At 43.8% G+C, this 72,083-nt stretch overlaps 1 protein-coding gene across 1 annotated transcript; it reads right to left on the minus strand.

The window, feature by feature from the left end:
* Positions 1 to 571: 571 nt before the first annotated feature.
* RIOK1 (RIO kinase 1) lies at positions 572 to 37,708 on the minus strand. Its single transcript, XM_054985584.1, has 18 exons — positions 37,583 to 37,708; positions 29,125 to 29,249; positions 27,957 to 28,152; positions 26,925 to 27,015; positions 24,532 to 24,601; positions 22,700 to 22,742; positions 21,973 to 22,065; positions 16,660 to 16,772; positions 16,435 to 16,515; positions 15,236 to 15,322; positions 11,994 to 12,131; positions 10,820 to 10,923; positions 10,100 to 10,206; positions 8,599 to 8,664; positions 6,544 to 6,663; positions 6,050 to 6,103; positions 3,935 to 4,081; positions 572 to 1,775 (listed from the first exon to the last, which is right to left on the minus strand). The coding sequence occupies exons 2-18, from the start codon at positions 29,193 to 29,195 to the stop codon at positions 1,665 to 1,667; spliced, it is 1,692 nt and encodes a 563-aa protein (XP_054841559.1). The 5' UTR covers positions 29,196 to 29,249; positions 37,583 to 37,708; the 3' UTR covers positions 572 to 1,664.
* Between the last annotated feature and the right edge of the window lie 34,375 nt (positions 37,709 to 72,083).

Below are 72,083 nucleotides of genomic sequence, written 5' to 3' on the forward strand. Positions count from 1 at the left end.
ACAGCTTCAGTCCAGTCTCAGTGTCAAATTTTGCATTAAGATCCAGTACCTTGTTTCCGTGCGCACTCCTCATTGTCCATTACAGAAGCAGCACTCCACCATAAAGTGCATTCCTTTTGTGCTAGCCACTTTTTGATTCCTTGAAAGGCTATATGGTCTTATGTAAGCCAAAGGAGCATGTAATCCACAGCAGAAGACTTCCCCCATAACAGACAAAGGGAACACAAATGGCAACAAGATGCAGGATTCAAGTCAACAGTTTATAATTCTGATTTACTTCCCAAAACCAAGACGACTAGAAACTTGTGATTTTAAAAATGAAACACAAGCTTAGTGATTCCGTTCAAGCTGCTAAAATCTACAGCCCGGTTGTTTATCATACGATTTCCAAAACTCCTGAATGTTGTCTGTTGAAATAAATAACTGTATAAAGTGCCCCTAATAGGAGGCACAATACAATGTACGTGTGCATGTAAAAAAAATGATCCTCTCTACATCAAGAAGCATAATGGAACCTCACATAATTAAAGAAAAACCCTCTTAATGAAATTCTCAGTATCCACACAAAGCACAATGTAAAATGTATTCAGGTTTATTTCAAAACAGAGGGGCACCTTCAGTAATGGATATAAATTATTGCTCTGCAAAGCTGTTAGAAGACCACGGTTCCTTAAATGAATGTGCCATATTGTTAGCTTTTTGCATTGCATTTGCTGACACCCAACACTGCTTACAAATTTGAATAAAAGATACTTGCAGGAGTGCCCCAAACAAGGCAGCCTCTTGAGCCTCAGAACCCAATTTCAGTCTTCAAGAGTCTATTCCCGTCAAAAAATGAGAAGAACTGTCCTTCAACAGTTATCCTTTAAGTAAACACTCAGACAATGAAGATGGCAAAATTGGTGGCAGTGAGGCAGACAGATTGTGAGCAGCTAGCATGAAAAGGTGAATTTAAAAAAAAAACTTTCCCTTGGGGGAAAATCCTGCAGCACTTCAATGTAGTTGATGGTTTAAATGCATGAGATCAAATTATATATCCCTATACATATATATTTACATACATATATGTAAATAATTATGAGTACCTTTTGAGCATGGAAAATAAAGGACGTTATTGCACCATACATCATCACTAGAGATGTCCACTCTACTACATAACTGTTAAGCATGAGTTGTTAAACAATTTCTCTGGCCAAGAATTTTAAAATGTCTCAATGAGAATATATTGGGTTGGATCCAGCAGTAGTTTCCACAGACAGAAGGGATTTCTATCAACAGAATGAAACTTTATCGTCTCCTTTCTTTCCACTGCAGCCCAAAATACTCCCTTGAGTGCTGCTCCTGGGTGAATAAGAGACCCTAAGGAAAAATACAAGGGGCAAATGGCGGCTCTTGCAGTGGGAGGGGTAAATGGTAAAAATCACTCCCATTCTTTCCATTCGCAGAAATTTACCACAGAGTCCAACCCATTGTCAGTGAGAGCTATTGACTACTATATGTACAAAACCATGAGGCCCATCTTTCCCACCATCAGGATGCCCTGCCACAACGGTCATGAGCGATTCATCAAGGTGAATGGGGTGCAGCCAGAATACTCTGCTACCAAAACACTGACCCATAAAGTCGTAAGTGGCTAACGCTGCACTAAGAGGCCAACTAGGATTTTATTTGCCCTTTTTCGTTTTTGCAGTCTTCTCTTTTCGTTTCTTTATGTGCTTTGGGATCTTATGTTTCCTCTTCTCTCGCTGAGCCTCTTTAGCCATTTTCTTCTTTTCCTGGACAAGGAGAAAGAAAGGGTGGGGGGAAATCAATGAAAACAGTAGCAAATGGGGTTGATCTACAACATCTGAGTCACATTATAGAAGAGTGAGGATAACTGGGTCAACATTTATTATTCACTCAACTCAGGTCACTCCCCCAAAGAACCATAAATTACTTGACTCCACCTTTTCATCATGTCCACATTAAGAATCTCCTGGTTCCTCCACCTCCACCACTCATGCTTACTGTAGACAGCTGAGAGCTTATTTTGTGTGTATATGTGAACTGTGACATTCAAGTCCTCAGCCTACTCACAAACTCACTGGCTGACCTAAGGCAAACCCCTGACTTTCAGCCTCAGCTCCTTATCGTACTGTTCTACCCTTACAGGGTTATCATAACAATCACTGAGATAACATACCTAAAGAGCACTCTGAATCCTCAGCTTAAGGTCTAGACAGACATTACAAAAAGCATTATATCTGGAATTGAAAAAGGCTATGATCAAAGGCATCCATCTCTGGACACTTTATTCACTGGCAAATGCAACCTCACCCAAAACACGTCAACATAAGCGTCAACATGATCTTTCAGCAGTGTTCGGAATGGTCGACCATGAGTTGTTGGCCCACCGCCTTGTCAATGTGGGGATCCGTGGGACTGCTTTGCAGTGGCTTGTCTCTTTCCTCCATGGTCGGGGACAGAGGGTAGCACTGGGGGAGAGACTGTCTGCATGCCATCCTTTGAAGTGCGAAATCCCACAAGGGGCGATATTCTCTCCCCTGTTGTTCAATCTTTATATGCGCCCCCTTGCCCACTTGGTGCGGAGTTTCGGACTGGGTTGGCATCAATATGCAGATGACACCCAGTTGTGTCTGTTGATGGGTGGCCGACCTGACTCTGCCCCTGACACCCTGTTGAAAGCTTTGGAGGCTGTGTCTGGGTGGGAAGAACAGAGCAGGCTGAAGTTGAATCCCGTGAAGATGGAGATCCTGTACTTGGGCTGTGGACTATCGGAGGTGGGGATCCATCTCCTGACCTTTGGAGGGCACCACTTATGCCCATACCATCGGTTAGGAGTTTGGGCGTGATTCTGGACTCCTCGTCTATGGAGGGCCAGACCTTCGGCAGGCCTGGCAACTGGCACCCTACCTCTCGGCCCAAGACCTAACGATAGTGATCTATGCAACAGTCACCTCCAGGTTGGACTACTGTAACTCGCTCTACACAGGGCTGCCCTTGGGCTTGATCCAGAGACTTCAACGGGTTCAGAAAGCTGCTGCTCGTGTCCTGACTTGAGCGTCGTGTGGAACACACATTACGCCTATCTTGCAGCAGCTTCACTGGCTCCCAGTAGAATTCCAGATCCGGTTCAAGGTGTTGGTTCTGACCTATAAAGCCCTAAATGAACTGGGACCAGCATACCTAAGGGACCATCTCTCCCCGTACGTGCCCCAGAGAGCGCTTCGTTTGGTTGTAGTTTTGTTTCCCATCTTACCTTTTGGGGAAAGGTGGTTGAACTGGAGGCATATGTGAACAATACTTTTCCCATGACTTATTTCAACTCGACTTCAGGTTGGGTACAGAGACAGCTTTGACTGCTCTGTTGGCTTATCTCCATTTGTAAATGAAGCCCTTGGAACTGCTCATTCTATCTTGTTAGAGTGTTGGGGAAAGGGGAGGGGATCCTGGGATCCGCTCTCTGATGGCTTCTACCTTTTCTATTCAATTGGGACAATTTGTAATTCAACTGGACTTCGGGAATTTCCACTGTAGATGCCAAATCATCTATATGGGACCTGAATTATGAAGGCTTAAAGGTTCTGTAATTTTTGCTGATGATTAATTTTTTAGATTATTTCTGCTCTGCCTTGCCAGAGTCTGCTTGAGGTGTCTATGATGATGATACAGTGGCGTTTTCATTTGGTGCATGGCGCAAAGGCTCTGGTGGCAAGAGGTTTATGATAAAGTCCCATTGCCACTAGTGGAAACACTGGTGGCAATTAGTTCTGCTGAATATGAAAAAGTTAATTCCTGTGCTAGATTAAGTTAATTTTCATAAGTAGATAGGACATTCCTCGGGGGGGGGGGGGAAATCACATCTTATTTTCCTCAGAAATATCACTGCCATCATGACAGAAAATCCTTGGCTGAGGAAAGGTGGTTGACTAACCTTTTTATCCACGGCAGTCTCGGCAGGCTGATCTTTAGGGTGCACAGATTCTTCCTGTTCTTTACAGGCCGATTCAGAGTTGTCAGAACTACAATCATCCTCTGAATCAGATTCTGTTTCTTCTTTATCATCAAGGAGAGCAGGCACCTAAGATGACAACACAATATTGTTATTCTGCATCTGAATTTTAAAACTTCAAGAACAGGTAAGCTCCGCCGTGGCTCAGCGTCTTTGCGTAAGAAGGTCCCAAGGTTGAATCCCTTCTGCCAAGCTGGATCCGATCACTTTCCTCTGACAGAGCAGGATCCAACCCAATGCTCTTCTATAGTCAGTTAAAAGATTCGGCCAAGTCTCATCATGAAACAAAGATGTATGCACAAGCCAGCCCTTCGTTGACCTTTACAAGGTCACGTTCTTCAAGCCCTTATGTGAGAAGAATCAGAAAAACCAAATACGCTCCAGTCTGACATTAATGGAGGTGAAGGTTAGGCACTTTCAAGCACGTAAAAAGGCTACTGTGAAAAGAGGAAGAATGGCTTACTGGAACTCTTGAGAGTCCCGTGATCCCCAGCACAACCTTCCCCTCCTTTCTTCTTGAACCTAATAATAATTTTTCTTTTCTCCCCCCAGTTAACTGAAGAAACAAAGTTACACCAGTGTAAGTTCGTTGAAGTCAATGGACTTAGAAAGATGCAACTTAAAAAAAAAATTAAGAGTGGCAAGAAGAATACCCTTTTTTGGCATCTTATTTACTTCCAGCACAAAATTGAGCAGAAGCCCAAAAACAATCTCTCCACCCTGCCATGCTGTACTGCAGCTAGGGGTAGTTGAATGCCATCCATCTCCAAGGCAACACCCATCCCATGCCCTGCTGGCCACACAGTCAATTAAGCATAGCCTTTTTGATGGTCAAAGGGAGAGCCTTCCTCCCCTTTTCACCAGTGGAAAAGTTAGTTGGATTCCACATAATTTAAATAGTGATAAAGCTGAGTTACAAATGGCTTCCCTGCTATCCAGCCTGTAAGAACAAATGGTTGCCTGAAGAAGTTGGAGATTAAGCAGAACAGATCAGCTATGGATCTGTCATGTCTAGGGAATGTTGCTTCTGCAAGTGTAGTATCCTAAAAAATTCAGACATTCTGATGAAATGTGGTTAAAGAAGATTAACAATATGGATTGGTGTGATGTATTGGTTTCCAATGGGCCTGCAAACCAGAACTGAAACTATAACCTGAAGCGGGGTTTACAAATTGTGTTTTGTATTCAATTATGGTTTGGTGAGATGTTTAAATCATAGCAACCATCTTCACTTTGCCTCTAGAAATGCCACACCATAACGATGGTAGAGAATTTACAGCACGGAGAAAAAGGAAAAAAGCAAAGACCACCAACTCTAAGCCACAATTTGACATGTGATTGATATAAACCAAGATTTGTCATAATGTCTGAATTAAGAATATGAGTCCACAACATAAAATAATTAAGCAATGAAATTAAATATATGCAATATGAACAGCATTTTTGAGAGATGTTCCAGCCAGGTGATCTTAAACGCATGTGCAAGGGGCTGCTCCTCGCACATCAGCTGAGATCAACACAGGGTCACCTACCGGTGATTCCAACTTTTTGTGAACATGGTTTAAGCCTCCATAAGATCCACAACTGTTTTACCCCACTGTGTGGAATGATCTGCCAGAGAAGATGCATACAGCGCTTTCTTGGGCAACATATGGCAGTTTTTAAGCCTGTATGCTTTGGGGTATCGAATGGAACGATCCACTTGATAACTGATAAAAGCTGGGCATGCTGTGTGTCTGGTTCCAAAGCAAAGGATTCTTATTTGATAGATGGTTCAATATTCAGATTTGAGTCGGTCAGACATTGCTGTGCTGTTGTGGTTTTAAGAAGGGGATTTTCACAACACTGGGGGACTTTCAATTTTAATATGGTTATATTTTTAAAAAATTGTTGGTTGCTTCATGCCTTAAAAAAACAAACTATACATTTTAAAACACTCCCTCCCTAAACTTTAAGCTTTTGTATGTACTGTCAGTGAAGAATACAGTTCCAGAGGTACTGGGCTGAATCCCACATATCTAACCCATCACATCTTACCTTTTGAACACCTGATAAATCCTTCTTTAATCCTGTAACTGTTTGGTAGAGAATCTGTGCAAAAACGAGCAAACAAAAAAATTTCCCAAATTAAAGTGTATATAGCATATTTCAAAGTGATTCTCACAGCAATTTTATAAAGAAGGTGGTACTATTTATTTTATGTACTTATTTTAAAGATTTTCTATGCTGTCCTTCCCAGGCTTAGGGCAACTTGGAAAAACACAAGTAATATAGTACTCAGAGACAAAAAACAATAAAATAAAGACGACAATAAAATACAGCACCCTGTCACTAAACATACTTCAGAGCACCACTGAGGATCCTGACAGCAGTGAATCATTTACAAAACAAACCATAATTCTGCTTTCACTGCCAGCATCCTCAGTTATAAAAGGATACAAGATAAATGAAACATAAACAGTATTTCTCAGTACCACAAATCTCAAACTAATGTCCTGTCTTGGGTGTCCACACAATTCCTGGTTACTTACATTATCTTGCTGCACATTTAAGGCAGCATCTTCTTCTTTCAGCTTCATCATGATGTCCACATCCCTCTCATAGTTTTTAACGTCAGTAAGCGTTCTAGGGATATAGGCTTTCTTAAACACCTAACAAGATGAAATCAACAGACAGCAAATTGTTTCTTCAGTTTTCCATTTTCTTTACCACTTGAACACACACACACACACCTACAAATACCACAGCTGATATAAAGCAAACATACACAATCCACAATTACTGTCTGTTTTAAACACAAGCACTCAGCAAATCTGCGTGGCTTAAGTTTGGCATGAGCTGTTAAGAGTATCATCCTTTTTACATTCTCATAGAAAAAAGGAAGTACATTGTCACTCAACAAAGAACTAACTAACGTAATTCAATGTCACAAGGGATACTGATGGCCAGTAGCTTAGAGGGCATTAAATTAATGGAGAAGAGGCCTAAGAATGGATATTAGTCACAAACCCACTAGGATGCCTTGTTTCTCTCTGTTCAGGGACAGAGTGCCTCTGAACTGGTGGTGGTGGAGAGTGCCATAGCTGACTTATGGTGACCCTTGGTAGAGTTTTCATGGCAAGAAACTAACAGAGGTGGACCATGTCACAATTTACAAAAATGTGTTCTGGAGTTCCATGCCTCTCACTCTGGCCCAGTCTGGATCAGGGGCATGGCACACAGGGAGAAGGTACTGAAGTTTCCCTTTCTTGATCTGCTCTGTTGGAGAAGCTTACATGTACTGATGGCTATACATAAATGAACTGCTTGCATGCCCTTCAAGGGGCTGTCTTGGATGAGCCCTTTAAGCCGTGAAAATGGAGCCCTCTGAGTTTTCAAGAAATGGGGCAGGGACTCTTTGCATCAGGAGAAGCGGACCATATTGGCAAGGCCGGATCAACAGGGGGGCGGGGGGGGTAGTCTGCCCCCGGTGCCGCCAAAGAGGGGGTGCTGGGCGCAGTTGCCAGCCCCAGCAACATTGGAATTTTTCCCAGGCTCCTTCCCATGCATGTTCAACTGACCTCTATCGAGAAGGTATTAGAACATAAGAACACAAGGAAAGCCATGTTGGATCAGGCCAATGGCCCATCCAGTCCAACACTCTATGTCACACAGTGGCCAAAAACCAGGTGTCATAACCAGGTGCCAGTGGGGAAGGGACACTAGAAGCCCTTTCACTGATTGCTCCCCCCCAAACACCAAGAATACAGAGCACCACTGCCCTAGACAGAGAGTTCCATCTATACCTTGGGGCTAATAGCCACTGATGGACCTCTGCTCCATATGTTTATCCAATCCCCTCTTGAAGCTGTCTATGCTTGAAGCTGCCACCACCTCCTGAGGCAGTGAATTCCATATGTTAATCACCCTTTGGGTGAAGAAGTACTTCCTTTTATCTGTTCTAACCCGACTGCTCAGCAATTTCATTGAGTGCCCACGACTTCTTATATTGTGAGAAAGGGAGAAAAATACTTCTCTCTCTACCTTCTCTATCCCATGCATAATCTTGTAAACCTCTATCATGTCACCCCTCAGTCGTCGTTTCTCCAAGCTAAAGAGCCCCAAGCACTTTAACCTTTGAGGAAGTGTTTCATCCAACCAATTTTATTAAACAATTAAAAAAGTTTCTTGCTGTCTCCAGTTCAAAGTCCCATTCAATTAAGGGTGTAACTGATTAGAACTCGGGTCAGGGCCTTTTGAACTGTGCTGTATAGAATCAGCTACCCTCTAAGACCTGCTTTGTAGGCCATGTACAGACAATTAAAACATTTTGTCTTGAACTTGCTTGTCACCATATTGTCTTGAGGATAGAAGCCTTCCTTGGCACACATGGCTCACTGCACAGGGATGTGTGCCAGCAAAGAAGCATAGAGAGAGGACCAGAAAATGTTTTAGAATTAAACTGGGGATCTTCAGGCTGCTAAATCTCAGGTTTATTTGACAGTAAAGACAGAACACAGTGTGGTCAAAGTACTGAGAAATGTTTTTAGAATCTCTTTCAAAAGAGACATGATACATTCAGGGGAAAATTAGAATCAATGGCATACCTCTTCATCCACATTATCTTGATTAGATCTTTCTTCTTCTGTTCTCTGGGATGCTATTTCCATGGCCTAAAGGACATAATGTAAATAGTGATAATCAATAGACCAATGGTATCAGAAACGGCAATCTAGCAATCTAGTTCAAAGCAACTAAAAGCTCTTTTCTGTCAACAGTCCCTTTTCCACACCAAAAGTTGAATCATCAAATTTTCATTTGCATGTTCTCTGCCAGTGTTTCCTTATAGGTCCTTGATTCTCTACTGGTGATTTATAAGCTGTCTGAAGCCTGCCGCACTTCTCTAATCTGCCCTCAGAAGTGTCCTTTCCCATAGCTCCTTGCCACTGTTCTAACTCCAGAATGTGAAGTATTCATGAGGAAATACAGCAGTTACAAATGGAAAGCCAGAAGCCATATGCTTAGTGAGCAGCAGGTGAGCACAAGACATGATGCCCTCTGAAATGGCAGCTCAAGAACGTCATGCCAACAAGGTGTAAGATGCCCTGAATTATACCCATGGGACTCAAATCTCTGGGAGAACACTCTTTCACAGGGAAGTATAAACTGCATAAACAGCATTAATTGCCAGCTAACAGAGATGAGTCTCTTGCAAGGAGATATCAATTTGCCCAACTGCCAAGAAGGGGCAAGATGGATGACTAGTTGGATAACTTAAGTGAGGCAATAAAGGAGGGAGACGTGCCTTCAAGAAAAAAAGGGTGCCAAGAGTCCCACAAAGTGTATTTCTTCCAACACTCAGGACTGGGTAAAAAGAAATCCACCCATCTGGTACAGGAGGGGCTAAAAGATTTGGATACTATTTCCTAAGATAAAACAAGTTTGTGTCCATTCCCAGCAGGGGATGCAAAGGCAACATCTGTATCTCTAAGTGTAGCCTAGCATCAAGACTTCTTTCTTAGGGCTGCAATAGTCCTTTAGCACTGTGATATCCTTTTCCCCCATGCATATGTGCTCTATAGTGTAAACGGTGTTGTAGTGAATAAATTATTTCTAGTTTAAGAAATCTGTGTTCAAAAGGTCTTACTCCACATGTTTAACCAACTCACACATGTACTGCAAACGCCTGGAGAAAGGAGTGGGACTAGGAGCAGGTGGCAGCTTAGGTGGTGGCAGATCTGAAGTATGTGGTGGGAAGAGGGGAGGAGGAATGGGGAGTGCCCTTCCTGGCACATGCACACATGTAGCCCGCCTGCCTACTGTAACAAGGAGATGAGAATGGGATGTCTTATCCCACATTACGGAATTTAGTTCTTCCATTCAGTAAAAGGCAAATTTAAAGAGAGAATGACTTGGAAAAACAGTGTAGCAAGTACTTGGTCAAAAGTGCAGATGACCAACTGAAGGGTTAAGGAGCTAAAACAAATATTTGCTTCCTGTATTACATGCATTTTATGTTGGGATGATCATATCACAGTACTGAAGGTCTTGTAACAGCAGACTCGATAAATACTTTTGTTTTCTTTATGGAATCAAACCCAAACTCACTTTTTCAAGATAAGCATCCATGTTCACACTTGTAATAGACGGATCTGTGACAAACTCAAAGAGCTCTCTTACAGTCATCACCGCAACACTGTATTTCCGGAAAAAGTCTGCCAGGAAGGACAGGAGGAGTAAGAAACTGCAGTTTTGAATTACTATTGCCACCTGGGTAAAGCATGTTGGCAACAAACCCAGATTGTGGGTTCCGAACACCTGTGAAAGCTACTAGAAGGCTTGTGGAATATTCTTGTTTGGCAGAACTCAGGACAGCATTATTGAGCGTTCTCCTGGATTGGCCATATTTAAACTAATGATCTTTCACATACAACTTGAACTGAAACAGCATTTGATTTCATTCCAAAATATTCAGTTCTAAATTTCAGCTCTGACTTGGCCAGGTCTATATTTGGCCAGCTCTACTAAAGACCCTCAGAGAGACAGAACAGAGATTTCGAAGCAACTAAAAGCTCTTTTCTGCCAACAGTCCCTTTTCTGTACCAAAAGTTGACTCATCAAATTTTGTGAGAGAATCCCTTAACCTAACTGATATGCTCAGGGCACACAAACTTGTTGACTGCACCTTTAAATTGTCCTGTTTGTTTTACTTCAGGCACTTGCCTGCTGGTAACCATTCCAAACCATTCTCCAAAGTAGAACCTAGCGGAGCTCTAACCTTATTAACATGAATTATTGCAAAATGAAGGCAAATTACCTTTCACTTACCATTAACATTGGCACAGTCTTTCCTCAGGAATTCTAAAGCATGGGGGTGGTCATGTTCCACAGACTGGGACACATCTATGATATACACCTCTCCACTGTGATACCTGAATAAGAAGGGAGGAGAAAGCAAAATCCTTTCATTAGTATTATTTCTAAAGTGCCTTAAATTTACTGGACACTTTTTAAAGATCTTCCTACCATTTTATTTGGGGGGGAGGGGGAATCTGGAGGGCCAAGGGCTGAAAACCTGAAGCTATTGCAAAACAATTCCCTTTATGATGCAAACTTGAAGCAATTGCAAACAGTTCCCTTTATGATGCAAGTTTCAAGTGCACTAGCAAGGGACAGGTTAAGGGGAAAGAATATCAACAGCAAAAGGCCCATTTAAAAGTTGGTACATAAATTTTAGGCATTGTCTTCATCTCTTATTCTCCAGTTACTCTAGCGCTATAAAAGAAATGGGGGTGGAGACATAGCCTAGATCAGCAGGTGACTCCGAAACCCACAGACAGCTGAAGGATTGTGTTTAAAAGTGAAAGTTGTGGTACAATCATGCTTGCCACCCATTTGGACTGATCACTTGAAGAAGGATGGATTCACAGGAATTATGTTTCATCTGAGAGCTACTGTCACACAGCCAGAGCTGAGAAACACTTAGTTCAAATCTGAAAATGATGAGCAACCCTATGCAACCCACCAAACTCTGCCACCATCTGGCCTATCTTACAGGGCTGTTTTAAGCCATGCTCAAATGATGGAAGATAATGAATCATCCAAACTCTGCTCCCCCTCCTGGTAATTTAAGCACTGGTTTTAAAAGTCTGCTAAAATAATACAAGAGAAGCTCTCTGAACAAGCTAACAAATAGATGTTTGCTCAACGGATCTCATTCCTAATTCCAATTGCACACTGCAGAAAACTTGCCAACTCTCAGTGAACCCCAAAAGAGATTTGGGGAAACCGACAGTAGAAGCTAATTTATCATTTACTCATTTTTAAAAATTAATTAATCTCTGCTGTTTTTGAGAGCTGCACTAAATGCTTGAAGATGTCTTTAGTAGTGGCATATGTTCACAAGTTTACAACACCCAGAAAAAAACACCCAGCCAGAGTTGTACACCACAGCTTCTATACATTATTCAGAGGTATCAATATGAGGGTCCCGAAAACATACAGCATATTAAATTCACTGAGATCTGCATGAACAAGTCTTGCATCCTGGTACATTCTCCTCATATACTGTATGACTTGCAGGTATGATTCCCGAGCTTTTGTGTCTGATAACTGAGCATTTTTCAACAAAGGAGCAGGCCTTGGATAAAAGACAAAGAAAAGGAGAAACAGAATAATTTTTTTGCATATATCATCAATTATCCTTCAGTGCTGTACCATGTATGATTCAGTCCAGAGCAGTAAACAGGTTAGAACAAAATCCTCACCCAATACAAGTCAGCATCTGTCTACAAAACAAGATTCCTACCCTCATTACTAATCCAGCTAAACAAGTAAACTGTGCTTTTATGTCAGGGCTTACAAACTGTGTGATTGGGAGCCCAGTCATGAGCTTTAGCTTGGAAACGATCACCAGAGATCTCAGTGGTTCAAGAAAACAATGATTATATTGTACAAATCAAAGGCACTTCTGACATGCCTTAGATTCAAGTCTAGTAGCACCTTAGAAACCAATTAGATTTCCAGGATGTAAACCTTCGAGAGTCAAAGCTCCCTTCGTCAGACACATGGAGTGGAAGAGGGAACCCACATAGCCTCCTATAATTTTGGAACTAGGTTTATTTTGAAATGTAAACCTTCTCCTCACTTGCTAGATGTTCTTATGTAGTGAGTGTAAAGGCTTTGTGTTTGCTATTGTGAGGTAATTTTTGTATTGTGCCTGAGAAGTACAGAGATCACTACAGAAGGAGATTCAACAGAACAAAGATTTATTTATGTACAGGTGATTTTGACTGTGGGGATCTCCCAACAGTCAAAGGAGAAGCCTGGCTGAGGCACATAAAATTGAAGCTAGTGATGTCTCCAGATTGTGATTTTAATTCCCTTGAATGCTTTCAAGTACAAACAGGCTTTCACTGAGTAGCTCCCAGGTTAGGACTTTTAACACATGTACAGGATTCCACCCTCACCAGCCTGCCCTTTCCCAAGAGTCAGACTAAAGGGTACGAGGGCTGCTCATCACCAGAGACATTCCTCACAACTCTGTCCTCTCCCAGACGGAGAGTTAAACCACTCTGTGGAGCCACCCTTGATATCTTGTGCTCTTTTGCTGAGGCAGACGCCAACTGAACTGCTGCTGCGTTTCCCTCCAACGTTCCATCCCTCCTCTGAAAGGTGATTGGATGCTGGAGCAGCACTCCCATAGGCTCAGGGATGCAACAGCTGAGTGGCTATTTTACCTTTCAGGGGCAGGGCACCCTCATGTATGTCACAATACTCAACTGCTGGAGTTCATTTTTAAGAAAGTACCTATATTGGGCCTGTCTTTTTTTCCCTTCTGGGGGCTTAAAGCAGCCTGGAGAGGAGCCATTTCCAATTGGATAAATGGCATTTATTGGATTAAGAGAAAGGAAAAAAGCCTCCCATAGGTGCATTTTGCATCTGGAGATATGATCCCCAGCATCACATGCCATTTGGCCCCTCGCCACAAAGAGATCAATGGGAAAGAGTATGAATGGGCTACAAAGGCCCTCAAGAAATCTAAAGTTTTTTAAATGTTTGCCATCCATCCCCGTCTCCTAGAGTAGCCAAATCTCAATAGGAAAGGATCGAGTTGGAATCTCTTTGCTCCTGGCAACTTTTCATACCTCATTTCAAGCAACATCACACCAAGAGACAATTTCTCTTTCTTTACACATAAAACCAGGACACTTTTGTACTGATCTAGTTAAATGTCAAGAGTAAGTAGTGTGCTTGGCATTAAAAGACAACCCAGAAACACGGGCTACGGCAGGGAGCATTCAGAATGCTTTGGAGGTACTTCCGAACTAATATTCATACAAGTAATGAATTTCGCAATCACTGAATGACCATTCTATACTTCAGGGACAGCAGTGGGATCTAAATATGTATGATTCTGGCTTGGGAGCATTCCATTTCCAACAAACACCTTCTGGAATACAGAAAGTCAAGAATCTCTTCTTACCTGTTGAGGGCTACACCTCATGCTACATTTCTTTCAATGATTTCTTAACAATTGTATAAGGAATTATCTGGACGATGCATGCATTTGTAACAGGAAACATACAGACATGGAGTTCAGACACAGAGAGTCAGTGCAATGCAACGGATAAACTGGTGGACTCTGGACCGAGGAGAGCCGGGTTCATGAAGCCCACCAGTTAGTCACTGTTTCTCAGTTTAGCCTATTTCACAGGGCTGTTTTGAAAATATTGACACCGTTTTACTTAAAATACTATATTACCCACAATCATAACAACATCACACAAAAATATGCAGTATGATATTAAAACTGCACCACAATATAAATGGGCCGGTTAAATGGGCCCACAATTCTGCTTTACCCCTTCATAAACAGACATTCAAACATACATTTTTTGAAAAGGCATTCCCAAGGAGTTTTCTGAAATAGCTTTGCAGAATTTCATCTGTAGATCTGGCGAGGGTGGGACTGCGGCTCAGCAGTACAATACCTGCTTTGCACACAGAAGGTCCTAGGTTCAATCTCCAGTTAAAAGGAGCAGCTCGTAGATGATGCGAAAGACCTCGACCTGAGACCCTCGAGAGCTGCTGCCAGTCACAAAAGACCAATGGTCTAACTCGGAGGCAGCTTCAGGTGATTCACATAGAAATCATCCTTCAGAAACATATGGAACTTGATCGGTTTTGAAAAGAAAGCTATTTGAAGTAAGTGTAAGATTTAAAGAGAGAGAAAGAAATTCAGCAACCCTCTTGTAATCTTGGCTGAGGAACACGATTCCATCCCTAATCAACTAACACATTAGAAATAAGTAAATCTTTCCAGCAGCTTCCTGCCAAGTAGGTATCTTAGGGGTCGGCTTTGAGCTTCTCTAATGAAGTTGTATTTTAATTTCATTAGGAAGTGTCACATGAGAAAGAGTTTTTATTCTTTCAGCCAGCTGAGGTGGCCAAGAGCGTAACTAAATCACATATAAAAACCAACAGAATGCTCTTCTGAATGAAGAAGACCTCAGGAAAGCATAACAAATTCCCCGTCCTCCAGTGTATTTAACAACCCCATGAGGAAGATTATGCTGAGAGCTGGTGATTGGGCCAAGTTCAACCAGTGAGGATTTTAACCCATGTTTCCTCCACTGGAGTCCAAGACTAATCACTGCACCACACAGGCTTTTCTCTTCCTCTAAACAAGATCTTTAAAAATATCTATATATACACACACACAGACTTTCTGGGGATACTTACATGTCGTTTTTTCCAATAAAGCCCATAACAAGTACATGACTTCTTAGCATAATGGGTTCTGGGCATGGAATTTGTGCTATATGTAATCTAAAAGATAAAGCCAAAAACTATTGTTATCCAACAAGGTAAGGGAGGGAAAGTTACACATTAAGTTACACATTTAACACAGCTGGAGAAACTGCCTTAAAAGTAACAAGTACAACTCAATCCATTTGGAGTTTTTTTTCTTCTTATAGGATTTCTTTAATATGACAATATTTGTTTAGGACAAGCATTGTAAATATCTAATGCATAATCTCAAAGTAAATACAAGAAGTTGTTAATTTCTCTGAAATACCAGGCACAGGAGAAACCTCCTCCTTTTTGAACTGTAATACAACTAGAAACAGTATGTTAGAGGGAGGGCCATGGAAGATTCTTTGCCTTCTTTACAGTTTATAGATTGGCTCACTAGCATAAGTTTTATTTATTTATCTAGTCCATTTAATTCTCTTTGGATTGTGCAGCTGCAGAGCGACAGCTAACAATAAGGCAAGTAGGAAAAAAGGAAAAAATTCAGAGAGATGTTAATAAAGATGTAAAAAAGCAAAATATAAACACTCCCAAAATTGTTCCTTTTCATCTGCTTAGAAGGGTAAGAAACAGATCTGACTGGCAGCAAGCTGTGGATAAAACATGGTCACAGATATCCCAGTTCCCATACAGAGGATCCTGACTTGGCTATTTGGGATAGGGTTACTCGCAACCTGGAGGAAAAAGAATATCTTGTCCCTTTTAACAGAAGCTTAATATATAGAAACAGGTAGTTGAAGCTTTTCAAGACAGGCACAGAGGTAAAAAGCATGACATAGTAAATAACATCCCATTAAGCCTCTGCCTGGGGAAGGCAATGGCAAACCACCCCGTAACAAAAGTATGCCAAGAAAACTTCATGATGCGATGTCCCCCCATGGGTCAGTAATGACTCAGTGCTTACACAGGGGACTACCTTTACCTTTAAGCCTCTGCTTAAGGAGCAGTGTATATTTTTCTCCAGTTATATTTTTCTCCCTATTTTAGACGATGAATGCCTGGCCTCTTCAAACCATACCATCAGAAGATTTGAACTTCCAGAGAGAAGTGATCAAAGAGTTCACTATAAAATGGAGTGTGAGAACAAAGTCTGTGCAAAACAAAAAAGAAAAAAAGAAAAAAGGCACCTTGTCAAATTCCTCATTTCTTTTTCTGCCCAGGTCCTGACCATTTTCCTAGGATTTCCTTTACAGTATCCATGGCGAAACCTTGAAAAGCACAGGAAATATACAGAATTATTAAAACCCAGCATGGATTTGTATGGGGTGTTTTTGAAGTTAAATTCAAAGAAGACTGGACAAACAAGTGTACAAATCTAGATTCAAAACAAGAAAAAGAATCCTCAATCTCACCTGAATTCTCCACTCACATACTTATCGCGGTCTTTAAACATCAGAATAGAAGTTTTATATATCTTTATTGCCCTGTTCTCTCCATTTGCTGTGCTGGCATGATACACATTAGCCTAGGCAAATGGCAAAGAAGAAAAACCAAAAGATTAGGCCACGATACATGGCTGATGGGCTATGTCTGGCCTGGCAAGTCATGTCATAACTTGTGCATGCTTATTCTATAGGTCACCTGTACACAGTTACTTTTTATGTTCGTGACTGGAAATCCCTTCCCACACATTTGGTCCACATACAGAAGACGGGAAGTAACTTTCATAGTTACGTACTCAGAAGCACAAAACAATAACCATTGTGCAAAACAGGTTTCTACACACAGAATCAATCTCTCTGCAGACATGTTTGCTGTACCTGATGAAAGGAAAGTTCTTACCCCCAGTGGGCAGAACAGGCTGCTCTGCATTTGGAAGCCTGTTGCCGCACACAAACATAGGTCTCTGGATTGTGACCTCTGTCTTGTGCAGGGCTGCAGGAGTGAAGGTTCAGACAGCTGGCCACATACACAAAGCACCTGCACACGGCTCCTTCCATCATAACCGTAATTCTGTAAGCTATGTTTTAGTATATACTAAGCACCACTCAGACCAACTTAGCTTCCCAAATGAGTTAATGTCTGTGGACAGTCTAGCACAGAGATATACTACTGGCAGATCAGCAGCTGAATCTTGTCCCAAAAGCAGTTTTATCTAGCCCACAGCAGTTCTATTAAATGTTTCTGCTGTGTAAATAATATTGTGCATTTTATTACTCTGCATGAATGTGGGGTATTGAATATTTGTTAATGTGGGTTTAAACGCATGCCTCTGATGTCAGAAGGAAGGGGTCTTGATGGGTGAGTAAAGCATGCTAGGACTGAACAGTAGCTGTATCCTAGGGAACTGAGTGAACTGTGGTTTTTAGTCAGAGAGCTGAGGAAAACAATTCATTCTGTCTAGGTCAGGCAAACTGCATAGAAGCCTGAGAGAGAGTTTAATTCTGTCTAGTTCAGGCAATCTATGTGGAGAGAGAAGAGAGTTATTGTTATTCTGTGAGTGAAGAACTGTGGAAAATTATTCTTTATGACAGACCTTGCCACTCTTAGTTCAACACTCTACCACTACACCACACTGGCTTATGCTTTAACATGCACTCTCTAACTAAGAAATCCTTATTGTAAGACTCCTTCAGCTTTATTAAGAAGACTGACCACACACAAGGGATACCTCTGGCCCCTAGATCACCACAGAGAAAAGAGTTCCCTGAAAATATAGAAATTTGCCATCTGTGATGTAGCACCGGAGTAGCAGAACCAGGTACAGGGAAGGCCTCACTGCTGCCACATGCCAGCAAGCCCTTAATCCAAGTGTTCTTAATTGGCATCTGTGGAATAGGATTCCAACCCAGATTCAGGTGTAGAACATGCCCCTTGGTGTGGTCACAGTTTCCTTACTGTGCTGAACAGGTTGACAGAAGTGGCATTACCACAACAGTATCTTGGTGTAGGCAACTCTTTCAATGTACAAGAGGAAGAAAGATATAAAAGAAAACCCTGTGGCATCCATTGTGGCCTCCTGAGTGTTTTTATTGACTTGACAAATAGAATTGAGGACTACAATACGTCACATAGTTAACCACCTTCTCTCTGTAGTTCAAAACACTATTCCATTCAGCTTTTATGCATTTGTGTGAGAAGGACAAGGTTAAACTTATTTGCATATGGACATACAGTTTAGTTTGATGATAACTAAGGTGAATTATCTTTACCAAAAAAAATTAATATTACTGGGGGGAAATACCAGAGATGCACAAAAATGTACAATTGCATCCAGTCTGTAAACAGCCACTAGCCTTCAGCTAGGAAGAAACGCCACCTGGTGATGAGGCAGAGATGCTTTTATAAGCCTGAAGAAAACTGACTTTTTTAAAAAGTATACTATTGTGCCCAAAGTGCCTAACACAGCTATGTTTAGGTAGGCAGGTCAGTCAACATTTTTCTATTAGAAATAGTATCTTTTGAGGAATTTGTGAAACCAAGTTAAACTCAAGGCTGTGTACATTTCTCCATTCTCTTGCAAGGATATAATTGGGGCCTAGAAGCGCCGCATTCTGCAAGCCACAAGTTTCGTCCATAAAGCAAAGTTTCTAATAGGGGTATGTGATCCGGGTTCAGCAACTGTCTTAAAAAGCCGGATTTATGCCAGTCTGGCTTAATCCAGTTAAGCTGAATCACATGCCTGAATTCCAGACCAGATCTGGGCACCCAGACCTCACTGGGCTGGATTATTTGGTTGAAAGCAGAAATGACAGGGAGAGGGCAGCATCGTGAATGGAGGCAAACCCCATGTTGCTGCAGGAGAGTGGTATGAGGCTGGCAGAGCAGACAAGGGGGCAGCAGGCAGAGGGGATTCCCATCCCAATCTGCCCCCTCCCCACTGAGCTCCAAAATAGCTCCTTCAAGCCACCTTTTAAACTCTGCAGCTCAGCAAGCCTCACTCGCCTTTGCTTCAGCAGATTCTCAATGGGATTCTCGGTTCAACGATAAGCCTGCAAAGGAATAATGTCAAACCAGAGAATCCCAAGAGGGGGGAATCGATGGAGTTTAAAAGCCTTGGAAGTGTTTCCTCCATAGGAAACAATGGAGAGTGCTGGGAGCAACTTGTTCAGGGGCCCATAGAATTGGACCCTGGGCTCCAATCCTGAAATTTGGGGAGGGGGGTTAGCAGGCAATCCGGAGTAGGTTCCCTGCAAATTTGGTGGATATTGCTTAAAGTAGCTCCCTCCAGTCCCCTGCACATTTTCCCCATAGGGAATAATGGCCAGTTAAATCCAGGATTCTCTAACCCGGATCAGAAAATCTAACATGGATTTCAGGGATTCTGGATTTTTTTTTCCATCCCTGAAACTTGGGCCTGGACTACCTGAATTTTGTGTGTGTGAATATCCCTTGTTTCTAGCCCTTATTGCCTGTGAGAGTGTTGGGGTAATGCCTGCTGAGATCCCCGAAGACAGAGAGTAGGCCACATAAGAATGGCAGTGGTTAGGAAAGTCAGGGCCATTCATACGCATGAAGCTGTGTCGTACTAAATCAGACCCTTGATCCATCAAAGTCCAAACTGTTGTCTCAAACTGACAGCAGTTCTCCAAAGTTTCAGGCACGGGTCTGTCACATCACCGATGACCTGATCCTTAGCTGGAGATGCGAGGGATTGTGCCTGGGACCTTCCGCACTCCAAGAAGATGCTCTTCCACTGAGCCACAGCCCCTCCCCATAATTCTACTACCCACAGTTTTTGTTGCACGTCAAGGATAAACAGAATAGACTATACAAAAAGAAGCAAACACACGTGTGTTTAGATGCATTACAAAAGCACAAAGTTTCAGCAACTCCGGTGATGCTGTGCACAGAGCTTTTGAAACTCTCTGACACGAGACAGATCAAGATGGGTAGCCGTGTTAGTCTGCCTCTAGCAGTGGAAAAGAGCAAGGGTGGAAAAGCAGCGTAAAAGAGCAATACCTGAAGGGTATCTGAAGAAGTGAGCTGTGGCTCGCGAAAGCTCATACTCTACCACTAATTTTGTTAGTCTTATAGGTGCTACTGGACTCTTGTGTCGGAGACCCGCGTCGGCTGGGCGCATTACCCACTGATGATCCTTCCTCCTCCTCCGAGGAGCTGGAAGAACCCATGGGAGACCCGCCCGCAGCCCCAGAAGAGCCGTCCGGCAACCAGCAACCCGGTCCCTCAGTGCAACCCGGCCCCTCAGCGCAACCCAGTCCCTCAGTGCAAGAGGAGGGGGTGTGCAGGGAGGAGGAGCAACCGTCGCCTTGGAGAACCAAGCCTTGCAAGCCGGCAGCAACGCGGAAGGCTCAGGCAAAAGAGGCGGTTTGGGAACGACGGAAGAGAGCGCGCCTGCAAGTGCAGCGACGGGTGGAGCTGAATGCCGTGGACAAGGCGGGGCAATCAAGTGAAGGAGAAGCACCTGAGCCTCGTTCTCTTATGCCAAACTGAGCTTATAAGGAGCAACAACGTTCACCACTCCTGGCACCCAGCAGCTCAGCTCCTGGAAGCTTCACCCCTGCCTTGTACCCTGCCCTCGCTCGGATAGACCTCCTGTGTCCTGACCTCGGCTTTGCCCTCAACCACCTCTTGCCTGTCTCCACATGCAACTGACGACTTGGCTTTCAGACCTCGGCTCAGCTCTCTGACTCTCCTCTGCTTGCTCCCCTGACGGACGGACTCCTTGGCTCTTGACCCCGGTGCGTTTTGGACTCTCGCTTTCTGCCTCCCGCTCAGCCCAGCGCCCTCCCAAGCGGGAACTCCAGCCCTGACCGTGACATCTTGCTCTTTTCCTCTGACACCAGAGAACAACGATCTAGCATTTGCAGTTACTGATACTCAAAACCTTTTGTTGACTGTTTGAATCTCGAGCAACCAATTCAATCTATGTTATATGTGTGTAAAATTATCAATTTGAAAAAATACATAATTAGTTTTTAAATGATGAACACACATGGGCAAGAAGAGGCATAATCATTAAAAGAAATGTTCTCCTTTCTCTCACACACAAGGGAATGCTTCTTTTAGAACACTTGCCATTGGCAGGGTTTCTATTTAGTTATAGGGGTGTGCTATTCGGGTTTCCAATTCAGGATAAATACCCAAATCAGACCCAATTTGTAAAGATTCAGGATTTCTGAATAAGACCCAGCATGCTGGCCTTGATTTGGAAATGCTGAATCAAAGCTTCCCAAAGCGATTTGGAAATTTTTTATTTATGATTCTTTTTCCTGCTTCGTAAATTCCTAAGCAGGAAAACCAACTCTTTCTGTTCCTGCACACCCCTATTTAGTTATATATCACAACTGCCTTTGCAAAACACAGAACAGCCACGAAATCCTCTCTGATGAATGCTAGAGGGAAAAACGAGGGCTTAATACATCCCTTCTGGAAATTTAAGAGAGGAAGCTTGCTGCAGGACATTGATAATTCCTGAGAGTGAAGCCATAATTGAGAAGGTCTCCTTTCTACCCACCACAGATCTCCCCGCCCCCTGCCAAAGCACTGGCAGCACCAGTAAGATTTGATGAGCTGATCTTGACCGGCAAGTGGGCTCACATGGGGAAAGCATCATTTCAGACATGTGGGCTCCAAGCTGCAACTGCAAAGGACTTTTGGGGTTAAATCAAGTACCCTGAATTGAACGTGAACGCTCGAATCCTCACAGCATCATGTTAGACAATTAATTACACTCCACCCTCCAGCACTACAACACCACCAACCTCCTTCCCTGTGCTGATACAACCGTTGATTTCGGATATAACACCTCTGGTTAGCATCTTGAACAAAATCATTCGGGTTCTTGGGTCCAATACCTGAGGGGATGAGAAGCAAAAATTATATTAGGAGCTGCTGGAAATATGAAAAAAAATCACTGCCAATTTCAAAACCCAATGGAAAGGGCTATAAAGCAGAACCAATTTTGTTGGAAAGTCAATACCAATTCCTTTATCAGGTCCACTCCAAAGCATTGGCTTGAAGTAGCCCTCCACCTGCCAGCAAACAATTCTATTGCGCCTCTCAGTCCCAGGGCTCAATTTAAGCAGGGATTCACTGAACTTTGACCATTCCATCATAAAAGAGTAAAATCTAACACAGAGATTGTAGAACAAGATTTTATAAGTCAGAGTTCCTGCTGTTAGATGCACAGCATGGTCTGGAAAGTATGTAACTTGTCGATAAGTTCTGATTCAGCAACTTAAATCTCTTACATTTTGTTTAAATGGTATTAAAAGACAAATAAATAAACAAATAAATTCAACCACAGTGAATGCAACAGTTACTTCACTCATGCTTATTCATTAATATGACACGGTAGGGATCCAGTTCAGAAGCTGCAATAAATTGCAATAATTTAATATGATCTGGATCACACTGTTATGCTCCCTCTATAGATCTTCTTTTTAAAAATTACTACTACAATGATCTTTAATAACAAGCAGGACTTACTTGTTCTACAGTTGCTCTGTCTGATTTATCTTTCACCCGGTACCTAGTGGAATCATTATACAACAGACTAATTAGAATGGTATTGAAGTACAAATACACCAAGACTTAATAAGGAAAAGCTGAGGCTGTCAGTCATATTTTGGCCAGAAAGGGGTGGGGGGGGGGGACACACCAAGCAATCTACTACATTTAAAGTAACAAATCTTAACATGCAATTAACATAGACTTCAATAATAACCTTTTGCTTCTGTAAGATATGTTAATACTTTTAATAATTTGTCTATCTTGATACTTCAGGTAGGAAGCTTTCTATGAAGGCAGGGAAGATCATAAAAACTTAAGAGAAATGAAATTAAAAAATTGTCTAGGGAGGGACTGAGATGTCCTCTGCTCTAAAGAGTGGCTGGGGTGCCCTTCAACAGCTTCCACTGGTAACCCAGATGCAGCTGTTCCTATGTAGGGAAAGATCTTGACACTGCATTACGTGCCCTGGTGATATCTAGATTAGTTTACTGCAATGTGCTCCAGGTGGGGCTGTTCAGAAGCTACTGTTGGTACAGAATGCTGCAGCCAGAATGCTCACTGGAGTGGGCTGAAGGGACCATATCACTCCAGTATTGCTGCAACCACAGCGGCTCCCAATTGGCTTCTGGGCCCAATTCAAGTTATTGGTACTGACTTTTAAAGCATGATATGGCTTGGGGCCAGAATACCTGAAGGATGGCCTTCTCACATATGAATCTACCTGACCCCTCTGTACATCCTCAGAGGCCCTGCTGCAGGTGCCCCCCAAAATCTGAGGCTAGATGAGCTGCAACCCAAGAAAATACCTTCTCGGTCATGGCACCAATACTTTGCAACTCCCTCCATGAGAGATTCAGTCGTCTCCCTCTGTCTGTCTTCTGCCAGCAGGTGAAGGCTTTTATGTTTTGTTTGGCATTCCCTCACTAAACTCTTATTAGCCCTCCTCCCTGTTTGTGTGCATTTTTATGTATGTTTTATTTAATTGTATTAAATATTTTATATATATTTGTATTTTTAATTGCTTTTTAATGTTTAAAATGTTAAACTGTTTTAGTATTCACTGCCTTGGGGACCCTGAATTGGGTGGAAATGCAGCACAGAAATGTTTTAAATAACTTATAAATAAACTGCAATTCTTTAAGCTAACGTAATCACACTGAATTTAATGGATGACTCGCACACATTACGCTCTGGTCATGTGTGTGTCCTGATCAGCTTACTTCCACATGTACATATTTCCATTGTGGATCTATTCTGCTTTACACAGGAAGGAAATAAGAAAAGGGGGGCTGCTATTTGACATCAGAGGCTGCACACACTATGCCTGCATAACACACACATCTGAACAAATTGGTGGTGTCACCTTATCACAGACTGGCAAGACTGACAGTGCAATCCTCTGCACTGTTACACTCCAGTCTAAACGCATATCAAGACTCTGCATAGGACTGAACAGTAATTCTGCTCATTTTCTTCCCAATAAAATGCAGCCGTGTTTATCTGGGCAGTGGGCTCGTGTGTCAAAAATAAAAAGCCCTGCATCAGTGGGAAGTTTGAAAACTCACATTAAAAAATCCAAGTAGTCTCCTCTGGAACATAACTACTGGTTTTAAAATCTGCTTATTGAGAAGAAAAGTTTTTGCTTTTCCTCTAAATATGCCAATATAAAAGTCTCAATTGTCAAAAAACATAAAATAGCTGTATTTAATATTCTAAAATAATGTATTTAAATTTCAAGAGGGACAGTGTAGAGGAGTCCCATCAATTCTTAGTTCTTAAAAAACCTTTACAAAAAGTACATCACTCACATTTCTGCATCTCTTTGCCTTGATTTTTCTGTAACTTTATTTATGACAGAGTCTGCATAATGTAGTTTGTCTAAAGAAAAAAAATGTAAAAGGAATGGATATTCAAGATGCATCTCCCCCCTCGCCCCAACCAATCTTCTGTTCCAATTTAAGACCAGCTTCAACAACGCAGGCTAAAAACACACAAACCATTCCTTAATAGATGCAAGACAAGAAAAAAGAAGCATCTATAAAATAAAAATCAGTGCATCTCATATAAGGGAACTTATGAAGAGAGGTCTGCCTTAGGAAAGCTTACGCTGGAATCAATTGTATTAGTCTTCAAAGTGATAATGAGACTCATTTTATTTTACTGATAGAGGCCAATATGGCTACACATCTGGAATTATCATAGAAGCTTATACTGCATTCAAATTATTTAACAGTTGTGAATTAATTCATTTATTCGCAAATAAATGCTGTGACATTTGAATGATATCACAGAAAACTAGGCAACAGTCGACTAGTCTCAACCCAATTCTCTTCTACCATTTCCGTACTAATATACAGACAAGGGGGAGTCATTAGATCTCTTTATTACTAGCCTGCAAAGTGCATGGTTTGCAAGCCAGTCCTGGCCTATTTGTGGTCAGGGTTGCCAAGTGGCCAGAAAAAATAACCCATGCCAATGCCACCTGACCTACTCCAGTGCATTTAACACAGGCTGGCTATGCAGAAGCCAAGTGGTGAAGCTTTTACCGGTTATCACCTGTTAACAAACTACTATCAAAGGACTGCTATTTTTTATGGCTTGTTGTTATTATGGATAATTTTTATATCGTTATTATTTTTTGTGTTGGTTGTTGTGGGTTTTCCGGGCTGTATTGCCGTGGTCTTGGCATTGTAGTTCCTGACGTTTCGCCAGCAGCTGTGGCTGGCAGCTTCAGAGGTGTAGCACCAAAAGACAGAGATCTCTCAGTGTCACACGTTTCGCCACAGCTGCTGGCGAAACGTCAGGAACTACAATGCCAAGACCACGGCAATACAGCCCGGAAAACCCACAACAACCATTGTTCTCCCGCCATGAAAGCCTTCGACAATACATTTTTTGTGTTGTTTTTACTTTGTGTGCCACATCAAGCAGGTTTCTGGAGAGGGAGCATATACATTTTCTAAAAAAAATAATAAATAGAGGGGCTAGTGCAATAATTCGTAACTTTATTTGTAGCCTCCCAAGACCAAATACCCCATTTTTGTGCCATAATATCTAGGGCTCCATCAAAGAATGGATGTGGGTTTGGGAGAATGCCTGCATCTCCATTTTTGCATTGCTATTCCTCCTTTCTCTAGGTTAAGAGGTGCAAGGTAGAATTAACACAAGCTTTCTAACCTGTTGCAGACTGCCACCCTGCACAATCCACCTGCATCTGAGGCTCTCTCACTGTGTGAATTGCTAGGAGTGTGAAAGACTCATGTTCTGCTGCTGTTAAACATCATGAGGAGAAGATAAGGGATGCAGGTGGGATAAAAACAGAGAGAGAGAGAGGAAAAAAGACTGAAAGATGAAAAGGGGGGTAACAAGAGAGGAGATGAAGAAAGTACTAGGGGGGAGGAGAGATGAGCAAAAGATAGTGCAGAGAGAACTGTGAGTGATATGGGATGCAGACAGAAAGCTACAGGGTAGCTCAAATGGGGCTACACAGATATCTGTGGCTGGGGAAACAGAAAAGGGAAAGTAATGGAGGTGCATAACAATGAGTGCAGAGAGAGCGAAGAAGCACTGTGAAATGCAGACTGAACTTGCTATAGTATATAGAAAACAAAAAAGGGTGGCGAATTAGCAGAGAGAGGAGTTCAAAGAAACCCTAGTGGAGAAAGAAGATGGAGGTAAGATGGGGTATTAAGAGAAAAAGGAGATTAAGAGTAAGTAACAGAAAATAATGAGCTTGTAACAAACAGATCTATGCACGTGATCCGTTAAATTTAGCAATGTGGTCTTCTTGTTGCATTATTAAAGACAGAATGATTTCCATTGCATGCCCTTGCAAAAATGGGCATCTTATTGTAAAGGTATGGCAAGTAGCAAGAAACTAAAAAATAACTAATGTTAACTAATGCAAAAATATCTTCAACAATGGAGATGAACACACTGAGAAGACATTCAATTCAAAGATAATTCACTCTGCCATTATTTTGAAGCTAACATTTTCCAGCACATGCCCAGAGAGTATCTCAGCCTGCCTTGCTTCAACTAATTTCCAATGATTTTTCCAGAACATGGAACACCACTATTTGAACACATGCTGTACATCTCCAAGAACAATTCAACACACAAAACCAGTTCCATTTGCCCAGGGCCCTTACTGAATTCTGTTCAGCTGCACTCTTTGCAAAAAGAAAAGGATTCTACTTACCTAGATTAATTTTATTCTCAAATTTTCTTAGTGCCTTGTCTGTAGGAGTTGACATTTTTGCTGCATTGCAACTGGGAGTCTGTTTGTTGGCCTGAAATAATTTTGGAACACAGCTGAACTTCCAACCAAAGGGCACGTATTTCTTCTAGCACAACATGTTGCTTCCAGTTCTTTAACCACGGTTAAGCAATCACAACTGAACCCTTCCACTTCCCCATTCCTTCCCTTCTATACTACAAATTTCCCTCCCTCTGATTTAAAATTCATGGTTAGCATTAACCACAGTTAAAGCTTATATACATACAGGTAACCATTAATCATGGTTCAGTAAGTGGGGAAAATTTCCACAAGGGCAGAGAAAGAGTGCCTGCTCCAGATCCCTCCGTCACATTATTAGAAGCATTGTACTGTCTGTCCTACTCAAAGAAGCACAGCCTACTTCATTGGATGCAAGAAGTGACTGCAAAAGGAGGTATGAACAGAAATTAAAGGTATCAGAAATTAGATGATACTCCTAATTTGTAGAGTTCTAAGCATAGATAGAATATATAAATATTTGCTGAAATAAATATGAATTATTGTTATGAATACTCACGGAGCTGTAAACCATTTTTATGTCACTTTGCTACTATTGTAAAAAAATAGATCCTTTATTCAATTATGTGCTCTCCCTCTGCTCAAACCCAGATACACACTAGTGTCACTAGAATTTGAACTAATGGCCAAAGACCAGGCATACCACTTAAGACCTAGGCCATGGCTATTTTCACACTGCTTACTGGCCACAGAACATCGTGCCAAGCTCCCGGAACGACAGCGTCTTCCTGGCACGAAATTGCGTCAGAAAGATGCTGCCGTTCCAGGAGCTTGGTGCGATGTTCCGTGGCTGATAAGCAGTGTGAAAACAGCCCATCAATTCTTTCCACACCTAAGCTTATGCTACAATAAAATTGGTTAGTCTTAAAGGTGCTACTGGACTCTTTTTGATTTTGCTACCACAGACTAACACGGCTAACTCCTCTGCATCTATACCTGTGTGTTTCTTCCTCCTGGAGCCAGATTTCGCTTTGTGACTTTCCCTATGGCATCATCCCAGTCCCAGTCATCTTCATCATCTTCACCGCTGTCATCAAATTCATCTACATCTGCTTCATTCGCATCTAAATGTGTTGGCTGCATTTTAATTATTTCTTTCTTTTCCTGAATGACTTCAATCTGTGTCTGTTCACTGTTTTTTTTAAAATAAAGGAACACATATAATAAGGTCTTCATTAGCTCATCAAACGGCATACCACAGATTTCTCTCAATACTTAACTTGTGCTGCACTGAAGAGGAAGCATCAAATCATGCATGTTCTTCTACTCCAAGGGGCCCCAATCTTTTTGACCCACGGGTACCTTTGGGATTCTGACACAGGGTGGTGGGTGCAACCACAAAATGGCTACCACAAGAGGCGAAGCCAACCACAAAATGTCATGGAGTTAGGTTCCATTAACTCTAATAATAACTCTTCAACGTTTCAGGTAGAAGTTCTGTTTAAAATGATGCCTTTTAAAATGACCATATTGTTTAAAATGTTTATGTTGTGGTGGCAGCTGCTACCAAAGCAACTTTTAAAAATCTGCACAGTCAATCATATCTCCAGGGGCCCTCTGCTAGGCAAACGCCCTTTTGGCCCTGCCTACTTTCTAGAAACACTTGATGGGCACTAGGAAAGGTGTCAGTGGGCACCACATTGGGTTGTTCTAATTAACCCAAGACTTTGCTGTCAAGGTTCTTATGACACTTTCAGCTAATCTATTAATTGGGTTAGAGGAACTCTTCTCCTCCCCAAAAAGGTGTTCAAGAAATCTAGGAGGAATTAGGAATGTCAGGAATTATCAGGCATTCACACCTGTAAAAAAATACAAGCACCTTTACATACATTTGGTATACCTGACAGAAACTTTTGGCAAAATCAGATCAAATCCATGACAAACTCAGAAAAAAAATGAAGGAGAAAATTAGGACAAAGATATTGTTTCTCTTTATGGAAACAATGCCCTAATGCTCCCTCATACCCCCAAACCTGCCCAGACAGCTAACTAAGGCTTCACAAAATAAAAATATGGGAAGCAGGGTGGGATGGCAATGGAGGAAGAGCACTGCTTTATAATTAGATATTCTAAAACAACCCTTGACATTTTATTTTAGCATTACCTGTCTGAAGTCTCCGCATCATCAAATTGTCCTGGAACTATCCGACTCATAATTTCCTCCCTGAAATTCATTATTGCTTGTAGGTGGTCTCCAGTGTGTACAACCTCTGCAGTCTTCTCTGCTTCCTATATATTTATAGACAGAATAATAAAACAGGATACATTGTGTTTTCTATTGACATACTGTGTGAGAAGAATATAAGTATACCTTGATATGTAGGTTATACACATTATGCTTGCCACAATATACTTTAAGTAGCGTTCTCTCGGGGCTACAAGCACATGGAATACAATGTTTATTTATTGGATTTTTATACTACTCTTTAATTAAGTGCTCAAAGCATTTCACATCATAAAGAATTACATCAGCTAAAAACCAATACAAACATTATATATATTCAGTAAGATCACAATAAACAACAACTTTGTACAAATACACAAAACTGCTCTAGTCCCAGCCTCAGACTATTTTGGTGGACAATTATTCAACCAGATTCCTCACTCTTCCGCTTGAAGCCAGCTGGGTTCCTTTGGGTCAGTCACAACTCTTCCAGAGCTCTCAGCCCCACCCACCTCACAGTTCCAGAGGAGTTAGCCGTGTTAGTCTGTAGTAGCAAAATCAGAAAGAGTCCAGTAGCACCTTTAAGACTAACCAATTTTATTGTAGCATAAGCTTTCGAGAATCAAGTTCTCTTCGTCAGATGCATGATACAAACTGGTCAAATACAGAAGAGGAGGGTGGAGATGGGAGAGAAGGGGACATATATCAGAAGGGGACAGGATGCAATTAGCGGGGAGACAACCAAAACATTCCTTTGCTAGTAAACGTAAACATCTCCTTTTGGTGTGGAGTCAGTTTGCCGTGTTAGTTTGCAGCAGTAAAAGCATCCCATTCCCATGTAGTATAAGCCTTCGATAACCACATCTCTCCCTGCCAGATGCATCTGACAAAGAGAACTGTGGTCCCCGAAAGTCCACACCAGGCGCCACTGGGCTCCCCCAGACCACGCCGCTGTAAGGGAAATCTGTTACCTGTGATAATGTGATAACCATTCATAGTCTCTATTCAGTCCCAGCTTGACAGAGTCAAATTTGCATATGAATTCCAATTCAGCAGCCTCCCGTTGGATTTTGTTTTTGAAAGGTTTTTGTTGGACCACAGCGACCTTTAAGTCTTTGGTGGAATGTCCTGGTAGATTGAAGTGTTCTCCCACTGGTTTTTGGACGTTTCCATTTCAAATGTCAGATTTGTGTCCATTTATTCTTTTGCGTAGAGGTTGGCTGGTTTGTCCAATGTACAGAGCAGAAGGACAATGTTGGCACATGAGGGCATATATCAGATTGGAGGATGAGCAGCTAAGAGCCAGAGACAGTGTAGTTGATGCCATTGGGTCCTGTAATTGTATTCCCTGGGTAGATATAGGGGCAGAGCTGGCATCTGGGTCTGTTGCAGGGCCTGGTACCTGTGCTGGTGACTCTGCTGGCTGATTCATGATTGTATGTGAGAAGTCGTTTAAGGTTGGGGGGCTGTCTGTAGACAAGGAAAGGTCTTCCACCCAGGGCTTCTGAGAGAGAGGTATCATTTTCCAGGATGGGTTGTAGCTCACTGATGATACATTGGATGGGTTTGAGCTGGGAGCTATAGGTGACCACCAGTGGTGCTCTGTTGTTAGTTCCTTTAGGTTTGTCCTGGAGCAGACTGTTTCTGGGTACTAGTCTGGCCCTGTTGATTTGTTTCTTCACTTCATTTGGTGGGTACTGTAGTCTCAAAAATGCTTGTTGTAAATCTCTTAAGTGTGAGTCTCGGTCGAGAGTGTCCGGGGTCTGAGCCCCAGCCCCCAGACTTGACAAGAGGGAACAGCAGGGGACAAAAGGGTGGCAGCAACCCCACCCCCCAAGCCGGCAACCAGGGCCAGAACCTACCTACTCCAGGGGGAAGGGGTAAAAGGCCAGAACCTCAGAGGGGTGGAGGGGGCAAGGAGAGACCAGCCAGTCCCACCTTCCAGGGGGAAGAAAGGGGGCTAAGCAGGCCAGAGGGAAAGGGCCACAGCAGGGGGAATGTGGGACCAGCAGCAGCAGCAGCAGCAGCAACCCAAGCAGAGCCCTTACCTGGCAGGGAGAGGAAGCAGCCTCTACAGCCCAGAGCCACACCATGGCTAGAAGACAGCAGCCTGGCTCAGGAGTTGCTAGAAGCCAAGCCTCTCCAGGGGGGGCTGCCACAGGCATTCTGGGGGAGGAGATGGGTAGCCCCGCCCAGCATTGCTGAGCTGGCAGCGCAGAAGCTGGTTAAGGCAGCACCTCATGAGCAAGGCCAGGCAAGCCCAATAGCACGGAGGCTGGCTGGGGCAGCTCCTCGTGAGCAAGGCCAGGCAAGCTCAATAGCACAGAGGCTGGCTGGGGCAGCTCCTCGTGTGCAAGGCCAAGGAGCCCTCAGCTGGGGATGGCTTGCACTCAACCCCACCCTACCAGCAAAGCAAAGGAGCCCAGGAGGGATTAGTGGTTGGAGGGAAACACCTGGAGGGACGCACAGCTGGGCCCGGTCAGGAGAAGGAACAAGCCTAGAAGGAGGGCGGGGCAGAGAGAGGAAACCCTATAAAGGGTGGCTGGGAAGAGCTCTGAGGTGGTGGGTGTGAGTGAGGAGTGATGATGTGGAGTGAGAGCAGTAGAATGCAAGGGTGGAGGCTTGGAGGAGAGTTCTGGAAGGAGGAGATGAAGGAGGACGCAGAGGGTAAGCAGGCCAGGTTGAGCAGGCCAGCGAGTGGACTGAGAGGGAGTCTGGGTGAGGTATACCGCCCCTCCTTCCACAGAGCAGGGTCCTGCAGAGTCCCTGGCCCCCCTGTGACGTCAGGAGCAGACCGCCCAGTGCCACGCCCAGCGGCAGCCGCGGCAAGCCCTGACAAGTTGGTGGCCCGTACGGGGAAAGTCGTTCCGACGCAGGCGCCAGTCGAAGGGATGTATCCCGACGCCGCAGCCCCAGCAGACCTCAGACTGTGGCTGGAGGAACGCTTGGACAGGATACGGGGGAAGCTGGAGGCGGCCTTCCAAACAGCTCAGGCAGAGCTAATGCAAGCCGTAGAGCAGCGGATGCAAGCCTGCGCCCCCACAGCCTCCTCGCCCGTGGTATGTGCGTTGGCTTGGGAAATTAACCCGCCAGCTGGCAAGAGGGTACAGAGTCTGTGCGCCACCGTGAGGATAGGCCGGCAGAGCCTGCAGGCCCTGTTGGACTCAGGGAGTGCAGTCTCGGCGATCCACACCCAACTCGTCCCAGCGGCCACCCCAGTGCACCGCTGGATCCCGGTGACGGATGTGATGGGCCGCACCCTGCCGTATCCTGCGGTCTGGGTGATGGTGGAATACCTGGGGGCGATCCGTCGCATAGAGGTCGTCAAGGTAGCCCACTTACCCCACCCAATGCTGCTGGGAAGAGATGCCCCGGAGTTCTACAGGCTGCTCAGAGAGGCAGCAGGGGGGTTGGCAGGCCCACGAGTCGCCCCAGTTCTGCAAGTGGAGGAGGCCGCCGACCCAGACGAGGGTCCCTCTGTCAGACCAGGGGCAGAACCACGGGCTGAAGACCCAGCTGGACCCCCGGCAGACCGCCCATTCCGCGATGCCCAAGGGGCAGATGAGTCCTTGCAGCACTTACGAGAGACAGCAGCTCGGGAGGAGGAGCAGGTGCGGGATGAGCGGAGGGCCCAACGGCTCCCTCGCATCGAGAAGCAAGGAGGGGTTTGGGTTCGCATAGCTCGCGCCCCAAATGGCCAGGGGGAGGTCCGCCAGCTATTGGTGCCAGCAGCCTACCGGGCCGAAGTCCTCCGCACGGCCCATGAGCATGCATGGGCCGGGCATCTGGGGCACCACAAGACCCTGAGGAAGATCCTCGAGCGTTTCTTCTGGCCCTCAGTGAACGCAGACGTGAAGGCACACTGCCGCTCCTGCCCCACCTGCCAGAGGGTGGCAGCGAGACGCCCGCCAAAGGCCCCTCTTTCCCCGCTGCCAGTGATGGGGGTGCCCTTCCAGCGGATAGCGATGGACTTCATCGGCCCACTGCCGCGCACACCCCGGGGATACCGTTTTGCCCTGGTGATCGTGGACTATGCCACACGTTTCCCAGAGGTCATTCCTTTAAAAACTATGCAGACCCCGGGGGTGGTCCGGGCGCTGTCCAAGCTGTTCGCGATGGTGGGACTGCCCAGCGAAATCTTGACGGACCGGGGAGGGCCCTTCCGAGCAAAGGCCATGCGTCAGCTCTGTCAGAACTTGGGGATCCGGCAGGTGTTCACCTCTGCCTACCACCCCCAAACAGATGGATTGGCAGAGCGCCTGAATCAGACGGTTAAGGAGGCCCTGAAAAAGATGACGCATGACAAACCTCACCAGTGGGACCTGTATATCGATCCCCTGATGTTTGCCCTCCGAGAGACCCCCCAGGCCTCCACTGGCTTTAGCCCATTTGAACTGCTGTACGGGCGGAAGCCACGGGGAATGCTCTCCCGCCTGGTGGAGCAATGGGGTCCCCAAGCCAGCCCCCCAGCTCCTCCAGTCCAGGAGTATGTGAGCCAACTCCGCGAGCGGGTGCAGCAGTTTCAAGCGGAAGCAGGCCGACAGCTGGCCCACGCCCAGACACAACAGAAGGCTGCGTACGACCGGGGTACGCGACAGAGAACCTTCCAGCTAGGGGAGAAGGTCCTCGTCCACCGCACAGTTTTCCCCAGGGAGGAGGGGGACCCCTGGCGAGGCCCCTATGTGGTGACAAAAGTATTAGGGCCCACAACCTATGAGGTCCAGTGTGGGCCTCGTCGACGTCAGAGGAAGACGCTCCACGTGAACCTGCTGAAGAGGTGGTATGAGCGGGACAGCCAGGAGTGCCGGCTGGCTGAGGACCCCCTGGAGCTTCCTGACAGTGAGCTGCCATGGACTGCCGAGGCCCCAGAGTTCGAGGAACCACAGGTGGACCCTCAGCTCGACCCTGCCCAAAAGGCCCAGCTGCAGGACCTGTGGAAGCGAGTGCCCGGGGTCTTTTCAAGACGCCCCGGGGTTACAAAATTAGTGCACCATGCCATCCCAACCCAGCCGGGGCAGTCTGCCCGGTCGACCTGGCGCCCCATTCCCCGGAAGCAGTGGGAGGCAGTGAACCAGGAGACGGAGGAGATGCTGCGCATGGGGGTCATTGAACCCTCCCAGAGTGAGTGGCGCAGCCCTATAGTGTTGGTGCCGAAGCCGGATGGGACGACCCGCTTCTGCATCGACTACCGGGAACTGAACAAAGTGGCCAAGTTCGATGCCTACCCCATGCCCAGGGCGGACGTCCTGGTCGGGCAGCTGGGGCCAGCCCGGTACCTGTCGGCCCTCGACCTGACGAAGGGGTATTGGCAGGTACCAGTGCGCCCTGAGGATAGGGAGAAAACCGCCTTTGCCACCCCCCGGGGCCTCTTCCAGTTCCGCCGCATGCCCTTCGGCCTCCACGGGGCGGCAGCTACCTTCCAGCGGTTGGTGGACCAAGTCCTGGGGGACTGTCGGGACTTCGCGATGGCCTATATCGATGACATCGTCATCTTCAGCCCTGACTGGCCCACCCACCTACGGCACCTGGAAAGGGTCCTCAAGGCACTACAGAAAGCGGGTCTGAAGGCCAATCCCAAGAAAAGCCACTTGGGGTTCCAGGAACTCAGGTACCTGGGCTTTCTGATAGGGGGAGGGCAGGTCCGGCCACCACCTGAAAAGGTGGCCTCCATCGCAGACGTGCCCCAACCACAAACCAAGCGGCAGCTCAGGCGGTTTCTGGGGCTCATGGGGTATTATGGGCGCTTCATCCCACATTTTGCGGCCCGCTCAGCCCCCCTGACTGACTGTCTGAAGAAGGGCAGCCCCAATCGTCTCAGCTGGACCCCGGAACAGGTGGCTGCCTTCACTGACCTGCGCACCGCCCTGTCCGACACAACAAAGCTGTGGAACCCGGACTTTGAGCGGCCTTTCATATTGGCAACCGATGCGTCGGCCTCAGGCCTTGGGGCAGTCCTAATGCAGGAGCAAGAAGGAATAAAGGTACCCATCCTGTTCATAAGCCGCAAGCTCCAGCCCGCGGAGCAGAAGTATGCCACCGTAGAACGGGAAGCCCTCGCCATCAAATGGGCCATAGGAGCACTACGGTATTACCTAGCCAACAACCCGTTCACGCTAATGACGGATCACGCGCCACTCCAGTGGATGCACAGGATGAAGGAGCACAACCCCCGCATCCTGCGGTGGTACCTTTCCCTTCTGCCATTCCAATTCTCCGTAGTGTACCGCCGGGGGGCCAATCACCTGGATGCGGATTTCATGTCCCGCCTCTTCGAGCCGGGCCCCTCCGAGCCAACGTCCAGGCTAAGAGGGGGGGTGTGTCCGGGGTCTGAGCCCCAGCCCCCAGACTTGACAAGAGGGAACAGCAGGGGACAAAAGGGTGGCAGCAACCCCACCCCCCAAGCCGGCAACCAGGGCCAGAACCTACCTACTCCAGGGGGAAGGGGTAAAAGGCCAGAACCTCAGAGGGGTGGAGGGGGCAAGGAGAGACCAGCCAGTCCCACCTTCCAGGGGGAAGAAAGGGGGGCTAAGCAGGCCAGAGGGAAAGGGCCACAGCAGGGGGAATGTGGGACCAGCAGCAGCAGCAGCAGCAGCAACCCAAGCAGAGCCCTTACCTGGCAGGGAGAGGAAGCAGCCTCTACAGCCCAGAGCCACACCATGGCTAGAAGACAGCAGCCTGGCTCAGGAGTTGCTAGAAGCCAAGCCTCTCCAGGGGGGGCTGCCACAGGCATTCTGGGGGAGGAGATGGGTAGCCCCGCCCAGCATTGCTGAGCTGGCAGCGCAGAAGCTGGTTAAGGCAGCACCTCATGAGCAAGGCCAGGCAAGCCCAATAGCACGGAGGCTGGCTGGGGCAGCTCCTCGTGAGCAAGGCCAGGCAAGCTCAATAGCACAGAGGCTGGCTGGGGCAGCTCCTCGTGTGCAAGGCCAAGGAGCCCTCAGCTGGGGATGGCTTGCACTCAACCCCACCCTACCAGCAAAGCAAAGGAGCCCAGGAGGGATTAGTGGTTGGAGGGAAACACCTGGAGGGACGCACAGCTGGGCCCGGTCAGGAGAAGGAACAAGCCTAGAAGGAGGGCGGGGCAGAGAGAGGAAACCCTATAAAGGGTGGCTGGGAAGAGCTCTGAGGTGGTGGGTGTGAGTGAGGAGTGATGATGTGGAGTGAGAGCAGTAGAATGCAAGGGTGGAGGCTTGGAGGAGAGTTCTGGAAGGAGGAGATGAAGGAGGACGCAGAGGGTAAGCAGGCCAGGTTGAGCAGGCCAGCGAGTGGACTGAGAGGGAGTCTGGGTGAGGTATACCGCCCCTCCTTCCACAGAGCAGGGTCCTGCAGAGTCCCTGGCCCCCCTGTGACGTCAGGAGCAGACCGCCCAGTGCCACGCCCAGCGGCAGCCGCGGCAAGCCCTGACAGAGAGCATTGGAGCAGATACGGTTGTAACGTAAGGCTTGGCTGTAGACAATAGACCGAGTGGTTTGTTTAGGGTGGTAGCTGGAGGCATGTAGATATGAGTATCGGTCTGTTGGTTTCCGGTACAAGGTGGTATTTATTCGTCCATTATGTAGTTGTACAGTGGTGTCCAGGAAGTGTACCTGTTGTGTAGAGTGGTCCAGGCTTAGGTTGATAGTAGGGTGAAAGTTATTGAAGTCCCACCCTCCTCTTCTGTATTTGACCAGTTTGTATCATGCATCTGACGAAGAGAACTTGATTCTCGAAAGCTTATGCTACAATAAAATTGGTTAGTCTTAAAGGTGCTACCAGACTCTTTCTGATTTTGCCACCTCACAGTGTGATTGTTGTGGGGATAATGATAACATACATTGTAAACTGCTCTGAATGGGTGTTAAGTTGTCCTAAAGGGCAGTATATAAATCAAATATCATTATCATTATCGTTATTTAGACAGGAAGTCTACATTCAGATGCTGTCTTGGGCCAGCCACTTTCTCCCATCCACAATTTGAGGATACCAATACTTACCAATTTTATAACACTGTTCTTACTAAAAACATACACCATGCACTTTCAAGCATTATTATCACCACCAACAAACAGGCGCCTATATCCACAGTCACCCCCATGAACCTAGCTAAGTGACCCTGGGCTAGTCACTCCTACCTCAAAGGGATGTTGCGAGGATAGGAAAAAAGAACCTGAGTAAGCTGCTGTGAATTCCTTGGATGAGATTTAAAAAAAAGAACCGGAGAGAGAGCACATAGCATGCTGTATTATCATAAATACACTCTAGAGCTACTCTTATTAACCTGCATTTGTATAGTACTAGGAACTACATCTCTCCGCTACCGCATACGCTTCCCAGTTAACATAAGGATTTGCTCTTTGCACACTGCCGTTTGGACGTGTCTTCTTGCTGCCCACGTTTTCTCAGCAAAATTTATTTTACTTACCTATCGCAAAGACGGTGGGAATCCCTCCACACCGGGGGAAACAGTCCAAGCGCCTGATGCACGCGGCGCGAATCAAACCCCTTCCTGCACAGACGTCACACAATCAACGTAGTACGGCTCCCCCGAAGGGTCATGAGCAGTCATTTGAGAACGCGCTTCTTCCCGGAGGGCTTGTTGCGGAAGATGCTGGTGGCAAACTGACCATTCGAGACCCAAAAACTTTGGCTTGATGATGAACGCCGACCAGAGCGAACACTTATTTCTCCGCCTAGCATTCAAATGCGCACACTTTTGCACACGTAAAACTAATATATATTCCATCTTGCTTACATACATACTTTTTATTTAGACCATATGCCTTACATTGAGCCAGACCCTTTGTCCATTTAAACTGGCATACCGTGACTTGGTGGCAGACTCTGTCCTAGTTTACCAACTGATCCCTTAAACTGGAAACGCCTGCGCCCGAAGCTTGCGCTGTATGGTTACTGAGCTCCGGAACCTACTGGGTTCAGTCTGAGCCGGAGGCAAAGGATAGGAGGATTATGCGTGATTTCTCCGAAGAAAACGCCACTGATTTACATCATGGGTGCGCCCGGGCTTTATGCATCGGATTGCCTAAAGGCGACTGTCCCACCCCCACCCCTCAACGTGACTTCCGAGTAACAGGCAACAGGATCGGGTTGGAAGGCGTGCAGTTTGCAGGGCGAGAGTATATCGAACGTTCATGCGCCAGAATTGCGCTTCCTCGCGGCTTTCAGACAAGCGAATGGGCCGTGATGGCCTAGGTTCCTTTGTGACGTCACAGCGGTCCGGCCGGCTTGCAGGCTGACCTGCAGCCCGGGCTCAACAGTTGCTTGAGAGGAGGCTAGCGGAGGGGGAAAGAAGAGCCTGGCTCCGCTCGGAAACCTGGGGGTCCCTCGATGGATCTACGAGGCTGTGAGCGTTTTAGCATTAAAAACCAGCCCAAATAAGGATGGCCAGAAAGGAGAGGGAAATTATGAATTTGTCCTCATTAATAAGTCACCACCGCCTCTTTCAGTTTATCTGATTTTAGTTCGTATATGTTCAGGTTTGTTTGAAGAAGGTAGATTCATTTAGAAATATGTACAGATGTAGCTATAGACAACACTCAGTTATCTTCCAGAAATTCCAAGAACCCTTTGAGAGAGGCAGGACAGAATATTTAACTATAGGGACGTCGGTATTATTGAGAGTTCCGTTGACCTTAAGATGGTAAAGACGAAAATATCTAATAGCGCAGTCCTAAGCAAAGTTACTTCCGTCAAAGCCCATTGATTTGAAGTAACTTGGTTTAGGATTACGCTAATCAAATTAGTAGGGGGGGATGAAGGAGTTGACAGAGGTTAAGTTTGAACTAGATTTCGCTTGCTTTTACTTGAAATCCAGAACAGCCTCTGATAGATAATTATCAGATACAAGCAAGTATTAGAAGTCTCTTTCAGCTACCCATTTCCACACATTAAATTTCTATGAAAGGGGACAGGACTTTTTTTCTCCAGGTTGTCAATCTATGGTTGGCAACCTTAGATAAGAAATTAAAGGTTAATAGTTGGGAACTGTATTTATTTGCAGAATGACATCGGCTGTAAATTTGATACCTGCAGTGATTTATTTTCACCATTCTTTTGATATGAAATGTTATAAAGCTGACGGGTTTTAAGAAGGGTCAGACACAAACTGACTGCTATGGAGTGGTACAGCTAATTACAAAATGGCTGCCTCATGGGCTGAGATGAGTCATAAATGTTGAGAGGTTCCAAGACAAGTGCCCGCCCGCCCTGTGATAGGAGCCCAAATGGGTGTTCTCTGTAGAGTGTAATCCCAAAAATGATGCTTCCCAGACTTTGATGTGAACAAACGTTGAAACTGTTTGCTTTGGGAGGAAGCAAATGGATGCCAGGAATCACATTGGTGGGTACTGTACTGCCCTTGAATGCCATATTGGGGATTGTTGTACTAATTTACTTTTCACACACAATTTTGTTTACAGGAGTTGTTGGTAAATGGTAGTTTGGTTTTGTTCTTTCACAGTCTTCGCCTCCTGTTTAATTTAAGAGAGGAGAACAAAGAATTCAAGAGGAATTAGGAAGAAAACCTGAGAATTGCATTCTGGGGACAAACAAGAAAACGATATTTAGCAGACCTTATCTGACTAGCTTGCCCATATGGTGTCCCTATAGGAGCTTCTCGTACACTGGTGGTGGAGAGTGCCCTCAAGTCAGAGTTGACTTATGGTGACCCCTGATGGGGTTTTCATGACAAGAGATTAATAGAGGCAGTTTGTCATTGCCTGCATGTGCAACCCTAGTCTTTGTTGGAGGTCTCCCATCCAATTACTAACCAAGGCCAACCCTGCTTAGCTTCATGAGATCTGACAAGCTCAGGCTCACCTGGGCTATTGTACTCTAGTATCATACACTAGTACGATAGCATCATACACTCGTACACTAGACATTGCATATTCCAGCACAGGGAACATCTAACACTCATGGCTGCAGTCCTCTAAGCTACTTGTATATTTTTTTCCATGTAGCAAATAGCTGTTTTTGGAATATTGCTATCACGACAGTGATGGGGGGCAGGGGGAGTAAAACTTCCCCAGAACTGCAGCTCCAGACTTTGTATCTTTTTAAAAGGTGTATTATCACATACCCATTGAATCAGTGTAATATACTATTACATTCTAATATTTAGAGATTTTCTTGCATAAAGTCTTTCAAAGTAAAGACTCTCCAAATCTTGTTTTCTTTTAGAAGTCAGAACATCGGAAGAGGATCTGGGAGCCTTTGATTATCATGAGTGAAGCAGACATTATTTCTATCAGCCACATTTCCACAGAGCTGATCCATAAAGATTTGCTCAGTGCTGAAAGCTGCAATGCTGCTTCAGATGTCTCTCAAGTATGTACAGTTTGGAATATCTTCAGAGTGCTCTCCTACTAGTTTATGGGAGGGCAGGCTTTTGGACTGTAGTCATATTTATTAAAATTTAGATATCATTCCATAATAATAACTCCATAAGCATTTACCTTTCAGATGTAGCAGGCTGCCATAAATCAAACCAATAAAAGCACTCCCAACAAACAAAATGCTTTTTAAAAACAGCAGCCATAAATGCTGGAGGTAAGAATTAAAATCCAATAGTGCATCCAATTCAGCTATAAAATCTCAGAACAGACTTTCTTCTAAAAACCAACAGAGAAGAGGGCACCAGCCCTAATCTTTATAGTGATTAGATGCATCTGGAGGTCTAACCATACCTTACGTTTTTCTCCTTTCTTCCCTGGGTCCACCAGAAGAACTTTAGATCAGACTGCCTTCCAAGTTCTGTGTTTGGAACTCAGTTCTCAGATAATCAAGGGCCCAATCAAAAGCAGAACCACAGTGCCCAGAAAGTAGGTGCTGTCTTAACCCCCCTCCCCTGCTATTTTCCTGACCTGAAACAGCCCCTGGAAGTTGATGTTGGTCCCACGAGGAACCCCATGTGTAGCCATCAGTACGTGTAAGTTTGCCTAACAGGCAGTTATTGATTCCCAGTTGCTGTTTCAAGTCAGAAAGTAGTGTGGAGGCACTACACTTAAGACCCTTTTCTTTGTGGTCTTGTCTCCTGGGAATTCTGTTCTCAACATGGAACTTACAAAGCACGACTGACTGAAAATCCTTGTGGTGGGCCCATAAAGGATTCCAATAAGAGGCAGCATATAGTTAGGGCCTTAGGACAGGCTGCTACAAAAGAGTCTATGACGATCTCAGTGTGCAGGGACAGGAGTCGTAGGAGTTAGAATATGTAAGGGGATACGTAAGGACCACGCTACAGAGGGCTTTAATGGCCAGCACCAGCCACTTGAATTGCGTTCAGAAACCAGCTGGCAGCTAATACCATGCACATGAAACTGCCTTATACTGAGTCAGATGGCGGGTCTATCAAGGTCAGTATTAGCAGGATGTTACCCAGGTTCTCAAGCAGAAATCTTCCACATCACCTAATCCCTGATCCTTTTAATGTTGGAGATGGTTCGGGAATTGTGTCGTTCGGCCTAATCCAATGAAAACTTGGGTCAGTGCATTTCAAACCTGTTGTGGTCTCTTAAAATGGTTTTCAAGGCCAGCCCCCATGTGGAGTACGATATAGTAATTTACCTACACATTACTACAGCATGATTTATGGAGGCAAGGTTCCACATCTGAAGCTGGGGAAAGACCCTCCTGCCACTGGAATGTCAAATAGCAATGACTGGTCCAGGAGAACCCCTAAGGCGCAAACCTATTTTTCAAAAGAGTGCAGCTCTGTCTATTTACCTACTTCCTGAACAGAAGACCCATCACATGCCGTCAAATCTGTCTTATCTGGATTGAATTGCAGTTAATTGATTTTCATTCCACCCATTTCTGATCTGAAGCAGTAGTTCAGGGATTCCACTCATTAATGAAACTGAATGAGGAACCCCCAAGTTCCCTTTGAAAATTAGTGGGGTCAGACCATACAAATAGGTCTACTTGTCAGAACTGTGGCTAGATAATGTCCTTACTCCAGATTACCTTCTGCAATCAGACAAAAGCCCGTTGTTTTCAAAAGTTTACTGAAGAAAGAATTCATTATAGTCCACGGGCCCAGATACAATATCCAGGCTGGTACACGTGTATTGTTACGAATGACAGGCAAAGCATGAGTTACAAAGTATCAGAACCCAGCAGGCCCAACCTCCCCACATAGTTCTCAAAACAATCCCTTTGAAGCTGAGAAAGCGAAAGTTTCCCAAGGCTGGAGAAGCGATAGCCAAAACAATCCTCTTCCGTGAGATAGCTGCTGGGAACATCTTGGCACCTGTGAACAAAGCACTTAGAATACTGAAAGAATTAATACGGAGTCTCTTTGGTTACATACATACACTTCAGCCCTGACACTACTCACCTCATGGGATCAGGATTGCTAGAATCTTAAACTTCTGCATATAACAGCCCTTCCATGACAGTCTTAATGTCCTCTGTTACCAAACCAATCTTATCCTGAGCCTATCCCAAGAAAGCACATCAGGCAAAGATTGTATAATGTCCTACTTTACTTGAGGCATGTCTGACCAACTTGTAACCCACCAACCTGAATGCAACCCATTAATTGTGTATGGCTATCTTCTAGGGACTCGGTAAACATCCTGTTTTTGCAACCTGCTTGGGAATGAAAAAATAAAGGGTCTGTCAAAAACCTTAATACTTAGCTAGTGGCTGTGTTCAACCTCAGGAGTCACAAACTGAGCGGGGAAGCCTAAAGAAATACAATAGGTTAGATTCAACCAGCTTTCCCTTTGTCACCAAAAAACACTATTCTGGAAATCGTGAGATCTGCATAGGCAGAAGTTGCGTGGAGGGAGGCTGTAGTAGGGAGGAAAATAGGTCAAGATTCGGTGACAGCTGGCGGGATCCGACTCATCGATTTTATAATGTATAATTGGCTGTTCATGCAGTTCCCTAATAACTGGTAGTTTATACATTAGTGTTCTTTTAGTAATCTTGACTATATTTATTATAGCTTGTTTTGTGCCCCAGAGGCAGTTGCAAAAGATATTAATGGCTTTTCCTTTTTTGTGGTTGTAGGATGAGATGCAGGGTGCGGGGAAGAAAAGTGACTGTGACCACACCCTTTATAGGGGAGACCATCTTTCTGAACCACTGCTTGAGGATTTCATCTATGGTAGTAGCTACCTTTTTTGAGCCGATCACATAAACCAACAGGAGCTTGAATTCTCATTCATTTTTATACATTGGAATGACAAAAGGAGTATGGGGATGGAGGTGCCCAAGTTGACTAAGAAGCAACTGCTGTTGAAGAAGCCCCTCTTCAATTTGCACTCACATTCAGAAACAGTAAAAGATTCCGTGGTTTCTGATGCCACCATGAAAAGCGTTGGCAGGCTTAAAGAAACCGGAGTATTGTGCATCTTAAGAACTAACAAAATGTTATTCCAATATACATTTTTGTGGACTAGAGCCTGTTAAAACCCCAGGGGAGATATGTGGGCATGCCTGCATATGAGAAGGCAAAACTTCTATTCCCCTTGGCTATCCCATCTTTAAATCTGCCACCACCAAACTGATTTTCAGGCTTCCCTTTCACCAGTAGTTTGACACTGGTGAGCCTCTGAGCATGTATAGATTACCAATCATCAATGAACAGCAGGCACACGGGAAATAACTTTGACACAGCCAGAGAAGGATCTTTATTGTACTACACTAAATATGTTGCAGAGCACAAAAATGCAAGGAAGGGAATATCATGACATTAAGGTGAAGATGAACTAAAGAAAGAAATATAAAAACATTCTAAGTTGTCTGACTTGAGAATTACTTTGATGGTACCCTGGTGTCTCAAATCCAACCATGGGATGCTTCATTCTCCAAAGCATATGAGATAGATCTAAACTGCACCCCCATCCCCTTTCTCCTAGTCAAGAATGAACCCATGGACAAAGGAGCCCCAGATCTTTTTAATGCCTGCCAATGGGTGGACTCCTGCCATCCTCCAATCCTATGATTTGGAAGGGCGAGTCCTGTTTGGTCCCACGGTATATCCAATCATTTGGAGTTACATGTGTAGCCTATTGCCAGAGGCTTTATAGGCCCTCAAAGGTCACACGAACAATTCTTCTTCTAGCCCAGTTTGACAGTTATGCCAAATGCTAGTAGTTTATCTCTGCTCTGGGGCAACATTAGAACTTTATTGCCCTATCTTCCTGAGAAAAGTTTTCCAAGGGTCTGATTTCCTGGAAATTCAGTTAAAGGGCATCTTTATATTTCTCTTCCACAGCAGAGCCCACTTCTTCAGGTGAAATGAGTGGATCCTCACTTTGGTCTCATTTTATATAGGAGGTATGAAAAACAAGCAGCAGGGTCAAGGGGCTATGAAATGCAGGAAGTTAATTTCCTCTTTGCCTCCCTGAAGGCTCTTGTCAATTTTAATAAATCCTCTAAGGAGCGATTTTTGCCGGTTCTGTAGAGAGGTGAAATTTAAACTACACTTCCCAGCTAACATTGTGCTTCTCTACACTTGAGTGTTCTTATGTAGGATGTCTCACATAGAGATACTCTTAGAGTTTCAGATGCTGTCTTTAGTTTTGTGTCTAGCAGCATTTTATAAGTAAGGAAATGGTGTTTAATTCATACACAACTGAAAAAACTAATCTTTAATTTATTTGTGCGTATTCTGTCTGATTATGTGCAGATTCGGAAGATGCTTCAGAGAAACTACTGTCACCGCTCAACACTCTGAGAACTTGCCCCGTAGATAAAGATTCTTTCTGTGCCAGCGAGTGGAAGGACACCAATGAGGAATTATCATCCCAAGAAGAATCCACGCAACGATGCAAAATACTGGATAAGCCAAAGCGGAGCTGTGGAATGGGGAAAGACCCTAATCAAAGAAAGGCATGGGAACTTGTGGCTCGGGAAGCTCTTCCACCCAAGGACTTATCGGTGGATACATTGGCTGTTCCTATCCAGGAATATCCATTGGTAATCATGGGAGAATCATTACTGGATTGCATTGTAAAGGACTCCCCCATCAAGGAAGTATCAAGTTTTCTCACTCAGCCCACCAGCTCTTTATTCAAGACAGATATGAGTTTTGCTGATGAAGATTTCTTTATTACATCGGATAGTTCAAATATGGCTGAAAAAACATCTGATCAGAATGGGAATACAGTAAGCTTTTCTTTGCAAATATTGGAATACATGTGCAAACACTGGAACAAAAGTGATGAAAATGAGATTTTTTTCCCCCATTGGGAAAGAACAAACAAATTGTCTTTGTTTTTCAGGTTGCACAACTGTAGCATAAACCAAAAAGAGTTTTATGCCACCTGTAGGAAGAACAGATTTCTGGTAGCAATGAGGTGAAATCTCAAGTCGGTAGCATGTAATCAAATTCTAAAACTGCAGCTAGGAAGGTGCTTTTGGGTGGTCTCCATAGTGAGAACAAAAAGGAGAGAAAAACTCATATTCCTCTGTGCTACAGTGGGCTAAAAAAAGATGTGATTTTATCCTTGCATCTGACACAGGGATGCTGCCACCATTTTAAAATGATTTTAAAATGCCCAAAGGTCCCAGTTCTGATTGGGCTGACAGCATGGTGGGCTATGTCACTCTGGTCCCCCTCCCGCACCTTTTCAAGTACCAAAACACCTTCCCAACAGCTGTTTCAGCACTTGCAAAGGCGGTGTCACACTGTGGGCCCGATCAGGATCAGGGAATCACTGTATTGGACATGCGGAGACCGTCACATCTGCTTTGACCTTTATTAAACTTGTGTGATGGAAGGGAAAAGGAAACACCTGAATTTACCCAAATGGAAGATGACCCCCCCTTAACAAAAGTTATGCAAAAATGTTTACATTACTTTACATAGCTGTAACTTGTATACAGATTTAAGACTACTCCCCTATTTTTCTTGATGGTAATCCTGGGAAAAACACAGTCTTTCAGGTAAATAGAAGAATAATGACAGCGGTGAGTTGATTGACAGCTGTCTCAGAGATATGGGTGTGCATGGCCTTTGTTACTCACGTTTCTTTATTACTCACATGCGGTAATGTTAAAAATTCACCCCTCAATTAATATACACACTAGAACAGTGGTCCGCAGTACCATAAAGTTTAAAAATCCTTGGATCCTATAAGGGATTTAAGAGTCAAAATTATAACAGCAGCTGTTGTTTAGTGAACCCTTATTTTCCCCCTAAATCTTCATCTGTCTAGCAGTCTCCATCAGCACCATCCTCAACAAGGTTAGACTCTTGTAAGCCCTTTGCCTTCAGTGCACTTAGAAGAGTGTAATGATGCTTAGGATTCAAAGAATGTCTCCAGGATGCAAACCCCAAACTTGATTTGTGAAGTTTCATATTAAGCAAGTTAAGACGTGAATTAATTATTAAATTTGTTTGTGAACTGCTTCTCCCCACCCCTCGAGTAGTGCTGAGATACAGTTGTATTTCACCTTTGTAACAAAAAGCATTGTGCTTAAGGGGTCCCAGGAGGTCTTCCATCTAGACACTGACCAGACTAAGACCTGCTTTGAACCTACAATGTTTTCTTGCTTATTTAGTCATTTATTTAATAACACAATTTTCAGCCACAGTTGGCTCCCAGGGAGGTTTACAGTAATTGGCATTCAATACAATGGCACAATATATGAGGGATTCCCAAGAGGGGGATCTCATGTGAGAGGGGAAATCTTACTCCCTCCCCCTTTGGGAGTCTGCTTTCCCCCTCCTGCACTAGGTCTGCTTATCCATGGTCTCTTCCTCTGTTCTATGCCTTCATTTTTACGCTTTTCCCTGTTTCCTCACCTGTCCAGTCTTTCTTTCTGACCATCCCGTAACCCTCCTACCTACCTGGTCTTCCCATTCCCCAACCACTTGCCCTACCTGCTCTTCTTTCCCTCCTCACAGCCCCCATAGTGTCTCCTCCCCCATTCCCTCTCCTACTCCCCTCCCAAACTCCCCTGCTGCTCCTCCTTTTTGCCCCAGTCGTTAGGTACCTTTCTGGGTTGCTCTGGCAACTCCAAATACCACCCAAAACTCAATTTCTTTCCCTGTGATGTCACTGACACTGTCAAGAGGTGTTAACCTCCAAACTTTTCAAGGTTTTTTTTTTTTGCACCCCTAGAGCTTCCCCAGGGTTTGCAGAAAAATATACTCAAGCCTTCTGTGGTCCTGTAGTGTAGATGTTTTGATCCATATGGGGAGGCGGGGCACCCATAGCTACTGGCTATATAAATGGATTTGTGGATGGGCATTTCTGCTGAGCCTTGGCAGTTGACAACAGAGTCCAGGTTCTGTACCCTGCCTTCCAAAGGGAGGGACAGAAGCAGCTGAGGACTGGCTGATGGGAAAGATGCTAAATCAAAGAAGCAGGCTTTTTGGTGACCTGATGTTCTATGGCAATTGATGACATACTCCAAGTTCTAGGTTCTTTCTTCCAGAGAGAGAAGAACCTGAAGGATGAACTCTCTGGGTTGATGGTAAATAAGCAGCCTTGAGTCCATCTGCTGGCTCCTGGCAATTTATAGTCCAGGTTCTAGGCTCTCTTCCTTTCAGAGGAAGAACTTTCAAACCATACCTGGGCCTGATGGCCTGATTTAGATTTTAATACCTGTCATGCACATCTCTTTATGGTGTCGTATTTCACTCTCTATCAGTGAACAAATTCTGAATCCATGTTTTTAACAGATGGACACTGAACAGCTCACCGAATCAGCAGAAGATTTCAGGGACACAGGATTCACCGTTTCTCTAGATGCTTTGGATGAAAACCTAGACTATGTTTCCACTCTCATGCAATCAAACAGACACATAAAGGAACACCTCAAGAGAAACATGACATATTGTATCAATCAGGAAAAAGTGGTGAGCAGCCCTTCTGCACCAGAAATTGTAAGATGCTTTTTTATTTATAACTTCTTGATTTCATTGATTGGGGAGAAAGGCAGCCAGTGTGAAAATATGTAGCCATCTCAGTTAAAAAGAAAGATGAAACAGAGTCTTTTCTGATTTAAATGAGGACTGGTTCTTACATGAACGGTCATCACTTGATGATGTGGGTGTGTAAATGAACCATGACTGATGGAATATCACAGACAGGACTTTTGTATCACATCAGACACAACTAGGGTAGCCAGTTTGGGGGTGAAGCCAGGGGAAGGCCCTCAATAGGATATAATGCCATTCAGTTCACTCTCCAAAGCAGCCATTTTCTGTAGGGGAACTGATCTCTGTAGTCTGGAGATAGGTTGTAATTCTGGGAGAGATCTCTAGGCCCCACCTGGAGGCTGGCCATCCTAGGAATTCACTTAATGTATTCAGTTATCAGTTATCAAGAGATTGGGGAGGGGCTACAGCTTAGCAGTTTAGCTATATGTGCAGCTAAAGGCCCTAGATTCAATCACCTTTAAAATGTGCACTTTAAAAGATCTCAGATAGTAAAAATAACTCTGCCTGAGATCTTGGTGAGCTGCTGACAGTCAAAATAGACAATTAAAGGCTAGATAAGTATCCCAGGCTGCAATCCCCACTGTGCCCTAGAAGTTGCTGAGTTACCATGGATCAATCACTATTTCTCAACCTAACCCACTTTACAGGGTAATTGTTGTGAGGATTAAATGGGGAATGGAAGTTCACGTTACGACGTTCCCTCATCCTTAAACAACAGAAATGGAACCAGAGGCATTTTAACACTCCAAAAAGAACTAGTTAGTTTATTTACTTTAGAGGGGAAAGGTCAGGTAAAATCAGGGGTTGAAAATTTCTGAGGTAATTCAACATAATATGAGGTAAAATCAGAACGTGCGCAGACTTCAGTTCTTAGGCTCTTCACAGATACTTAAAGGCCTCTGTTTTTAGGCTTTGGTTCCCTTGTTTTCCTCCAAGCACTGTAGTATATTTTCTTTTAGTATTCTCTTTCTCTTCTGGAGTTAGGAATGCTGGTACCTACTTTCTAGTACCCCAAGCCCCTTCTCTCCTAACACCAGTTCTTTCCTTCAGTTGTTAACTGTACCTGAAGGTCTCCACAGGCAGTTTCCAACCACACCCGACCAGGGATCTCCTCACTCTCCAGAGTGACAAGGTAGGGAAAGTCTCTTCTTCTTAGAAGATCTATCTTTGGCCTGTTAGGAGTCTGCACCTACTTCCCAAACCTCCTTGCCAACTTCCCCCAGTTCTCCTGCCGGTGTTAAAACTGCTCTCCGTGAGGACTTCGTCTCCCGACTCTTCACACTCAATCTTCTCTCTGCTAGGATTGAAAACAGACCCTCCTCTTTCCAGCTCATGCTACCCAATCAGATCCCAAGAAGTAGCCTGTCACTCAAAGCACTCAGATTCTGTGAGGGATTAACCATTAACAGTCCTGCAGTTGGGTGTGTACGGCCTTTCCAGGTTTTTTAAAACTTGCAATCCATCGCACGTGTTGCCCTCTGAGCTCCTTGAAGGAAAATCCAGGATAAAAATGCACTAGATAAATTGGTAGCCCAAGTGTACAGTCCAGAAAGAGCAAGTATTGGGTACCTAAAAATGTAGCCATAGCAAAAGTACGTCTTTTTAGGCCAAATTACGGAAGTGTTCCCACGTTGTTTTGGAAGCTGTCAGGCCATGTGCTCATCGAAAACAGACCTTATAAAAATTGTAAAAAAAGAAATGATTCCTTGCCTACCAAGTTATCTGAGCTGCTTCTCTTCTTTTAATTTGGAAAAAAAAAGATTGAAACTGTGTCTAAAGAAGAATGTGAAGCAGAAAAGAAATTACTATCTATACAAGCAGAACATTCATTTGCCATGGCAAAAGACTGTCAGCAAGGGGATGTGGGAGACAAATTGAAGCAAAGTTGTCCATCCCGTATTACAAGGAGCTGCTGCCTGAATCTGTATGAAGCATCACTAAAACTCTGTGAGGAGAACATCTCGGGATTCAGTTCAACGCAGCTGCTGCTTCAGGAAGGCAACGTGGACCTCCTCAACAGGGCCATTAACAGTTTAGGACAGGGCCAGCAAAAGCAGCTGGCCCATGTTTTGGATCTCCAGCACGGCAGCGTATTTTTAGAGAAGAAGATTAAAGAAATGGAGATGCTGCTGCTTCAGGAAGGAGACATGGACTGGGACAAAGCCATAGAGAGACTGGGGCAGGACCAAAAGAAGCAGCAGACCCAAATCATGGATCTCTACTATGACGCCGTCTCCTTGGGGGCCAGGATTAAAGAGCTGGAGGTGGATGTTCTCAAGCAGCGTGACTTCTTTGACACCATCAACACCTTGAAGAGGAATGTTGCTGATCTCACGGAGGCAAAGAACAAGGCCGCCGAGGAGAAGGACAAGGCAGAGAGCTGCCTGAAGAGCATAGAAGAGGCTTTGGCCAGCAGGAAGGGTCATCTGCAGGATATTGAAGCAGAGAGGTCAGCTCTGATGCTGCAGATGGAAAAGGTTACGTCTGATTTTAGCGCCCTTCAGGAAAAGCATCAGGAAGCAGTGGAACAAAAGAGCAAATACATGAGCCAGTGTATGGAGCTGGACTCCACTCTGCACAAGAAAGAGCAAGAAATACGAGAGCTGAGTGATGTCAAGCAAAAATTGGAGCAGGAGGTCAGGGGCGCCACCTCCACTCTGGAGAAGATGAAAGAAGAAAAGGACATCCTTGAGAAGCTTGTCAGGGACTTGCAGGCAGCGCTGCAGAAACAGAAGGATGAGAGGCGGGCAGAAAGGAAGAAGCTGGGCTGCAGATACAACAAGCTGGTCACGCAGGTTAAAATCTTGCAGGCGCAATCGGAGAACGAACAGGCCGAGATGGAGAAAATGCAGCAGCAGATCCATGCGTTCAGAATGGAGAACGATGAGCTTCAGCAGCAGGCCACAAACGGCAAAAATGAGAATCATTTTCTGCAAGCAGAATCTGCCAGGTGGAAAGAGCAGTATGACCAGGTCCGAGAGGCACAAACACTAAAGGTACCCGGACATCTGAAGCTACTGAATAGAATGATCATTTTTAGGGGTGCAGCTATAAAAGAGGTGTCATAGTAGATCAAAGGTAGATTTCCCCCTCCTCGACCCATCGTCCTGTCTCCCATAATTTTGAAAGTAGGGTTTGGTGATGCTTTCTGCCTTGCTCATGTCCTCATTAGGCACATCCCTGTATAGCAGTGTGTTCCTGCAAGGGAAGCAGGAAGAAAATGCAGTCAGATGCCTTCATAAGAAAATGTTGTTTAGAAAGGATCAGCAAAGCCCTTCCTTTTTCACTTTACTGTGATCTCTTCAACAACAACAAAAATCAAAGTTAGCACTTGTTGTGACTGCTACTTGTGGTGACTATGCAAGTAACTGCCTCAGTAGTTGCCATTGCAATTTGTAGAGGAGGTTGGGTTTTTTTTAGTAAATCACACATATCTGAAATGTGCGGGCAACTAACTGTGAAAGGTCCAAATGTATCCCTTCCACTGCAAGGGAGACGTACTGAAATGCCAAATGGTGGTTTAGTGCAGCCAGTCCATCACTGGGTAAAAGTGGGCATCCTTCTTGTGCCCCTGTCTTTGATATCAGCTGATTGGTCCCCTTCTCTGAGGTTGCATAGTTTCAGTACTTTGGGGGAAGAAACCCATCACAGGTCATGCAAATGCAGTGCAGAAGGAGAAGCCGTGTTCCTTATTTCATTTTTCACAAGCTTTTGTGCAGAAATACAGACTTCCTTTTCAGTACCCTCATGGAAGGAAGTTCCCCCCCCCCGCTCTACTTTGAGCCAGTTGTAAATATTAAGAATGGAAGCATTTATGATCAAGAAATATATGAAGAATCTAAACTGTCCCTATGCTGTCTTTCTCTTAGGAGAAGATGCAGTACCAGATTATCAAGGTACTCAAATATAAGCTTCGATTACAACAGGAAGAGTTGAGGAAAAAAGAAGAAATAATAGCGTGGAAGATGCACATTCTGGGAAGACTTCATTTGGTACAGACATTTTGGGAGGAGAATATATTTTTAGGATAAAACCTGAGGGTGGGGAATTGTATAGGCCTGAGCTACAGTTGGCACAGAATTACGTATGTGTAAGCCATAGATTACAGTGTGCTGTAAGTGTAACTAAGGCCGCACACATATGATGAGGACTCTCTGTTTTGCCATTGATTTCAATGGGCTATATGTTGAGGATTGTCTGTTTTGCATTAATTGCTGCTGCAGTTGTAGAGACCTTGTAGATGCATTGGCAACAGAGAGTCCACACAGGAATATTCTTCACTTTCCCGTCATCTTCCCCTGTATTTTTCCCTATCATACCATTAGAGAATTTTTGAAGGGTTTTTTTCCTCTTTCAATCAGTGGTATTGCATTACAGCAATACAGTATTATAGTGTTATAGCAATTGCTGTTGTTGTTTTTTTAAATCCCACAAAAGTTCTCTGTTGGCATAATGGAGAAAATGGAGTCTGCAAGGAGCTGATGGAAGGAAAGGGGCACCAATGTGGGTAGGACCTTCAAAAATGCACTTCATCCTGTCCAGACAGTAATCTAATGCTCTTGGGCTTCATTCTCCCTGAAAAGAACATAATAAAGCAGGTTTGAAAATGATGATGCTGAGGATGGGGAAAACTTGAACAATGTAGTATGGATGCGCTAAAAAACAGCTCTTTGTTTGGAAGCAAAGTGGAGGGAAACATCTGCATAGAATTAGTCTTGGGCTGCTATCAGACATTTTATTCAACTGTGGTTTGAGGAAGATCTGTATGGCACAAAAACTTACCTATGCCATATATAAAAGATTCTATAGCTGCTGCAGGAAATTATCGTAAAGCCCACCACTTGCATCTAGATTCACTGTCTTTTTTCCAAAGAGAAAAAGCAAAAAATAAATAATTTAAAGTCTTTAACCCCTTTTCTCTTTAAAAAAAACCCTTCATATTTTAACCTCTCAAAATGCTAACTTAAATCTTGAACTACATTTTGCTTTCATAATATCTTTTTATAAATTTACAGTGAAGTTCTAAGTAGAGTTACACCCTTCTAAGTCCATTGAAGTCAGTGGGTTTAGAGGTGTATAACTCTGCTTAGGACTGCACTATTACAGTTGTAATGGTCACAGTTTCCAGATTGCTTTGTAATCTTCAGTGTATGCTCTGCTTAAAACAGGACATGAAGTCAGTCCATTCTGATTTATCCACCAGAAGCCTCCACACTGAAGAAAACCATTTCAATTCTCCCTATGTCCAGAAAGCATCCCACCTCTTGTCAAAAATTCGCAGTCTTTTGGCTCTAACAGAGGGCTTACTTTCCTGCCAGGTAATGCAAAACAGCCCTTTCAGTACCACTATTAATAGTAACTAAAGAATGAGTCCTATGATCCATCAGGACCTACTAATTGTCTTGACATTCACTGTATTGTATATTTCCAACAAGAATGAAATAAATCTTTCATCTGTGCCGAGAAAACAAATCAGTCTTTATTGTAGTCCCTTCCCTCCAGCATCCATCATGATTTTGTAGGCAAAGCCTGTGTATGTTTTTATTTGTGAAGTAGTTTTGCACTTCTCTGGCTTCCAGGCCACACTGACAATCAAACTTTGCACAAAGGCAGGGCTTTTTTTCAGGGGGAACGCGGGGGAACGGAGTTCCGGAACCTCTTGAAAATGGTCAAATGGCTGGTGGCCCCTCCCCCTGATCTCCAGGCAGAGGAGAGTTTAAATTGCCCTCCGCACCACTCAGCAGTGCGGAGGGCAATCTAAACTCCCCTCTGTCTGGAGATCGGGGGGCAGGGCCACCAGCCATGTGACCATTTTCTCTGAGGACAACCCACTGAGTTCTGCCACCTCTTTTCCCAGAAAAAAAGCCCTGCAGAAAGGCAACAGTCTCTACTTTTTTATGGGAAAAGCCATAAAGCAGATCAGGAAAGCAAGCACCTCAAGGCAGCAGGACCGGATGGTTACCCTCCGGAATTTTATAAGAAATTTCTTAATAACATTCTAAATTCTTTAACAGAGGCATGCAATGCACTATTAAACTTGGGACAGCAACCTCCGTCTTGGAAAGAAGCATTGATTATAGTAATTCATAAGCAAGGAAGAGACCCAAAGGATCCAGCTTCATACCGTCCAATACCATTGCTTAATCAAGATTATAAAATTTATACAGCAATAATGGCAAAAAGGGTAAACACATTTATTACAGAATATATACACCAAGACCAAACAGGTTTTATCCCTGGAAGGGACCTAACGGAAAACATATACAAAACACTTAACATTATATCAGCCTGCAAACAGCAACATTCAGCAACATTACTGGTATCATTAGATGTAGAGAAAGCGTTTGATTCCTTAGAAATAACATACTTAATTGAATTACTGAAAATTATGGAATTTGGCACAAAATTTATAAATTCAATCAGAACAATCTACACCCGAGCTAAAGCACAAATTAAAATAAATGAAATGACTTCAGAGACATTCATACTTTCAAGAGGGACAAGACAGGGATGTCCTTTATCTCCAACCCTGTTTGCACTTGCTCTGGAACCTCTGGCAATTTCAATTTGGCAACAGGAGAAAATACAAGGAATAGAGATAGCATCTAAAACATATAAACTTAATATGTTTGCAGATGATATGTTAGTTTTCCTTATTAACCCTGAGAGTTCATTGACTTACCTACATGAGGTATTAAAGGAATTTGCACAAGTGTCTGGCTTAAAAATAAATACGTCCAAATCTACTATACTGCCTTTAAACATTTCATCACAAATGAAGAATTTCTTATCCTCTAAATTTAGCTATCGGTGGGCAGACAAGTCACTATCATATTTGGGCATAAATATTCCAGCTGACTTAGATCAGCTAATGCAATACAATCATTATCAAAAGATCAAAGAAATTAAACAAGAACTGGAGCAAAGAAATAGACAACAGTACACTTGGATAGATAGATTCCATATTATAAAATCTTTTATTCTCCCCCAAATACTTTTTCTTTTACGAGCAATTCCACAATCTCATCAAAACAATAGGGGAAAGTTTGGTGTTCGAAATTATTCGTCGATAATATCCACTAAATTACAAACATTTAAAATAATATCCTATTGGTACTACACACCAAAGAAATTAGCACAGCTAACAGCAAAGTACTCGCCATTGTGTTGGAGGGAATGTGGGGGTACAGGGACCTATAGCCATTGTTGGTGGACATGTCCGAAAATAATGGCCTTTTGGGAAGAAGTAATAGAGATCATACATAAAATAACTACCTATTCAATACAACTTCAACCAACAATAATATTTCTAGACTTATGGCAAGACAATAAAGTTCCACAAATTAGAAAAGAACTCATAAGTAGTCTATTTGTAGCAGCAAAAACAATAATCACAATAAAATGGAATGCTAAGGCAGCACCAAATATAGACCAATGGCTTAGTAAGGTGTGGGACCAAATGATTATGGAAAAAATTACAGAAAGAATTCAACAATCCTCAGAAAAAGAAAAGACAACAGAATTTTACAGTAAGTGGAAGCCATTTCTTGACTACATTACAACAAGCAACATACAGTCTACGAACACAATCTACCAGTCATTAATAGAAATATAAGTAATTGAAGAACAACAAAACTTTCATGGATCTATATGAGGAAAACCATTTAAAGGAAAAAAAACTTTAAATGTTAATAGTAAACTTGTAAATAAGTTATTGTTATGTGAATGTAAAAGTAAGACTTGAATTGGACTATGTGCTTGATAACCTTTAATAAAATTTAATTAAAAAAAGAAAAGAAAAGAAAAGCAAGCACCTGGGAACACTAGTATGCAAGGACTCCCTGCCCAAACCACAGTGGGGTTTTGTCCACACACGTATGTAAGGCACGGGCATCACCAACTGCTTTGCACCTTATTGTAGTCTCTTTCTTAAACATTCTTAGACATTGCTAAGAGAGTAGGGTTGCATTGAGCTTTGGAAACAGCATGTTCTTTCTAGATACTAATGCATAATTCAGACATACATTCCCTCTGTTGCGATGTCATCGTTAGCTTATTGAAGTTTCCTTGCCCCACAAAGCTAAATAGTTTACCTGTGATAAGCTAACGCAATCACAAGAAAACACATTTTTGTTCATTGGCATGGAAGGAAACTTCCACTGCACAACCAAAAGGGCACTTCTGCTTGTGCAAGAAGGGAAATACTGATTCCCTATTCCTACCACTGCCTCCCCACACCACATCCCATGCTATTCTAAGCATCCCCTGGAAGGTTCACAAAAACTGGGCATGTGCACAGACAGGTTGCATACTATGTCACACATTATATTGTATATCTGGTTGACGGGATGTTCATGAGGGCTCCTTCCGATCAAGAGTAGCATGAACTAGGCCAGTGTGCAGTGTTGCAAAGCCCACAGTTGCTTTCAGGTGGCTGAGTTGGGTCAACATTCAGTCACTTCAGTAAAGCACAAAACCATATGGAGAGCAAGTGAACACTAAAGTTTTCGAGTCCATAGGTGGGATCCAGTGGAAGGGATTGCTATCAGTAGAATTGGACTTTCTGGCCTCTCCCATCTTGTGCATCCCAAAGCACTCCCCCAGATGCTGTTCCTGGGGGGACATGCATGAGGGGTGACTCTGCAGTGGAAGGAAGGAATCGGAAAAAATGTATTAATGGAAATCTACCACTGGATCCAATCCACTGACTGCAATCCTCAACGTGTTCTTTGGGTTTAAGTGGCCTCCACAAAAGAAGGAACATGGAAGAGTTTGGACCAAAGTGGAGAAGAAAAAAACCCCATGAAGCTGGATTGTAATCTCAAGCCATTAGTCAATTTAGCTTGTTAGACATGCAGCAACTCTCCCAATGTTGCTCAAAAATAACTCTGCCTGAGACCTTGGTGAGTGGCTGACAGTTAAAATAGACAATTGAAGACTAGAAAAGTAACCCAGGCCCAAATCCCCACTATGCCCTGAAAGTTGCTGGGTTATAGGGTTACCATTCCCCTGCCAGGAGCGGGGGATCCCCTGCTCCCACGCTTCCGACCCTCGTGCTCACTTGGCTGGCAGGGGGAGCATGCTCCCCCGGGGCATGCCCCCCCAAGCAGTGGTGCGCACCCCCCGAGTGGCAGCACGTACTCCCAAGCAGCAGCGCGTGACCCCCCCCCAAGCCGTGCCGCACACCTGAGCTGTGTCACATGCTCCTGCACTCACAGTGGGCCTGTCAGGGGGAGAATTGTGCCCTGCAGGGCCCAATCCAGCCCTTAGTGAGTGCAGGAGTGCTCCCGGCTGGCCTTTGACGTCATGTCCAGAAGTGACATCATCACACAAGCCAGGAGCATGCACGCACACACATAGCGCGCATGAAAGAAAAACTCCCCTGAGTGGCAAGGTCAGTGCCAGGCTCCCAGTCGCCTGCTGGGGAAGTAAAGGGACCTGACGAACCGCTGGTTTGGGCTCCAGGGAACCTGGCAACCTTACTGTGTTACCATGGGTTTTGCCCTGTTGAACTCCATGATAGTCTAGGGTAGCCTGCTTATGGGACAAATGAGACACTTAATCCTAGAGAACAGCCATTTGGTGAGGAGAAAACAGAAATGTAAAGGGATGGAAATTAAGTGGCCTCCACAAAAGAAGGAACAGGGAAGAGTTTGGACCAAAGCGAAGAAGAAGAAAAAGCATGAAGTTGCCTTATAATCTCAGGCCAACTAAGTCAACTTAGATTGTTAGGCAGGCAGCAGCTCACCCAGTGTTGCTATGTGAAAGTATTTTGTCTGGAGATACCAGGATTGACCTTCTGTGTGCAACACGCTGGGGCCTCTCCCAAAGGCCAGTCAAAGCTGTAGCCCAAAGAAGCGGCCATGTCCTTGGTATCTACATACCCATAGCCAGCTTTGACTTCTCCAGAATAAATGGTTTGTGGATTGCCCTTAATGTTTCTGGTTGATTGCTGCCTGATTGCCACTTGCTTGCATATAGTCAAGGCATTTGCTTGAGTTAATAAGCTGTTAACTTGTATCATTATGAGCAGCAGAGATAAAAATGAGAAAAGGACTTTATACTAGACATTTCTCACAGGACTTAACAGTGGGAAAAGGTTTGTTAATGCAGAGTGTCTGTTGTTCATTAACAAATTTGGAGAGAGATTCAGATAGTTGGGGACACCCCAACAATGGGCTGTGATTTTGTCAGCTCTGTAAAACAAGGAATGATTACTGTGAGCCAGCTATATTTATTGCTTTGATTCAGAGTAGCTCTATGCTTATTGCGGAGTTTATTAAATCAACTGAATTGTAGCGATGCCCATAAAACACAGTGACTTGTTGGATTTGCTTAGGCTGGGGCCCATAAAAACATGTGCAACTAAAAACAGTTCAAGTTGAAGGATTCACACAGTATAGTAGCTGAGATTTCAGTTATGCCTACTATAAGAGTTTGATTGAAGGCTGCAGTATCTGGTCGATCAGGGAGGTTTCAGGACTTGATTGTGCCGTTTTAGGGACCCCAAGATATATTTAGCCACAGTTTCTGTTATCCTCTTGTCAGGCCCTGATAGGAGATTCAGCAGATGATAGTCCTCTGCTTGGGCTGGAATTAGGGCTGCCAGGTCCCCTGCCCCCCCTCCACCCCTGCCCCTACTCCCCTGGCTGGCGGGGGTGTGGGGGTGGAGAACAGTTGGAAGAATGGGCCTCCCAAGCGCACTCCCAGGGTGGCATGACGACATCACCCCCAGGAGTGATGTCATCATGCCACCCCGGGAGTGCTCTTGCACTTTGCAGCGAGCCCCAGCTCTGCGCGATGGTGTCTCTTCCTGGAAGCAATGCCCTTACGCTGCCCCACGAGAACATCAAAGGTAAGTGCCAAATGTCCCCTCCACCACCACCGGGTGGGTAAGGGGACCTGGCAACCCAAGCTGGAATGCTAGCCATAAGCAGAAGTAGCATATTCATTCTTTGTTCAGCATACAACTTTAAGGAAAATAAAAAGTGTGTAACAGATTCTGCAACCTGAGCACCACATGGACACAGCCTCTGCTCATGGGTAGTTCCCCCAAATCTTCCCATTAGCTCTGCTAAGGGGAGCACAGTAAAACGAGTTAAGGAGAACAGACTACAATAAGCAGGAACTGTAAAAGAGAAAGCCAGTTTGGTGTAGCAGTTAAGAGTGTGGGTTTCTAATCTGAAGAGCCGGGTTTGATTCTCCACTCCTCCACCTGAAGCCAGCTGGGTGACCTTGGGCTAGTCATGGGCTCTCTGGAGCTCTCTCAGCCCCACCCACCTCACAGGGTGATAATTGTTGTGGGGATAATAATGACGTACTTTGTGAACCGCTCTAAGTGGGCATTAAGTTGTCTTGAAGGGCGGTATATAAATTGAAAGTTATTATTATTATTATTAAAATAGGCTAAAGACTTATAAGCAAAAGGAAATTAAGGCACAACGCCTAGGTAGATAGGTGAGCAGACTTGCCTAGTGTCTGGTACTAGTTTAGATCTTCAAGCCTTTCTGTTACTACTTTGTTTAACCCCGACGTTGATAAATAAGTCATAGAAAGACTCAGCTTGGCAATTTTCTTGTCTATCCTCTGACTCCCTGAGTTGAATCTGGCTCTGCTGAGTTAGTTTGATACCCGCTCATTATAGTTAGAATCAGACAGAATAAGAGACAACCTAAACTTAATTGTTACAGTCCAGGCTAAATTTGCTTCATACATGCCTCTAACCACCAGGATGATGAGGCTACGCAGAAAGGTAGATTGAATGTGCTCAATAGAAGGATTTCTAAATTGGGGCTCTATATAGTAGCTGAGCAATAGCTTTTGCTTTAAATACTTGTAAGGCAGAGGAAACAAGATGCCCACGAAAGGGGAAAAAAGAACCCCGGAATAGCTGCACAATTTGTCCTAAACCTGGCCAAGGCTCATTTGTAATGCAAGATCAATGAATTGAAATAGAAGCTCAGATAACTGAATAAGCAAACTTCTTCAGATGGGTATCAATCAACCATGTCATGAAGCGTAGTATTCTGGCCTTAGAAAAATGCATTATCTTTGATTTTTGATAATTAATATTTAAGGATTCAGATTTGCAATATTGGCAAATATTTTCAAAGTACAACACATAGCAACTGCTGAGAGTGATAGCAAGACAGCACCATCTGCATAGAGGAGAATAGAAATTGGGTAACTGGCCAACTTGTCATGGGTACAGGGTACCTTTGCCTTGACCCAGCTAAGGGGAAGAGCCACAGGCTGCCCTGTAGGCCAGTGTCACACAGATTACAAAACTGACAATGAAAGGAAGTCTTACAATTGCCCAAGTAGACTGCCACCAGTCCCTTTGACTATCCCAAGGCAGAGGAGTAAAGGGACAAAGCTTCAAGCCTATTAAGGAATTAACAGAACAGAAGTCTACCTTGCAAGGGTGGTTTGCAAGTAGAGTTCACAAAACAATGTTGTTATGGTAGGTGGTTCACGAGCATCACAAAGTGATTTATAGCTTTAAGGCTTAAGAGTCAAAAGAACCCATAAGATAGAAAATATAATTATTTATTAATTAAGTGCAAGCTTATATAAAATCACAAGACAGAATGTGAGGATAAAACAAAAAAGCCTAAAGCATGTAAGCACCTGCTAGTACATACCACAGTAATTCCAAATAAGGCAAAATAAGATGTTGTCAAAGGTGCAGAAACCACAGTCTTTGGTCAAAAGTCAAAACAGGCCACACAGCAAAACAAATAGATGGGTGCCTTAGTGTCAATTTCAGAGTTCTTGAGTCAAAAGTGAAGCTGTAGATAGGTTACAGTTGTTGTCACTGAAACCCACCAAAAGCTTAAGGGTCCATTGCTGAGTAAGCACTTTTATGCCATTTGGAAACCAGAGTGGCCCTGACCTGTTAGCCAATCAAGTACCAAATGCTGATGTCACCTGAAAAGGAGAAGCCTACGTAGGGAGGGAGGAGTGCAACAGGTCTGCACCCTTGGCACACTCACTCAGTCATGCAGATGTAAATTGTTTGGTAATTAGTTCAAGGAGAACTCGGCTATGGAGGCTTGACTAATTGCTAATGAGCCGAAGAGCGTTATCTTATCTCAAGGACACCAAGAGTTGAGAGTGTGAAAGCAGCTCTTCCCAGGGAGGCCTCTTAGCCAGAGAAGGAGGGAGTGTGGAGGAAGGAATTTTCCTAGTAAGAGGTTTGTACTGACGGGAAGCCTTTGAACCAAAGTTTCAAAAAAGATTGATTCTGTATAAGTTAGAGCACAACATTTTTCTTTACAAACTTGGGGGCATGAAGATTGGTAGATGCAAATTTCTGGGAGTCAGATTTAAAAAAAAGATTCACAGGAACCTTTAATAGTTTGTTTTCTTTATTTGTACTAACCGTTCTCTCATTGTGCAATGATGTGCTCTGGCATGCAGTTGAGGAATCACTACTCTGTAATGATGAGGACTAGATATTCAGGTTTTGTAACAAATAAGAAAAAGCATTAATTCTTGGGGAACGAATATACACCCACAGGTGTTATACAGTTGTTCATTTTATATCACTGTTTACTTAATAGGACAGCAAGGCATAATGCCTTAAACTCCACCCTCCAAAAGCAGCCATTTTCTCAGGGGAACTGATCTCTGTAGGCTGGACATCACTTGTAATTCTGGGAGATCTCCAGGCCCCCTTGGAGGTTGTCAATTGTATGTTGAGCTCTGACTTCAGTAATCTGCCAAGAAAAGGGGCTCTCGTGTAACAACAAAATGGGTCTACTGACATGGATGTGGAATCCTGCTGTAAGTAAACAGTACACTCACTAGAATCAGCTCTTGTTGGAACAATTCCAGAAAACTTCAAAGGTTAGAATTTCATAATTTATTTATTAATTAAAATATTTTTACCCTGCCTATCCCTTGTGGTTTACAGTTTCAAATTTTAAAGTACACAAAACACAATAAACCCCCATTTATAAGTCCAAGGGATAAGATAATTATTTCATATATGAACTTGTATTATTGAGGACATGAACTCAAAATAATGGAGGTTACAAATTTACAGCTGTTTTTGATGGGAAGTGGGTCCAGTCATCCATTCTGAGATCCAGTGTGGTGTAGTGGTTAGAATGTCAGTGTAACCCAGCAGATCCCTGGCTACATAGGTCCCTCTTCTCAGTTATCTTTTCCAATTGGAGAGTTTTGGAGGGGATTCAAGTCAATAAATGACAGCAGTCCTGTGGCTTGGCAAATAATCATGAAATTGGTTTATAAAGAAAACACTCAAAATATGATAGTGTTCAAAGTTACAAATATTTCTCATAAACCCAACACTTTGTAACTACAGGTATAACTTCTTTGAGAATGAGCCCCTTTGGGGCCAAAATTGACCCCAAGCAAAGCGTGGGAGCACTTCCACAGCCAGCGTGATGATGTCACTTCTGGAAGTGATGTCGTTGCATCTGCTGGGGACATGTGCACTGCACAAGTTCTTGAGGTGCCTGCCAGTGGCAGGCAATTGCCAGACAGCCTGAAACTTCCTGTTGGTCGGCAGACAAGCATGCAAACCGCTGGGAGATTCCCCACAGCCAGCAGGCACCTGGAATCCCTAGGTGGTTGTAAGGATAAAATGGAGGAGAGGAGAGCAAGTTGCTTTGGATCTCTATTTGGGGAAAAAGTGGGGTATAAGTGAAGTAAATAAATTCCAACCAAAGCCTTATTCATGAGAATTTAGTTGCAATACTCCTCTGCAAACTAGTCATATATACCAACAATGGTACATATTTTCCACAGAATTCAGTCCCCAGTCATCACTGAAAATCTGAGAAAACCTGATGTCTAGCCCATGCCCTAAATACAGAAAATGTCCTCTGGGGTGAATGCAAGTACATTTGTTGAATGCAAGTGGTTTAATATTATGCGTAAAATTTACTGCTGGGAGAGGAGATACTTATATAAACCCTTCTTTCAAGCTTTGTGATTTATTGTTGTTATAAGACAGTTTGGTTCAAAACAAAACACAACTGAATGAAATATATTAGTTTGGTCTTTCCCTGTGTCCCATGGATAATTTATCACTATCAATATTTACTGGGAGAAACACAAGGAGATCACAGCAGCCATACAGGAATTAATAATTAATGAGAGACCTTCTGAAGGCCACGATATGGAGGTGTGTTCAGTGGCAAGAAGAGCACTTTAGAAGAGAAGCTCAGGAAGGGGTTGGGATTTTTGTTGAACACTAATTTTAAAACTTGCATTTTAAAAAATATCACTCCTCTCTGAGATATAAAGAGCATCCTAAAATACTTACAATGGACTTAAAAGGGTATAAATCCATTTAAGTCAAGTGAACTTATAAGGGTATAACTCTGTTTTCCGTGGCATTGGAAGTGTCTTACATGGTTCTTCAGTACTTGTATGTTACATGGTTGCCTAATATTCTTGGTGGACTATAGCTTCTGGGTTCCACTGAAACGTACATTTAGAAAAACAAAGGGCAAGTAGGGCTGAAAATGAAGTGATTAACCAGTCCTTTGATTACATTTAAATCAGTGTGCAAATTTCCAATCTAACACAGATGTCTTTTTGTGACATGGAGATAAGAGACATGTAAGAGAACGTTCAGTTTGCCTAATTGGAATCTGCTTAACCTCCCCATGAACAGGTAAGTGTCAGTGACAACAGCAAGAGATTTTTAAGCAAGAACCATGAGAAGGGCCCTTTCTGCTTCAACCTCCTTTCTCCCTTCTAATGCCCCTCTGATTGGGGGTTGACAGTTCAAAGTGTTGTTATTGATGCAGTCCTCCCTCACCCCACTGCAGCTTCTGCCTCCTTGTCCTCTCCCAGCCTCCAGCCATAACCCCGTCTTCATCATCCAGCCTCTTTCTCCCCTCAGGGTTATTTAAATCTCCTTTCTAATGCTGACCATGATCTTGCAAGATCTCAGTCAGCATTTCTTTACTGGATTGTTTTTGGGGGAGTTAAAATGTTTAAACTTTTTTTTTTGCAAACCTTTTAAGTTTTACTGGATTTGCAGAAAAATTCCCCTTCTGTGCATGGTACCCTGAATGCTTATTTTTTGATCTGCATGCTGGTGTCATTGTTTAGATATATGATATAAATGACCCATAGGCTTTAAGTAGTAGCAAATGTAAAGGCTAATAGCTTCCCCTGTACTCTTTATTCACAGAGTTCAGGACCTGGCCAAGAAGAATCTCTCCATGGTTCAGACCTCCCTGATCTTCCAAGAACAAAGCTAGGGGAATACCACAAGCAAAGAGGGGATAACTGTGATACGGTGAGGAAAAGCAGAGATGAGAAAGGGGGACCTGGGAATAACTTCCATGGATTCAAATGCAGTGGGGAGGTCTTCATTCCAAGTGTAGCTTGTTCATCAGTTCTTTAAAGAGGTATTAAAGAGGAGAGCCAGTTTGATGTAGTGGTTAAGAGCGGGGGACTCTAATCTAGAGAATCAGGTTTGATTCCCCACTCCTCCACTTGGAGCCAGCTGGGTGACCTTGGGTCAGTCACAGCTTCTAGGAGCTCTCTTATCACCACCCACCTCACAGGATGTTTGTTGTTGTGGGGATAATAATGACATCCTTTGTAAACTGCTCTGAGTGGGTGTTAAGGGCAGTATATAAATCAAATGATGATGTTGTTGTTTACTTTTCCAAGGAAAAAGGAACTAAAGCACATTTTGGGATGAGGTGCAGAAAAGACATTCTTACTGGCAGACTATTTCTACTGCTGCTCAGTACTTTTATCACCAGAGATGTGATTGGCACTGTAGGAAACCCAAAAATGACATGAGTACCTGCTCAGAAGGGCTGCAGTTTATAACAGATGACCAGCACTAGGAGTGGGCACTGTGAGTTAGAGATAGAAGAGTGGGGAGTAATTCTGAGGAGGATTAGGTAGGAGGGCTGGTATGTTTTTCAAAAAACCCTTGTGGGCGTTTTTCAAAAATGCCCTTGTGAGTCCTATGGCATCTCTCTCCAATAATTTAGAGTTACACATACAGCACCTTGCCAGACACTTAATGGGCCATCAAAAGTCACACAAACATTCTTTCCAGCCCAATTTGACAGTTCAGCCAAATGGTTGCAGCTCATCTGCAGTAGGTGGCAATATGTGAACTTTATTGCCCTCTCTTTCTGAGATTTCCTGGAACTTCTATTAAAGGGCATCTTTATACCTCTCACCCAGAACAGGCATCAGTTGGGATGAGGTTCAGGCTGCATCAGTCATACCCAGCTTGCCCTAGGACAGATTAGAAGAGAAACATGTGGTGCAGACAAATCCTTGTGAGAAATCAACCCAAATTTGTCTCAGTTTCTTTCTATCTGGTATGACATACTATACATTATTACTCCTGAGGGCGTAACTATTATTCAGATATTTCTGCTCTCAATATTGCATCCATCTGAACAGCCGAAGGTGAGATAATCCTTAAACAGTGAAATCCTAAACAGAGTTACTCCAGTCTAAGCCCATCAAAATCCCTGGGCTTAAACTGGAGTAACTCTGCTTAGAATTTCACTGTAAATGGTAGTGTTTCTTCCCAGTGTTGCGCTCCCAGAGTCAGCTGATGTGCAAAGCAATGCTGCAAACAGATCATGCAGCAAATAGTGCTAATGGATTCAGTGGGATTATCTGTCTGAGTAAAGTGACTAAATATATAAATGAGAGGTGCCTACTCAAAGTATACAAGAGGGAGGGTGAAACCTCACGAGTAGGATAAGTATAAAGAATCAATACATAAATAAAGAAAATCAAGTCAATACATATTGGAGCGAAGAGCTCTCCTCTGAATCAACAAATTTTTTTACACACACTAAACAAATCAATGTTATTAAACATTATTATTAAACAATTGGGGGGGGTCATTTGGGGCTGCAATGAAAAAGGGAAAATGAGGAGGCCCTGATCTGCTGACAGAAATCCTTTTGGAGTCTAATTCATTGCTGGCTATTTTATTTAATTTATTTCCCTTAATGATTTTCATTAAATAGGAAGGGTAACCAGGTACCTGCCTCTAGTGGGCAAACTCCTTCCACTGAATAGCAGGAGAAGTGGAAGAGGAAACTGATGGAAGTGATGCTGTGAGGTCACTTATGGGTGAACACCTGGAATTGACATTACAGCTGCCCTTACTGCATCAATGAGACATACCTCTCAAGCTCCACCCCCAACAGCTCCTGGGGATCATAGGAGGTGGACCTATTGAAAGGTGACATCATATGAGAAAGGGCAGAATATGCTGACCAAAGCCTAGAGAATGCCAATTCCAAAATATTATAGTAGGCTGAATGAATAATGTTTCTTTTAATTTAATTTAATTATACTTATACCTTGTTCTATAGGTTCCAGGTGCCTTACAGTAATCTCATCATATCTATCAAGGAACTCAGTGGGTTGACAGTCTACCGAAAGGATATGGATGGTTTTGAGAAAGGATGATAAAATAGAATAAATAAATAATTTCCATTCCCTAGCATTTTCATGTCTTTTTTATGCCCCCTTTCCCTAACAGTAATACACACTTTTTCAAAACAGGACATAGTATTTGCTCAGGATGTTCAGGAGAGAAGAGTTAGTTGTCCCTTCACGCACCCACACACCACCAAGCGATAATATTATGGGGACCACAGGGAGGCAGAAGTCTCATGGGACATCATCAATGGCTATGGTTCCTCACACTTTTTAGCCTTTTTAGGGACCTTTGTCAGGGAGAGGAGGCTATCACCAATCATTTTTCCGCACTCTAATGAACTGAGTCCAGAGTTCAACATACTAAAATTTTTAGAACTGGACTGAGATAGATCTGTAGCTTGGTAGTACAGGGGGACATACTGCAGAACCAAGGAAGCAACTGTGCTTGTATTCAGAAACAGAAATGCTTAGCAAAAGTAATAGAGAAACAGAATAAATTATTGTCTTTGAATATCAGAAGACAAATTAGTGTGTTCTTCATCCATCTGAGAAAAGTTCCAAATATAATTGAACACATGAGGAAATCTAAAAAATTTCTACTGCTGTGAAGGAACGAAAAATCAAAATAATAATAATAATAACGACAACATTCGATTTATATACCGCCCTTCAGGACAACTTAATGCCCACTCAGAGTGGTTTACAAAGTATGTCATCATTATTCCCACAACAAAACACCCTGTGAGGTGGGTGGGGCTGAGAGAGCTCTGAAAGAGACTGACCCAAGGTCACCCAGCTGGCTACAAGTGGAGTAGTGGGGAATCAAACCCAGCTCTCCAGATTAGAGTCCCCTGCTCATAACCACTACACCAAACTGGCTCTCAAACTGCCACTCCAAGTGCTGTTTCTGTGCCTCTCCCACTACCAAATAAGTGAATTACATTCCTTAGCCCACATCACCTTTTCCCTGACTGGTTGAGGTAGTTCTCTGATAGTTTTTGCTTAACAGACTGTAGCCACAGATGCTATAATTTAAAGGGGCAGATTGGGAGGGGAGGAAAGAGTTTATTTAACTTTCCCCCCTTGTAATATTTTCCTGCCAAAAATTGCAACCCTGATACTTTGTTTACCTCACTAGGAAGATATTCTCACACTTGTAAAATTGCCCAAGAAGAAAAAAGCTGCTTTGGGGAATGGGTGGGTAGATGAAGGGCAATTTGTTTTCTTGACAAATAAACAAGATGGGCAGCCTCCATTCCTGAGGGCTGCTGCGGTGGCAGTAGCTGGCCATCAATGCAAAAGTGGCAGCGCTGGTCCATTCCTTATGGACATTCCACAGGAGGAAACAACAACTCAACCCCTTCTGGAAGGCACAGATAGCATAGCAGGTTTGCCAGAGTCTATAGCATCCCTGGCAACATTCACCAATCAGGCAGTGACGATGAATGACACCCCTGTGAGAGACACACCCAGGAATAGCCAATCAATCACAAGCTACTATTCTGGCCACTGCCCCTCCAACGCTACTCCCACCTCCAATGGAGAGCCACTTGACACGGAGGGAAGACCCAGCAACCACACAACCTCAATAGAGGCACTTGGCCCAAGAGGCCCCCTCTCTGGTCCATAGGAGAAGAGCACCCATGTAGCAGACAGGATGCCCTCTCCTTCCTTAGGAAGGACCTGACTGGCGGCAAAAGTACTTCCCACACACAAATTTCCCTGCTCCGAGTCACACATTCCCCTTCCCCCCCAAGAGCACTTTGCTTTCTCCATTAGTGCTAATGCTCCCTTGGCAGTGCTAAGTGCTGTCTCTGTGCTTTTCCCACTACCAAAGTGCAATGCTGTGTGCTTTAAGAGTGCACAGCAGAGACCACAGTCCTGTGCTGTGAGCTTTACCTAATGAACCATGGGGCATCCTGGCCAGGGTTTATGTAGTGCTGGAAGCTGGGATTGGGTGCTGGGGGGCAGGGGGGCCACAAATGGTGAGGGAGGTGATTGGTTGCAGCTGTAGTCAGCATCCTATGCTCTGCTGGGGAATTTGAACCATACTGGGCCGGGGGTGGGGCGAGATACAACTTTTCCCATTGCCTATGGACTACGCTATCATTTTTGTAAGTGTAACTTTTTGCCAATGTGGGGAGCAGGACATTTCTGTGCTAGAGTGGGTTAGGGAGCTTACTAACACCTGATATGCCCCAGGGTCCACCCCTTCCCTGCTGGTGCAGCAAATTGTGCAGGCATTGCTCTGAGGCCTTCCTGCATTGGCCGCTGCCCAGATCTTCCACTGGCATATTTCAGGGATATGCCAGTTTATTTCGGAGATATGCTGGCAGAGCAGCTAGTCAGTTCCCTGTGTGCTTTCATACCACCTCCTTCCCTAAGACTGCACTGTTATAGTAACTGGACTATCACATTGTGATTTTCAGTATTATGCATCAAAATGACATCTTTATTCGCAACATACACAGTTCAGCATCTAAAACTAAAAGAAAAAATGTAGAAAGTCACTGAATTGTGATTTTTGTTTTTCTGCCCATTTACAAGACTTTCTGAAACTGAGTGGAAACATTTTAGCTGCTAAATTACAGACAATTAGACATGCTCTGCAATAGTTAGTAATACTATCATTGCAGCAAAGTGTGCTTCCAAAAAACACATTAAGGCTGGAAAAAGGCATAGAATAATGTTCGTTTTCCCTGCATGTGTCTATAAAATAGTTTTCTAATTAGAAGACTATGAAATTTTGAACTGTGAGTAGTTACAATCACATATTAATCAAGTTGTGATGGTCAACGAACTAAGAGAAATATTACATTTTCAGCCTGAACACATATTATTTAGATTCAGGTGACAGAATTCTCCCTTCTTTTTGAACCAGTTAAATTCCAGTACTTGGCCTAGCACAAAAACTGTGTTGAAATGAACAAAAACAGCCATGATCCTGCACTGGATTGGGAGCAGCGCAGTTCCCAGTGGGTGTGTCCCAATTAAAAAACTAAACAAAGGTTTTTAAGATGGGTAAGATACAGTAGTGTTAATAACTACATAATTAAGACTGCAATCCTTTGCAGCTTTATTTAGGAGTCAATTATTCTCAATTCAGAGGCCCTTCCTTCTAATTGTACGTGTTATATAGTTGCACACTTACTTGGGAATAAATCCATTTGGATTTGGCAACACTTCCTTTCATACTGAACCAAGGACAGGGTTATTAGCTTGAATCAGGTTTTTTAAAAAGCCAGAACCAAAGAAAACTCCAACCTGTAATGTAATAATGCTGCTACGGCTATAAACCTAGATGCTAGGGAATAAATCACATTTACATCAATACTCCTTTTCTGAGTAAACAGAATGCACTATACCTAGTGTAGGGAGCTCCTGCTATTTATGTGAAACACAGCTGGCAACTACTCCAAGATAACTGGATCAGCCTGTCTATCCCAGGGTTATGCATTTGACAGTAGTTTGCCATTGATAGACACTTTGAATAGTAATGTAGGAAACAGAGAGAGTACACAGTTACTTTTAGTTTATTACTAGCCTGCAGGCACTTTCGATGCAGACATTCTAGCTACTAATTTTGTATTATTACACTCATGGGAGTCTAATGAGATGAAGCTGGACCGTTGACTGTTTTATTATAGCAAATACTATGGATTTAACCATCTTGTCCAGACAGGCCATTCATGAAACAGATCTGAGAACCTTGATGTACCAAGGGCACATTCATGACAGTTGCTCCATAATTACACAGTTCCGTCTCCCCAGAGATTTCACTAAGTCTGAGGACCATGGCAAACTTAACAAAATAGCTAAATGGATTTCATGTAACATCTGCTGCTTTTATTGCCAAGGAATTGTTTTAGAGACTGAATTTTCATTAAAATAAATAAAAGCAGTGACTATGCATTTCTTTGATGTACAATCCTTTCTCCACTTAGCATACAAAGCAATACCACTTGGCTTCCTACCAGTTTCTCGGCACTTATCCTAATCTAGCAAATGTCTAGATGCTCCTGTTTTAACAGGGCTTTCCTTTACAAGACATGGTTTCCAAGGCAAAGTATTATGCTGTTCAAATAGATCATGCTGACAATTGGATTTGAGTCCAGTGGTACCTGGATTTAAGGCCAGAGGTATCTGAAGAAAGGAGCTTTGACTCCTGAAAGCTTATACCCTGAAAATCTTGCTAGTCTCTAAAGTGCCCCTGGACTCAAATCCTGCTGTTCTATTGCAAACCAACATGGCTACCCACCTAAAATATGTTGACAGTTGTATTCTAGCGTTTGGTACAAATGCAAATACACCTAGAAAACAAACATGGTACCTATTGCTGCATGACTCCATGCATGTTTACTCAAAAGTATGTGCCTGTGAGTTCAATAGCAGCCTGAACAGCCCAGCTTAGCCCAGGCTTTTTGGAGCTTAGTAGGGCTGGCTGCATCTGTACTTGATTGGGAAAAAACAGAGGAAGGTAATGGCAAAACATCTTTCTTGCCTGGAACACCCCATGGTTGGGGGCAGCCACCATGAGTTGGCTGAGACTCAACAGCATGTTCTTCTTCTTCTGAGGTCAATGTCAATGTAAGTGTGCATACTACTGCAATCAATCCTATATTGTTACTCAGAAGCAAGTACAAGTATGTATGTAGACAACTGCATCCTAAAGAGTATGTTATCCTACTAGAAAGTAAGCCCATTGACCTCAATGTACTTTTTGTATAAACCTGCATACGAGGACAACGTTAAACAAAATTAAAGAGTGTGCGAACTTCAGGAATTTCTTGCAGTTTTGCTTAACTAGCTTCCAAGTCTGCTTACAGGTAACACCAGGATTTGAATCAAGAGACACCTTAGAAATCAACAAGATTTTCAGAGTGTGATCTTTCACAAGTCAGAGTAGGAAAGGAGATCCCTGAGCCTTTACATCGCAAACGTGAGTGGGGTGTTACAAGGCGTGTGTTTACTAGTAAGAGGTATTTTATCCTCCATACAAAGGACTATCCTGTTTTCTTCTCGGTTTTAATGGGCGTTATGTTTTAACTGTAATCTCTTACTACCAATGACGCTCCCGTTCCCTAGTTGTTCTCATAGAAAGGGGTTCTTACTGAAAGAAATCTGTTATGTGCCGTCAAGTCGCCTCTGACCTATGGCAACCCTATGAATGAAAGACCTCCAAAACGTCCTATCCTTAACAGACTTGCTCAGATCCTGCAAACTGGAGGACGTGGCTTCTTTTATTGAGTCGTCATCTTGTTTTAGGGCTTCCTCTTTTGCTACTGCTTTCCACTTTTCCTAGCATTATTGACTTTTCCAGAGAATCTTGTCTCCTCATGATGTGACCAAAGTATGATAGTCTTAGTCTTGTCATTTTAGATTCTAGGGAGAAATCAGGCTTGATTTGATCTAGTACCCACTTATTTGTCTTTTTTTGCTGTCCATGGTATCCGCAAAACTCTCCTCCAGCTCCACATTTCAAATGAACCAATTTTCTTCCTGTCAGCTTTCTTCACTGTCCAGCTTTCACATCCATACTACATAGCAATGGGAATGGTGATTCTAAATAAATCCT

This window comes from Eublepharis macularius, chromosome 7, assembly GCF_028583425.1.
Source record: "Eublepharis macularius isolate TG4126 chromosome 7, MPM_Emac_v1.0, whole genome shotgun sequence".
Lineage (NCBI taxonomy): Eukaryota > Metazoa > Chordata > Lepidosauria > Squamata > Eublepharidae > Eublepharis > Eublepharis macularius.

Excerpts from the sequence above, each read along its gene's own strand:
- RIOK1 (XM_054985584.1), bottom strand. The coding sequence starts at position 29,195 with ATGAATTTCAGGGAGGAAATTATGAGTCGGATAGTTCCAGGACAATTT. Across the intron at positions 22,743-24,531 it reads AGGCAAAGAGATGCAGAAAT|GTACCGGGTGAAAGATAAAT; the intron begins GTGAGTGATGTA and ends TGATTCCACTAG. Across the intron at positions 6,104-6,543 it reads TAAATGTGCAGCAAGATAAT|ATTCTCTACCAAACAGTTAC; the intron begins GTAAGTAACCAG and ends GTTTTTGCACAG.